The sequence below is a fragment of the Megascapheus bottae genome, chromosome 1, assembly GCF_031878675.1.
Source record: "Megascapheus bottae isolate mThoBot1 chromosome 1, mThoBot2.hap1, whole genome shotgun sequence".
Classification (NCBI taxonomy): domain Eukaryota; kingdom Metazoa; phylum Chordata; class Mammalia; order Rodentia; family Geomyidae; genus Megascapheus; species Megascapheus bottae.
Window position 1 is genome coordinate 46,509,405 of NC_143509.1, and position 72,089 is coordinate 46,581,493.

Sequence of the window (72,089 nt, forward strand, 5' to 3'; positions counted from 1 at the left end):
TCCTCCCTTGTTCCATTCTGTCACAGTAACGACGAAGCTAACCAATACACTTCCCTGTTCCCCAAATCCTCAAAACCCTTTCCTCTTAGAGGAGGAGGCAGGAAAAGCTTCCTTTTTAAAGGAAATACAAATCCCTTGTTTAAGTAATCATATTTGTTGCATTCATGCCATCGTTTTGTAGTAAAATTTTGTACCCTTTGCCCTGATTTATTTATAAATATTTCAGTGGCTTTCAGTCACTTGTTCTCTGATCTCTCCTTTTGTTCAGACAGCAGCCACAGTGCCTGCCTTGTCCCCTCTGTCTATTGAACAGTGATCATACATAAACAGACTTGGAGATTCTCTGAGAGCAAAGGGACCCTGGGGCCAACCTCCCTTAGGCCTGTGAATTGTCATTCCTGAAGTTGTCTGTTTTGTAAGTTCTTCTGCCAAGTTTCTATGGGAGCACAGGGATCATTTTCTCCCTTTTCAAAGAGCAGGGTGAGTTAAGGCCTTGAGCTGGCAAGTCCTTTAAAGTCATTTTCAAAGGAAACCTGAGCTGAAAGGCCATGCAGTTGGCCCAGGGTAGTGTGACTTTCTGAAGCTCTCTGGGGCTTTGGGTGGTCAGCTTCCCAGCACGTGCTCAGAGGCTGCTGGAAAGTCCCTGCCTAGGGACACCATTGTCCAACCAGTGTGCCATGTGCCCTCCCACTGCCACCCAGGAACAAAAAGGGAGTAAGGTATTTCTTCTCCTGGCCAGTTACCACAGCTATACTTGTCCTCCCTGCTCTCACGGCCTGTCAATCAATCTCAGTCCCTGGGGTTTTGTGAGGTAAAATAGAAGTGGGTGCCAAAGCAAGCTAAGGGTGAAGTTATGTCTCCACTGTGGATTATAAATTGTCTACTTAGCCCAGTCCCTTCCTGGATTGGTTAGGAAGGGCTTTCAGAGAGAAAATAGAGGTCCCAAGCCACACAAGAGGGGGGGGGGGTGCTGAATTCCAGCAGATAGATCTTTAGACAGAGAGTACCTCTGCTTGGGTGGGGGTTGGCCAGACCTCTAAGCATCAGAGTTTACAAATGTCAATCAATCTCCAGGAGACACCAAATATTCCAAATACAGAAGAAAAGAAATGTGTGATTGGAGCCAGTTACCTTTGACTTACTGCAGTTAGCTAAGTGATGAGAAAGTCCTTATGGAGCCAGGAGGCAAGATGAGTTTATAGAAAGGCCAAACAAAGGCCCAGCAAAGGGGGAAGCTGGGACAGGTTTGAATCAGAAGAGTGAGAAGTGAAGTTCTTGAAAACTCAGCCTTGGGCTGAGGGAGGGCCCATCCATGTTCTTTATTTGGCCTTCATGAGCAGGACCTGGGGTCTTTAGTCCATCCTAGTGCTGGGGAACAAGAAAGACCCAGGCCAGTCTACCAAGAACAAAGCCCCCCATCCCAGCCTCATCTCAAATAGGGTACTTCTACCAGCAGCCTCTCTTTTCCAAGACCATTTCCCACTAGGGCAGCTGGTTATCACCCCATGTCCAGATCTCATTCCCACTCAAGGAAAGACCTCCAGACCAAGCCAGCTTGACTTTTCAATGTTTTATTCTTCTATTTGTACAGCTATATTTTACAATGCGGTAATGCAGTTTAGACACAGCCAAACCCTGTCTCCGGAGTAGTTATAACACAAGCATGACGCAGAATGGGATGAGACAAACATTCTCAAAGAGAGTTTAGTTAGTGACAACTTCAAGTCCTTGTGTCTGCCTACACTTCAAAAAGGGATGGCGCACACTCGTCCATCATTGAAAACTTCCGTGAAAAAAGGCACCGTGAAGACACATTGTATGTACAAACTGAAAACTAGAACAAAATTACACGTTTTCCTTCTGCAGTTTTTTTTGTTCTTTTTGTGTTTTTTTAATACACGCTTTGTAAATTGTAAACCTTCACTTGCAAAAAAAAATACAAATACAGAGGCATTTTAGACAAAATATTTTCTTACTTATACAGATGCAATACTTAAAATATTCTCTTAAGTGCTCTTTCTCAATAAAGATTCTCAGATCCGTGTCTGCCTGCAGATACAAAATCGAGCCTTTGACGCAATTTATATTTTTAATATATCTTTTTTAGGTTTATATATATTTATATTATATATATTTATATATATATTTATATATTTACAACTCTGCCATATATTCCTTCACCTTTGGTTAAAAAAATTAAAGCCCTCTCTTGGATAACATACCAAAGTCTTGTCTCTGAAAAGAACAGCACATTTACATACAAAAAAAAGAGAAACATTTGTCATTTGTTCCCACAAAACATATACATTCCTCATTTCGCAGACCGAGTCAAGTCAGGGTTTCTGCATACTCCCCCTCTGTGAGCTATGAAATGATTTTGCTTTTAGCTGACGTAGTTCGCTTTTACACATAGGAGAAGAAGCAATATTATTGTCTTAATGTTTCATGGCAGTGGGAGAAGGGGAGTGGCTGCGCTCCCATTCTCCCCGGCCCCGCCCCCCGCCCCCCCACCCCCACCCCAGCTATGATTCGCACTAGTGGATGAGAGAGGCACTACATCATGGGATGAAGGTTGTAAAGTGTTACAGTATCCTTTGGGTCGATTCTGAGCAGGGGCTGGAGAGGAAAGCGTCAACACTCCATGCTTCAGCAGGCTTTCGGGAGCTCCGGAGGCAGGTCAGTGGTGGCCACGCGGTATTGCACCTTGGTGTTGGTGATGGCGCCATGCTTCTGGCGCAAATGAAGTCGCAGCTGGCTTTTGTGACGAAAATGCAGGTTACACTTCTCACACTGGAGGAACACAAGAGGCGAACTGTTAGCTAGGATCAACCCTGGACAAAGACTCCAGAAGCTCGTCCTGCTCGGGCCAGGTGAGGAGCCAGTGGAAATCCCAACTGCCTCTAGAGATAAGCACATATTGTGCAATGGTCCCTGGCCTGCTTTCCCAGTGTCAATCATGCTTTTGCCTGGCTTGAAACATTCTTCCCTCACATGAGTTTAAATTTTTTGCCAAAAGATAAGTTCCCATGCAAACGTAAGTAATTGTGAAGTCATTTATGAAGCAAAGATTTAAAATAATAATAATAAAATCCCTTTCTCTTTGGGAGATCAGATTTTATAACCTTGTCATAAAGCCATCACTCTCACTGATGTCAACAGGTAGATAGGATAGGACTTTGAAGACAAGGAGTACTTCTCACTAAACATCATCTAGCTAGAAAAATTATCCTCACCCAGACAAATAACACAGTGAACCAGAATACATCTCGACAAATGGATTAGACCAATTTGAATCCATGGAAGTGCTCAAATCTAGGGTATGGTTTTAAAATACAGTTATATTCCTTCCTAGGAGAAAATATCTTCCTTAACTAAGCTAGTAAAGCCTTAGCAAGTAGAGCTGTGTCTCCCTTCAAGGAAAGTCATTTAAAAATCAAATAGTTAAATGCAGAGAGGTAATGAAACAGAAAAATGGGCCTGTTGGGGGTATAAAACCCAATTTTATTTGCTTTTTTTTTTAAGTGTCTCCAACATGGTATGAACTTTAGCTTTATAATTATGTATCTGTGTTGGTTCATCAGTTGTGACAGATGTATCTAAAAAGATAATGTATTAACAATAGAGGAAACTGGGTGCATGGTCTTCACAATCTATACATTTAAAACTACTATAAGACAGTATTGTTGGGCTGAGGGCAGTACCTCATACCTATAGCTTCTGCTGCTCAGGAGTTAGTGATCCAGATTATGGTTCAAGGTCAGTTTGGACAACAAGTTAGTAAGCCTCCTATGTCAACAAACAAGCTGGGCATAGTGGTGCCTATCTGTAATCCAAACTGTGCAGGAGGCATTGGTAGAAAGATCATAGTAGTCTCAAGCCAGCTGGGCAAAAAGCAAGAGTCTTATCTTTAAAAAATAATAATAACCTAAAGCACAAAGGGCTTCAGATCCAGCAACAGCAAGACTCTGAATCCAAACTCGAGTATTCTTTTTAAAATAATGATAAAGTGACCTACTGAGATGGAAATTTTAGAGTCTTAGAAAATAATCAGTAGTGCAATACAGTGAGCAAGAAGTCCTGGCTCTTGAGAAGTATCCACTGTATCTCTACCAGCCACTACAATGTGTCCTGAGTATTGTTTTTCCCCCTGGGCCTTAGGTCTTGCTCTGGAAGGATTAGGTCCATAAATACTAAATGGCCCCTCTCAACTTGGGTATCCTCTGCATATAAAATTCTAGCAAATCATAACATAGCGAGTGACAAATATTACACACTTGCCACATTCTTAATCTATCCTGAACAGTCCAATGAATTAGTTAACTTAATAATACTACTCCATGGGATAGAGGCCATTTTCAGGCTCATTGTTACAGATGAGGAAATTAAGGCACTAAAAGGACAACTATTTTCCTCCACGAGTAAAGCGCTAGCATGGGGATATTTACACCAAGTCACAGAATACACAAACACAAACAGCCCCATTTTTCAAGTTAACACGTGGGCTGTGATGAATCATTTATAGACTGATTCTTGTGGCTGTTATCACCTCAAGTAATGCATCCAAATTCTTTAAACCATGCACAATACTTAAAACAAATTAGTGTGGTCATCTAAACTCCTCTGAAATTGAAATCTCATTATACTTTGGAATTTCATAAATTATTAGTAGTAGTATTATAAAGCATTTCTAGTTCATTCGATGTTTACAATTTAGCCTGCAGGCTCTTATTTTTCTGAACTCTGCCCTAGGACACAGTTCCACCAGCCTGTTCCTAGCAAGGCACTAGTAACTGCATAGCTGATTACCTGCTCTTGCTTGGATTGGCCTTTTCTTCTTGTTTGTTTGTTTGCTTGTTTGTTGTAGTTTGTTCAGATTAGCATCACATTTTTAAGTCCTCCTCCTACTTCTAAGACAATTTCTTTTCAAATACCATAGCTGCTCTGAAATGTCCATCTTGCACAACACAGGAATTTGCTATGGGCCCTTAGTAAGTACGAAATGAGTATATGATCCTAATATCTCGAGTTCCATAGTCTGTATTTCTTTCTTATGGCTCAGCTAATGCCTCCCTTTCGAAGACAAACATCCTGAGACCTGGAATTGCCACATAGATTTGTCTTAGACAATCTGGCGCAGACTCCAGATCTCCCAGCCTATTGGGAGGGCCTGAGTGCTTGAGATGGGTGCCCTCCAGTTCCATTGACCCAGATCCACGTCCTCTGCAGACCCTAGAGGCTTACGTACATGGTAAGGTTTCTCTCCTGTGTGGATGCGCAGGTGGCTCTTCAGAGTCTGAAGGTGCCGAAAGCGGGTGCCACAGATTTCACAAGGGTAAGGCTTCTCTCCAGTGTGAATGAGCACGTGGGCACGGAGGTGGGCCACCTGAAGGAAGAGCCCAGTATGAAAAACTCTGCTGGGGTGGCCCCCAGACCCTCTAACGGGTCCTCATCTGCCCCTCCCCCTCCCCATCAGCTCACCACACTGCCTGCTTACCTGTACAAATCTGGCTCCACAGGTTTCGCATTTGTAGGGCTTCTCTCCAGAGTGGATTCGTGTGTGGGTTTTCAGGTTGGCTGGCCGGTTGAACTGGGCCCCACAGATGTTGCAACGATAGGGTTTCTCACCTATTTCCCAGAGAAAAAGGAAAAGACAAAGCCATATTCAGTGGAGGTCATCACTAGCACTGGCCACAGTTTTCAAGGCAAATTGTTCCTCTCAGAGACCATTGCTGCTGCTTTTTTCTCCCTCTTCCCTCTCTTTCTCCTTTTTTCTCTCCCTTGGAACTATTTTTTCCTATTATCTTTTTTCCTGTTTTCTCAGCTCAGGTAATAAAAAGTTACTAAAAATGTTATTAAGTAATTGTACAAAGGGGTTTCAATTCAGCATGTCAGTTTATGAGCATTATGATTCATGTCCCCTTTTCTATTGTTCTCTCGACCCCTCACCCTCCATGTCACCTGGCCTCATTTTCACATATGTATGTTGCATATTATGACTCCATATGTCCACCCCTCCTCCCACAATTCATTTGTTCCTTTCCCTCCAACTCTCTTCAGCCCTGACAACACATGTTCCAACTTCCTGGTATTCATTTTTTTAAACTGTGAGTTAGTGATCCAAAGATTTCCTTCTCTTGAGGGAAAAGAAAGAATCAAAAATCTTCATCTTTGGCCTATGCTCCTTTCTCATTCTCACTCTCACATACCTCCTCCTCTCATCCTCCTCATCCTCTTCCAACTCTTCCTCCTCTTCCTCCTCCTTTGCCTCCCCCCATCTCTCCCTCTCTCTCTCTCTCTCTCTCTCTCTCTCTCTCTCTCTCTCTCTCTCTCTCTCTCTCTCTCTCTCTCTCTCTCTCCATCTCATAAACTCTGGCATGTCTTACAGGGCCAGAAACAAGCCAATGGCTTGGTGGGGTAGAAACAAACAAAGCTAGGTATGGGATAAGAGTGGGAAGTTCCACGAAGCAAGAGCTTTAAAACCAGTGTTTTTATCAGGTTCATCTCCCTGTAAGATTTGGGCATGTCATGGTCTTTCTCTGGACCTCAGTTTCCCTCTCAGAATGGGCGGGACTAATTGAGGTGACCTGGAACGACGACTGTTCTGGCTTTCCCCTGGATCAGGCTGATGCAATATCTGCTCCCTCACCAGGGAGATACAATCAGGCTGCTCTAGTTTCTCTCTTTCAGAACAAACATACTTTTCCATTTGTGGCAACTACAGCTGTATTCCATTTGCTAGAGGGGCGGGGCAAGGATGTGAGTAGAGGCTCAGGCAGAGGAAAGCAATCGAAGGGCTGAGCCTTCCACTATGGAAAGTTTCGGGAATAATGGGGCCACTTAAAAGGTATGAGACAATAAACACCCTACAACCATCAGATTGCAAGAAGCTACCTGGTAAAGGAATATGAGCTTGCTTCTTAGAGGACATCAAAAGACTATCCTTTTTTCCTGGCTTTAGAAAAATTCACTTTGCCTCTGTCAGCCTTAGTTTCCTCCTGGATATCATGGAATTAATACACTTCTAACACCAGCAAAGGCAGAGAAGTAGGACAGAGAGTCTCAGAGGAAAGACAAGCAATGCAATGAGTGGAAAAGTCACCTAGTGAAGATAAGACAGGCTGGGATGGGTCTGCTTCCTGCCTTATCCCACTATGTTCCAAGGCCCTAGGCTGTTTCCCCTAGTTTCCTGCCTGCCCTTCCCTTGAGAATCCTAGAGAACCCTGGAAGGTGAGCCAGGCCCATACCTGTGTGGACGGTCTTGTGGCTGGCAAGGTTGCCCTTGTAGCGGAAGGAGGCCTGGCAGCGGTCACACTTGTAGGGTTTGTCACTGTGGGTCTGCAGTGTGTGCCTCTTGAGTGAAGCCTCCTCAGAGAAGCGGCAGTCACACTCATTGCAGAAGAAGGCCCCATTCTCTGTGGAAAGGTGAAAGGACACATCAGCCCGAGGAGGGGAGACAGAGCTCTAAGAGATCCCTCCTCTGGGTCTCCCATACTCTTTCAGCATCACTCCTGGGAAGCCAGAGCAAAAGAGCCATGGGACTATATATTTTTTTTCTTAAAACATATGATGGAGTCTTGGAGGAGGAGGAGACAAACTAATAGGCATTCACGGCCTGCGTGAGTTTGATGACGTGCTCTTCCTCTTCCCAGGAGCTTGAGAACCTTTTTTACCTATTCACTAATTTACAGTGATAGCTGGCTCATCCTGTGTCTCTCTCTTCAAAGGGAGGATCACAGTCCCTATCGTGCTTACCACACAGAAGCACTGTACATTACACAAAGTAAAAGAAAGCACTCTAGGGACATGAGCTAGCAGTCCAACTCCGTCATATGTGGAAGTCACAGAGGGACTGATGATCACTTGATGGCCATTCTTGAATCTGTGTGGATTTCATGTCTCTGGGATATGTGAACACCAGGAACTGGCAGAAGTGAAAACAGAGGCCCAGAGAGAAGGAGCTAGAAAGTGGAGCAAGGCAAACAACCAGGACACAGGAGAGGACAATCTCTGCTCTTGCTCAGAATCCATGACCCTCTGCCAATGCTCTCACTACAAACATTTTTTTCCTTTTGTTATAATGCTTTGAATCTGGCAGTATGCTAGTGATTTACTCTGTGTTAGACTGGGCTACTGGTAGCTCAACAGTGAGGCTTTTTTTATCTGGTAAAACCTGGGGATGTAAATGATTGACTATGTAGAAATGGTGAACTAATAATGCAGTGTAACTAACTTAATTCAGCTACTATTTTCTGAGTATCTCCTCCTTACTGGGGAATTTCAAGACCTATGGAAGACACAGAAATATGTAAGGCCAGACATTTCTCTGTAGAGAATCTGAGCCTAGCCTAGCCCTCACACATAGGGAAAGGTCAGGACAATAGTGTGGCTCAGGGAGACTAAGAAAATTCTGGGAGTTACAGTCAGTCCCACAAGCTACTTGTGCTAAAATGATTCCAAAGGTTGTTCTATCTCCGGTATCCCAGATTAACTCCAATACCCACCCCTTGTTTTGGTCCCACCCAGTTCCCCAAGACCCGGAGAACTGGGTGATCTGCCGGTGATTCTAAGTACTAACGGATTTCTCATTAGGAGCATTCTCAAATAAATACATAGATAAAATGGAAACATACTACATGTGGAATAATGGACTTCTCCTTTTCTCTACCCAAGGAGGGAGTGGACAGGAAGGGACTTACCACAGCTGGAATCCGAGTACTCAGACTGAGTCTCGCCCATCTCCTCGGGGAACGCAGGGCCAGCGGTGTGCAGGCACATCTCTGCATGCTGCGGGGATTGAGAACCACAGGATGTGCACTTCGGGGGGTGCATGTAGAGTGGTGAGTGGCTCTCACTGCTGCTGCGGGGTGAGCCGGTCAGGGACCTGTGGGCAGGAAGGAGCAAGGAGATTCAGAAGCTAAGTGGGAGGGGATGAGGCTCCATGCCTCCTTGTCTCCGTGCCAACTTCTCCTCCCTGTACTCAGGCAAGCCCAGAGAGCAGAACCACCCCACTCTACTCTGGGGCTCAGCATTGTCCTCAAGCCTACCTTCAGTAAAGCAATGGCAGACCACTGGCTAAGGTCAAAACCAGGGCAAACCCCATCTCTAGCCCAATCACTGCAACCCCAAACTTCTCTCAGTCTAAGGAAAGTAGGAGGGGGGGTCCCCTGATATACCAGCACCGAGGACAGTGCCTTTGGAACCTGGCTATTCTCCCATGGAGAAGAATTCTCTCTCTCTCTCTCTCTCTCTCTCTCTCTCTCTCTCTCTCTCTCTCTCTCTCTCTCTCTCTCTCTCTCTCTCTCTCTCACACACACACACACACACACACACACACACACAGAAAAATAGACTAAATGGGGAGGAGCCATGATGGGTGACACTGATTACGATGCATTATCTTTACAAACTATTTGTGGAATTGAAACCCATCTGTACAACTACTTAAGCGTAATTTTTAAAATAATTTTTTAAAAATGCCAGCGTAAGAACTTCCTAATTTTTAGGTTAATTTTATCAGGTGCTAATTCAGACAAAAAAATGAACAATAACAAAAACCCCAACTCCTGCACCCATCAAAAGAAATGACTCTCAACCCATGTCTAGTTAATCTCTAACCAGATAGCCTCTGAAATTACCTATTAACAAGGTTATTGAGTCGGCTGGCTTGGGGGATGGTGGAGTCCTCCCCACTGGCACTGAGCTTGGTTGGGGATTGGAGATCAAGGTTCTCAGGCTCCATGGGTGGCTGGCAGGCAGGTGGGGCAGGGTAGGCCCTGGGGGAGAGGTGGCTCAGCTCAGCCTGCTCAGGCCCCTCTGGTTTGGCATTCTGGTTGAGGTTGTTGAGCACGATGAACTTGTATTTCTTCCAGTTGCAAGCTTTGGGATCAGTGGGGCTCTTGGCTGGAGGGGAACCAGAAGCCTGAAGGATGCAGGCATTCTTGCTGCTGCAGGACTCTGTGGGTGAGTTGGGCTGGCAGTCAGATTTCTGGGGGCTCTGTGGACTAACCAGGCCTTTCCGATTCAAGGGTGCATTAGGAGGCTCGAAGTGCAAGGCAATCTCATCTTCTGAAGAGGGTCTCTCTTCTTCTTTGCTGGTCTTGTCACAAGGGAAGTATGGGGCATTTCTGGCTGAGGGGGCAGCAGGCTTGGGGCCCTCTGCCACACTGTAGTGCATGTCGCTTCGTGCTTCATCTGGGACTGCATCCTTGGGTGAGTAGATGTTGCTGTGGCACACACTGGGTGGCACCTCCATGGCCGGCCGGCTGTACTCACCATGGACTGGTCTGGCACTATCACAGGGAAGGGCCCGTTCCTTGGGAAAGGGGTTGGCCACAGGCATCCGGGCATCTCGCAGCTCTTCATCAGGGAAGAGGAAGCCATTGACTGGGAGGTGGCTGTACATAGGATAAGAGGCTGGTGGTGTGGACAGACCACTATACAGGCTGGGAGCGAAGGCTCTGCTCTCACACCCAGGGGTATTTCTTAATGGTAGGCTAGTCTCTACCACCTCCCGGCTCCGATAAGCCATGATGTCTTGGGGCATCAGCATCCGGCTATGGAGGAAGTCTTCCCGAGGAGGCTTCATAGTAGGAACCATCTCTGCTTCACTGTTGAAGAAAACAGAGAGAGAGAGAGAGAAAGAGAGAGAGAGAGAGAGAGACAGAGAGAGAGACAGAGAGAGAGACAGAGAGACAGAGAGAGAGAGACAGAGAGAGAGACAGAGAGAGACAGAGAGAGAGACAGAGAGAGAGAGAGACACACAGAGAGAGAGACAGAGAGAGACAGAGAGAGAGACAGAGAGACACAGAGAGAGAGACAGAGAGAGACAGAGAGAGAGACAGAGAGAGAGAGAGAGAGAGAGAGAGAGAGAGAGAGCCACCAGGCCCAAAATTAGAACTGTTAAGCAGATGACCTTGCAGTGGCACTGTTATATAACCACATCTGTGCTTGAGTCAGCTACACACAGGGGAATGTGGTTCTGAAACACAATTACAAGGCATTTATATCACAGGTCCAGTGATCTAGGCTACAGCTGGGGAGACTGAGGCCCAGAGATGGGAAATGAGCTACTCACACAATCAGTCTCTGATTAGATATAATCCTGTAAATGTAAAGCCCCTCTATAGGTTTGTCTGTGAGTCGGTAATATTCTGCTGGTGTACATTTTTATGTCTTATATAAAGCTTTCAAAGCCCCTCTCTCCTGTGAGACATGCAAAAGATTCCTACAAGGCAGGAAAAGCAGGTACTTGACATACATAGAACCAGAGAGGTGTGATTTATACAATGCAGGTACCAGTTTCTTAAACAAAGGAGGTGCCCGTGTGCTGAATGGACTCTTAGGGCAGTGAATGGTGGAGAATGGGTAGCAAATGCCAGTGCTAGAAGCCCTGATTCTAGAGCGCCTGATCTTCATTTGAAAAACCTGTCTGTGCTATTTAGAGGCTAAGTAACCTGCAGCAAGTTACCGTCCAGAGCTCAAGACCTGGCCTACACAGAGTACTCAGAGATGACAGCAATGATGAGCTTGCCACCATGATTTCCTACAGAGCTGACTGAAGAGACTTGAAGGGACATTATGTGGGTGGGAAAATAGGCCAGTTCAACATGACCACAGTGAACAGAGCTAGAGCCCATGTGTGAAAGCTAAAGGAGACAGAGTTTTTAAATGGCCATAAAGAAGAGCTTCCCGACTGTCCAGGTCAAGTGAACAGCTCTGGGAATACTGAGTTCCTGGTCACATGTTGGAATGCCCTTCTGCTGAGTAAGGATGCAGTCATTCCGGAGCAGCTGGCTGAAAGGGTTCCAAAGAAGTTAAGCCCGTGTCTCTGTTCCATTTAGCAAAGCTCTTTACTTCTTTGGTTCTCAGGACCCTTCCCTTTCAGTGGCAATCATCTCTACCATTGTTTGGGGGAGAAGTTTAGATCAAGAAACTCTCAGGTTCAATAAGTGCTCTTCCTAATAGGAGCAGAATGATACAAAAGTTGAGCAAGGCAGTTCCTATCCATTTAACTAGTCCACAGTTTGGCAGGGAAATTGGGCAAGCATGTGGATAGTTGTAATAGAAATCTAAAGAACAAAAACATATATGCAATTTTTTTAAAGGAAGGTCTAAAAGGCAAGTCAGATGCTGTAGAGCACAGAGGAAGACCCTGAGGGAGGAAGAGGGATAATCAGAATAATATCTAATCTGATCTCTGGCTGTTTATGCCTGTAATTCTAGCTTTTCAGGAAGCTGATATGTGAGGATCATGGTTTCAAGCTATTCTGGGCAAGAAAGTCCATGAGACTCTTATTTACAATCAAGCACCAGAAAGCCAGAATGGAGGTGTTGCTCAAGTGGTGCAGCACCAGCTTTGAGCAAATAAAACTGAGCAAGAGCATGAGGTCCAGAATCCTTGCAGGACCCTTGAAGAAACCAGGAGCGGATCATACACCCGATGCAGCTCGGCAGCTGGCAGGGGTCAAGTTTGCATAAAATGCAAAAGTTAAGATGGGCAGAAATGTTCAATAATAGTGCCAAAATATACTGCCGCATATTATGGTAGATTCTTTTTTTTGTATGCATGAAACAGAAGCGCCTCAACTCACCTAGCCTTGATAAACTTCCGGCATGTGTCCACAACATGCTCCATCTGAAGGTACATAGCTGTGGCCATCACAGCCATGATATTTCCTTCTCGCAGATTGAGCCGAGACGTGTACATGAAGTCCAAGAGGATGCAAAACCCTTCAGGGTTGATTTCAGGATCCAGATTGATCACGCTGAGGTTACATTTCAACTGGTCTGTGAAGATGCTGTAGAAGAGGCCACTGTAAAACAAGCAAGTGTCCCATTATAGTAGACAGAATCTGGGGGTGTTTACAGTAGCATGGATGAGCTTCCCAGTCCCTTCTTCCCAGGGCCTGCATTCTGACTTCCATGCAATTAATAAGAATTTGGTCTTGGGAGAGCCAACAAAATACCAAGGAATCCTAAGGTACCTTGCATACAGTTCCCTGCCTTCTTCACAACCATGCAAGGTAAATATTGCCATGTTCCATTTTTACAAAGTGGTGACTGAGATGATCGAGGTTAAGTGATATTCTCAAAGTCACAGTGCCTGCTGTTCTTGTAGTCTTAACTGCATGGATTATCAAAGTTAAATTTAGCATTCATTCGTAGTATCTATTCTTAGTCTACATTTCTGGGATTGTTCCCCTCTTGTTCTAGCACATTATTCACGTCTCCAAAAAAAATATATCTGTTGTATGCTTTTAAGAGAGGAAGTTGGGTATAGATGAGAAACAAACAAAACTATGCCTACAGAAACATCCTACAACTTTTCCCAAAAGCCCAGAAATAATCAAGTCAATTGTTCCTGGAAGAATCAAGTCAAGCTTCAGTCACATTCTATGTCTAGTATTCAATTAAAAACCTAGAATTCTAGGCTGTCATTTCACTTCTGGTTGTCACCTATTAGTAGCGGCTACGCAGCCTTCGCTAAGATCAGGTTGGGAAACAATAGCATTACTTTGCCGGTTTGGGGCAGGAAGTGAGTCTATTATGGGCATAACATTATGCCTACATGATAAGCATGGTAAGCACTTACTGAACATTGGCTATTACTGTTGACCGCTGTAAATCTCTGTCCTCTGCACTATTTGTATTTTGTTTGCTTGTTTTGTGGTACTGTGAGTTTAAACTTGGAGTCTCATACTTGGTAGTGAGGTGCTTTACTGTTGAGTCATCTCCCCAGCCCTTTATGGTTTTTTGTTCTTTTCCAAATAGGATATTGCAATTTTGCCTGGAGTTGGTCTGGGCCTGCAGCATTCTTGTCTACATCTCCTGTGTAGTAGAGTCTACAGACTTGCACCACTATATCAGGCTTCTTTACTGATAAGGTATCTCACTCTTTGTGTGGCTATCCTCAAACTGAGACTGCTATTTTTTTAAGTGTTCAAATTAAGTTGCTTAGAGGCTCTTCCTTTTTCCTTTCTCACTGGTTAACTGAAGTTATTCTCCCTGCTCACACTATACACACCCTTCCCTATAATTCATTTGCGATTTCTTCCCCTAGTGTCCACAGAAAAGAAAGCATTTCTCCCCTAAAAGTGCATGCATTTCATTTGCCTCTGGAACAGCTGCGTGCCAGGCCTGATGCTGCTATGTAAAAGACTAGTGGGGCTCCATTCTACACATAGCATAGCCAGCCCTCTTCTCTACAACGCCCTCACACCTTCCCTTCCACACTACTTACCTGCAGGCCATGAGCACTGTCTTATGGGCTCTAAACTGCTCACGGCTAACCACAATGACAACATCTGTCAAGATATCGCGACTCCGGAGGCGATTAAGGTTGAGAAGGACATCACTGGCATGGCGGGTGAACTGTATACAACTGTCAGCCGGTGAGGCCATTTTGTCTTCACCTGAACAAAAGGAGTCAAAATTTGATTAATCCTCAAGACACTGTTTCTTGCCTACTAAGACTACCAGAACAGGCAAGTGGTTCAAGCTGCTTAGGTATGGAATGCAACCCAGGTCCTTTGTACTTCATCTTTGAGCAACACATCACCCTCCTCTGTGCATTCTATAACCTGAGCAGAATAATCTTTATCGGAAGTTGGCATAGAAAGTTCTGAGGGTGGAAGGGAAGAACTATTGGTTGAATGTCCTCCTCACATACCAAATATCTTGGCAAGCATTGAGAGGTAGGTGAGTATGTTGCAATGGAGAAAGTCCATGAGACTCACTTCTCCTTAGGCTGTATGGCTTGGAGCCTGCTGGTATTTCTGGGATTTGCTTTTACCAAATGGAAATGGTAATACCAACATAATTGTAAAATGTAGGGATTTGTGCCACAGCATAGCTGTTTCTCAAAAAAAAATTGCAGCCATATCCCAGTGCTGTTAGCTTGTGCCTCTAATGCTAGTTACTCAGGACTACGATGTAAGAATTCACATCCACCTCAGCCAGGAAAGTTTGTAAGACTCAACTTAGAGTACCACCCTTAAGTACAAATGCTCAGGTATAGCCACAGGAAAAAAAATTACTCAGTTTAAAAATATGTATTATTTTCATCAATACTTTGTTTCATTATCCTGATGGTAGTCTATCTCTCTCCAAGACTTGGATTCACACTTGGCTTGCTTTTCAGTTTAGCACTGGGCCATTGTTGAGGTACCCCAGGTAGTCAGTAACTTTCTCTAAGATGAAGATATGAGAACAGAAGGAACCACCATGCAACAGTGTGAAGTCTAACTGTGTAGGAGTGAAAGCTAGTTGCAAGATACAAGGAATTCATTTTCCTTTGTCTCTTCCAATGCAAAGTTCACCAAAACACATGCATTTGCAAAATTAAAAAGAAACAATTTGCCCACAAAATTATAAAGCATAGAATTCCATCCACTTACCCAAGGCCTTGCTTCACAGTCCAAAATTTTGCTTAAAACCTACAGAGAAGAAAGCCAAGAGAAATCGATTTAATGAATGTTAAGGTTGTCCACTATAGTCTTATTTTAGGACACTCGTAGTTAGTTTTGCAGCCTGCCAGCTGGTGTGGTTTTACCACAAGCTAGCAAACATACTCCAGTTTGCTCTTTTCAGAAACAATGGGTCCCTGAAGCTATGCAATAATAATGTCTTTAGCCTCAATATTGAAAGTACAATTGCGTACATTAATTACAAATACATGTACACATAGAGTTCCTTTCTCAAAATAAAAAATTTATACATCCAAAGGCCACTTGAGTTTACGGGAAAGAAAAAAAAAAGGAGTTCTTTCAATATTAATGATAATGATCCTTCAGGGACCTAAAAACACTGGACACTATTCAAAACCTGCTAAAAATATTATCTTTCAAGTCTTAAAGTGATTCCATGAAGCTGATAGGCTCAATATCGCTATCCTTCCTTCACTGGTGACAAAAGTGAAACTTGAGGGTTCAACTTGTCCAGGACAAATAGCCAGGCCGTATTTCCTGAATCTCGGGAACACTGAGGACTAAATACGGAGTCTACAGACTATAACCGGAGAAGGCATGTCTATGCATTCCTTCATTATCTTTGCCCTCTTTTTCAAAGTTTCCTCTCCCTTCCCTCCCAAGTCTAAGGCCAGACACAATGCCCCAGCTTCCAAGTTTGTACTTCTTCCTGCTGGGCAAAGATTTAACTGTGTAGTTAGTTGAGAACTAGCCGGGAATGCTAATCTTTAAAGAGAGTTAATGAACTATGTACTCTCTCCAAAATAAAAATCGTTAAGAGTACAGATGTAAGACTCTCATTTAGCAATACATGTAGACTGCAAAACCAAACAAGATTGGACCTCTGTCTTCCTTCATTTTAAAAAGCACTGCCCTTTGGAGCTATTTTTCTGGGTAAAGGGGCCCAAGGAAGGCCAATGAGGTCATGTTAGGCCACGTAGATGGCTAATGGCCTGGCCCTAGGTCTTCTGGCTCAAATTCCTGACCCCTTTCCAAATCAGCCTACGTGCTATGGGACATGGCGCACAGCACCCTGAGGTGGGTGAGTCTCGTTTTTTAAGTTCCTTCCCCCACACAAACTTTGCCCCATTCCAGGCTGCTGAGTCTTACCAAAAGAGCACTCTAAAATGAGAGGCTTTCTTGAGTCTGTAACCAAACACTGACATTTCTCTGTGGTCCCAAGTGCCAGTCACTCAATCTCATCAGCTTCAACGTTAGTGTGCGCATGTGCATGAGGGGGGATTGAAGAAGGAAATGGGGGAAGGGAGAGGACAGAAACAACAACAACAACAACAACAGAACCTATCTCCTCCTCTCCTTATTCCAACTCAAAGGGGGGTAGAGAGAGATTCATGAAGCACTATCCAGGGTTGCAATGACTATTTCCTCCGAAAAACAATGCTGAAGACGGCATGAGATTTATTTACAAGCTTTCTCCTCCCTCTTCCCTCTTGGAAAAAGATTCTCAAATGCTTCTAGAATACCCAGGCTGTCTTCTAACCAGCTTTAACCACCGGCTTACTTGTGGATTTCCAGTCGCAGACTTTTGGAACCACAGGAAGCCCAGATTTGCCATTTCACCATGGCAAGTGGCAATGACTCACTCAAGGTGCCGACAGTAGCAAACAAAGACAAATCCCTGGATCGGCCAGGCTATGCGCTTTGTCACCTTGAACCTCCTCTTGACCTGGGCAAAAGCAAATACATGTACAGGAAGCCTGCTTCCTTAGCAAGTTCTCTCCTGGGTAAGGTAAGCCAATTCTGCTTAGTAGCCCACAACGCAGCCCTCCCTCCCTCTCTTCATGTGACAGATGCTGAAGCATCATCAATATCCAGTTTCTCTACAAAACACAAAGTTTTGTCCCATCTGCTAATACATCATTTTTTAAAATAGACCCGATTTACTGCAGAGGAAACAGAGGCTGCAGACATAAGACTTGTCCAAGATCTCAAATCCAATCTCTGACACAAGCTTTGACACCCGTTCTTTACCAGGTGCAGTCACACCAATGCCTCTCTGAGATTCATCCATGCACAACTACCAAGAGTTCAGGACCATCAAGGAGAAAGTGAACAACTGCTGGAGCCCAGATGTGGAGCTCCCCACCAAACCTCAGCGGCCGGTGCAGCAAGCACCAAAAATTAACACACACACACACACACACACACACACACACACACACTCACGAGTAAAAAGTTCTACTCTGTCCCTCCTTCCATGCTTTCCTTGTGTGTATTTAAGGACGCACAAGGAGATAACGCCAAAAAAGTTTCCCCTGGTTGGGGGAGGAGGAGGAGACCAAAAGACAAATAAACAAAAATACAAACAAACAAAAACAAGAGCAAAGAGGAAAAACAGCGAAAGCAAAAGAGGGGGAAAAAGAGATCTGAGAGGGGAGGTTAAGAACCAGAGAGTACCAATAAGAAAGACCCCTTCCTTTTGCTTCCTCCACTGGGCTGGCACCCACGTGCGCGCGCGCACACACACACACACACACACACACACACACACACACACACACACACACACCCACGAGTGCATCCGGGCCTGAGTCAGCCAGCACACACTTGCCCACCCCACCTCACACCTCACCTCACCATACCTGTCTTCCAGGGACCGCCCACACCCAGGCGATCGGCAGGCTCGGGTAGCCAGGCAGCCCATTCGCCTCCAAGCCCTGGAAGGCGCAGTGGAAGCCCAGTGGTAGGAGCGTAGCGACGCTTAATTTAGTGAAGTCCAAATAAAAGTTTTCAGGCACCTCGGTAGCTAACATTGTCCGTATGCCTTTTTTTTTTTCCTGTTAAGCCTTCAAGGCAGGGGGTAGTGAGGGGAATGGCACAGCCCTCTCATTCCCGGAACCTAGTCGATCTCAGCTCAGAGGATTTCACAGAACACTCTGCCCATTGCCCGGCTCCAACCAGAAGTAACTTTCCAGGAAGCTGCGGGTCCCCGAAGGCCGCCAGGATCGCTGCGCGGCGCCGGGATTCACCCAGGGATGGGGGGGCGGGGGGGCGGAGGCAGGAAGACTCCAAGCAAATAAGATCAATCTCTCCCTTTCCCCTAAATCCCCAGTCCGATCGGGTTCCGGGGCTCCTAGCTCCCCTAATCCCACCCCTCCCCAGCACAATTCACAAGTAGGGAAAGTCAGACACAGCCCTGGCCCGGGACGGAACTCAGGAGTTAGGATCCAATCAGAAGCTCTGTCTAGACTTCAGTTGCCCAATTCTGCTGTTTGTTTGCCCGGTGCATCCTGTTTCTCTCTTTTCACGTGCTTCCCCTTCTTCCCTGCCTTTTTTTTTTTTTTTAAACGGGGGTTATTTAGACGAGGTGTTAAAGTTTAAAAGACTGGGGGTACCTAGAGAGTACATAAAGGGTCTCCGCCTTGGGTGATCCAGATGAGTTGGAGGAAAAAAAAAATAATAAATCAAAAGCACCCGTCCACCTACGTCGGCTAGAAAGTCTACAGTTCTGGATCTTCCAGGCTGAACCTGGTGAGGTCTCGGGATTTCGGAATCCTGTTTTCCTGAAATCCAGATCGCCAAGGCCCGGGGCGGGCGCGGACCCCAGCCTGCGCGCCGGCGGACTGGCATGGTCCAAAGTTGCCTCGCCTGTGCGTTCCATCTCCTAACTGATCTCGACAGCCACTCCGAGAGAGGCTTTCAGGGGGGTGAGGGGAGGGGGGCGAAGGGGGAAGCAGCGGGCTCCCAGGCCTCAGTCCAGTCCTAAAACTAGCGGATGGCGTCACACTGCGCCGCGCATCCCTTCGGCGGAGGCGGAGTCAGGGTTGGTCCTCACTCGGCTGGGACCCCTGTGGCCTCAAGATCCTATTTTGTGGCTGTCTCATCCTTTTGCCCCAAGGCGAAAAGTGAAAAGGGGGCGGGGGAGGAGAAAAGAAAAGGCTAGAATGGGTCAGGAACGAGAATCTAGGGCGTTAAGATTGGCTTTTATTGGAGACTCCCCAGTCTTGTCCTTACCGCTGCCTAACACTAGAGGGAGCCCTCCATCAAGCCTTGACGAGCCAAGCCTTTCCACGCCGGCCTCTCCTGTTCATTGACCTAGTTTGTCCCGAGTCTTGACGTGAAGAATGCTTTCCTCCTCCACACCCCTCCCCCTGCTTTCTATCCAAGACGGCTGTCGGGTTATTGGTAAACGAGTAACTCCAATGACTCGCTGGGGAAAAAAAAAATCCGAAGGGGTCTTTTTGAAAGTGCAAAGCACCGTTTGGGGACAGAGACAAGGAATTTTAAGAAGGTTGGAGCTACTGCAGCGAACAACCCATGAGGGCTCGGACTGGAGGTTTGCAGCGGCGTCTGTCTCAGCCAGCAGGTAGCCACAGTAGTCTCCCAGGTCTGGGCAGTAGAGGGTAGGGTCAAGCTGTTGGGTGTCTTATGTTCTAGGGGTACGGAAGGACAGATTGTGCTCCTGGCTAGGGGGTCCCCGAGAAGGCAGGAGAGCTGACAGTATGTAAAAACGAGTTGGATAGCAGAGTGTTGGGGGGAGGGGGGCTTCATGTCCTGACTCTCATTTCCATCACGTTTCCTGCCTCTGCGCACTTGCAAGCCTACAAAGCTTCTAGGAAATGCAATGTTGAAGAAGAGGAGGAGGAGGAGGAGGAGGAGGAGGAGGAGGAGGAGGAGGAGGAGGAGGAGGAGGAGGAAGAAGAAGAAGAAGAAGAAGAAGAAGAAGAAGAAGAAGAAGAAGAAGAAGAGAAGAAAAAGAGGAGGAGGAAGAGGAAGAGGAGGAAGAAGAGATGTGTTTTATCAGCAAGATCTGAAGATGAACAGCCGAAAGAACACTCCCCACCACTCGCCCAATTGAAAGTAGCTTTCCAGAAGGCCTGCAGTTAATGCCAGCAGACCACGACCCAGGGCAGACAGATCTCTTTGGCTATCCTGACTGGACTGAGCTCCGCCTTTGCAAGGAAAAAAAAAAAAACAGAAAACAAAAACGAAAAGAGAGAGAGAGAGATTGGAGAGGGAGGGGAGGAAGCATGATCTTCACAAGCAAACAATGGCGTTTAAAATTCGAGCTGGATAGAAGTCAGCCAAGGTCTTTATTCACGTTAATGAAGATGGAAGGCACTAACTGTCCTTGGAAAGCGATGAGTCAAACTTGACCGCGCTTCAAACACGTCCCCAGATTCTTTTCCAACCCGAAACAGAGGCGCGTTTCTCCGACTCTGCCTCGGACAGCTCCCGCAGAGGGAGAGGCTGAACTTGATTCTGGCAGGCTTGGGTGGCGGAGGGGGGTCGGAGGGGGGAACGGGCGGGAGGGGGTGGGGAACGGCTGTGTCTGGGGCTGTGGAGCACGCAGGCCGCCACTAGAGGGCGCAGGCAGTCTGATGCGCATTTGGTGTCTTAACTCAAGAATTCGAAAAACTTTACTGAGACACTGGCACAAATTTAGGATGACTCTCTGCCTATCCATAGGATAACCCCCCCTAAAAAAACACACACATGCACACACATGTACACACTTGATTTCTCGCCAAGCTACTGAGCAAAGGACAAAGGAACTGGGAGAAATGATCTATCTCCAAACTTGACCCCTCTGGAGTGTGGCCCACCTCTGCAACTTTACACACTTGGTTGGCATTAAGCACTCACCCCCAACTCCAGCACATGCATACCCTCAGTCTCTGAGACACCTCCCTCCTCAGTGCCATGGACACATCACCGAACATTTTAGGCCATACTTTCTCAACAAATTTCTCCCAGAGTGTAGGGAGCCATTTGCAAGGTGTACTGACTACTTACGATGACATAAGTGGTTAAAATAAGGACTCTGTGCTGGGTAAAGCCTGGAACCCTAGCTACTCTGAAAGTTGAGGTCTAAGGATCACTGTTCAAAGCCAGCCTGGGCAAGAAAATCTCCAATTAATCATCAAAAAGCCAGAGATGGAGCTGGCTGGAGAGCACTAGCCTTGAACAAAAACTAGGGAGACCGTGCCAGTCCACACACACACACACACACACAATTTAAGGGGAGGGGGCTCTTCTTCTTCCACTCTGATACCTTAAGGATACTGTGGTAAACTTTGCTTGTGACTTTGTGCCGCTGCCTAGAATTGGTCAGATCCCTCTGAAGTTTGTTTCCTCAACTACAAAATAGAAGTCGAGCCCTTATTTAAACTCCTGGATTCCTTCCATCACCCCATAGAGGGCTACAGCCACAGGTAGATATCCTCAAAGCCGGTTAGTGTTTCTCTTGGTTAAGATAAATGTGGATCACTGAGTGATTAAGGACAAAGAAAAGCATCTGGGACCTTTCTGATTTTTATCAACTCATTAAAATAATTTCGGTTGTCAGACACTGTTCCCAGTGGAGGGTCCTTTTTCTCTGAGCTCTAGCAACTATTCTGGACACTGAAACCCCAAGGTGAAAGGGTCGACACCATGTTCTCTGCAAAGGCAGTGACCACAATCCACCAGTAGGTGGAGAACGCGGTCCGCTACAGTCTTCCACACTGGGTTCCGCTCTTATTTATTTTATTTTTTTTCCTTTTTCCCCTCTGTCTCTTGGGGGTGGGGATAGAGTTGCAACCAAAACCAAAGCTGGAAAACAATCTAGTGAATGCAATTCCTTTCCTCCTGATGCTCACACCTCTAGCAACCACCTCGCAGTTTCTAAAGCTGCTTTTTTTATGCATCCTACGTTGATCTCCCCACCCCCATAAAAATAGCTATATTGGGAAAGGGGAAAAAAGGGTACGCTTTTCTTCAAATAGAACCTGGGTGATGATGTTAAGCGAGATTTTTTAAAAATATATATCGACCAGAAAAGAAAATCGGGAAGGAACTCATGATCCCTCTCCCTAAAGGAAAGGGATTTGGGTGGGAGAGCCAAGGCAGGCAGGCTCTCCTGGGGACTTACAGTGCACAGCAAAGCAGGAGAGGGGGACCAGAATCGGGTCTTTTGGAGGGTGGACTAGGAGGTGGGAAGGGTTTAGAGAGCAGCTCCTGGCTTCCTTGGGGGTTAAGAGAAGCTGGGCAGCTCGGGCCCTGCGCTTCGCGCTGGCTCCTCTGGCTCCTCCAGGCTGGCTCGGAGGCGGCCACCCCACTTGTTGCGCAGTTCAGTAAAGAAACCTGCTTATGTTTGCGGAGCCACTTGGATTCTCTGGGGGCTGCAGACAATGTGCCACGCCATCCACAGTCCCATCCCCTCTTCCATTGTCACCGCCAGAGCAACTACAACAATTTCAGCCACAACAATACACACACACACACACACACACACACACACACACACACACACACACACACTCCTGCTTATCATTCAGAATTCAGATGTCCTGAAAGGCTAAGTACAACTCCAAAGGACAACCACTTCGTCTACCTAGAAACCTTAAAGTCAACCATCACACACACACACACACGCCTCTACACCATGCCCTTTTCCCTTTTCCCTACACTTTCTTTGAAACAACATCTCTAAGTATGACACTAGCCTATCTGGTAAATAACACTTTTCTTCTCTATTGGGGAGATAAATTTGCAAGATTTGCCTCTTAAAAGTGTTGCCACCCTCATAGTGTTAATCTTGCCCAGATAATATACATACCTATGCCCCCAGTAAGGTAATTTCACAATTATGTTTTTCCAGTATTTGACTTTCGCTAATAGTTGTACCCACCGAGGGGTGGCGCTGCCGTACTGTCTCCCCTGAAAACCTAAGTTTTACACAACCAAGTGAGTTGTGAGTTTTGCTGCCCGGCAGGGGATGGAGAGAGGGAAGGAAGGATTTTGACATCTGGTCCTGGCTACCATTTTACTCAATCCATAACTGGAACTCTTTCAAGGGTTCAGCAAAGGACAACTTGAGAATTTAGAGTTCTAGCCCTATGCACCTAACCCAGAATAAACAGTCTTTTCAAGAAAGCATTAGGGTAAAACCCTTTCAAACTAAGCAGGAGAGCAAAAGGTCAATAGAAAAATTCATTCCCTATTTGTCCCTCTTTCAAGTCACCTAATGTTTATGTGTCATGTCTAGCCTTCTCATCCCTATGAAAGGACCCTTGCAGTCAGCCTGTACTTGAGTGTGCAATATGAGAAAGTCTTCCAAATAGGATATTGGAAACTTCTATTTATAAACTTGGGGGGAGGGGTATTTCCCATGCACACAGGTTCTATTTTGGCCTGAAGACTTAACTGCAGTCATCTTAGCAAGAGAACGTCAAACTCCTGGGGTGCCCTCTCCCCTTCTCTCCTCTCTCTCTTTCTCTCTCTCTCTCTCTTTCTCCCAGGGACAAATACCTTTCCTTTTCTTCTTAAAAAAGAAGCATATATATTTTAAAGCAAGAAATGAGATTTCACCTTGCTTCTTTGAGCTCGTGTTTGCTACCTCCAGGAATAGTGTGTGGACGAGGGCCAGATGAACTTCAACTTGGGCTGCAGATTTACGAGTTTCTGTTCCAGTGCCAAAGGCTCTTGGTAGTAAATAGTGAGCAAAATAGATACCTGTCTCCTGATGAATGTTGCCGGCCCTTTTAATTTTTTTCAAAAGTTATTTATTAAAACCACACACACCTTGCAAAGAAAAAGGGAAACTGGCAGTCTCTGTTGAGGAAGCCAGTGGCATCGCTAAGAGCCACAAACTGAATTTCTAAACAGCTAGCTCTATCCCTGGTTCTCTCTCTCTCTCTCTTCTGCCCCCCCCCCCCATTTCTGGAGAGTAAAAGAAAAAAAAATCTACTAACATTTTTTTTTTAAGTTTTACAAGGCTTTCCTCCTGGAAACTATAAACTGATTGAAAAAGAACCCATAAAAGATTATATCACTTTTCTGTGGAGAATGACTGGCTCTCGGGGGCCGTCAAAGACTCTGTAAACAGCTCTGGACTTCCAATTTGAGGGTCATTCACTCTCCCAAGTGTCAGAACATCCACCATCCCCACACCAAGACTTAACCTTTATGGGAGGGGAGCACGACAACACCGAGGGGCTTTTTTCATCCCCTCTTTTTTTTTTTTTAAATCTACTGGGTCGTGTTTATGTTTTCCAGGGGAGATTTTTAAAACTTATTATTACAACACTAGTTCCATTTCCACCACCAACCCCCTCGCCCCCGCCGCGGTCCCAATAACACAGTATCATAAAAGCAACGCAACCCACAGTTCTCAAGACGTGTTACCAGCGTCCCTGCAAGGAGCAGAGGGGAGGATCGAGGGGGGGACCCCTCCGTCCCGCTGCCCCCCCAACTCCACCAGCAGCCGATTTCCTAGCCTCTGACTCCCTCCCCGCGCCCAGCCCGGGCCGCCGCCGCCACTGCCTTCCCCATTCCTAACTCCCTCCGGGGAAGAGCCACAGGTTGCAAATCCAACCGACCTCACACATCTTATTTTTTTATTATTACCATGATGATGATTTTTTTTTTTTTGCCGTATCACTCACAAAGGGTTCCCCCTCCCCTCTCCCGCGCCGGGTCCCCCCTCCTCCTCACCCCGGCCCTCCCCAGCCAGCCACGGAACCGCCGAGCGTCCTTCTCTCCTCCCGGGTCTGGCACGCGCGTCGGGAAGGCGGGCGGCGGGCCCCTTTCCCGGGTCCAGACCCTCAGGCCCGCCGTGGCCATTCTCACGGAGCTGGCACCACCGAGGGGGACTCCAAAAAAAAATAAATAGACTATAAAAGCAAACGGAGGGAAAGGAGGGAACAACCGTGGAGATCCAACTCCAGAGAGTCACCGAGCGCCCGAAAGACCAGCACCGCGGCCGCCGCCCCCCCGTCCCCCGAGCCCGTCCCGGCCACGTCCCCACCGCCCCCGAGCGTCCCCGCACGCGCCGCAGGTGCACACGCGCCCCCCGGGGGGCCGCCCTCCCCACCCCGTCGAGCCCCGCGTCCCGCCCGCGCGCGGCCTCTCCTCCCCGGCTCGGGCTGGCCCGGCCGGGCATGCGAGGATCCCCGAACCCCTAGACTACCGACCAAAAAAACCAACCCAACAACAACAACAAAAAAGACTCATTCTTCCAAAGTCTGCAACACCTCCGCTGCCTCTGCCCCGCGCCTCCCCGACCCTCCACCGCGCCAACACACGGCCCGGGGGCCATCCACACATCCGCCCCCTCCACCGAGATCCTCCGGAGAAACACACTTCATCCCAGCCGAGGCCCCAGAAGGAGGAGACGCGCGAGAGCCACGGAGTCGGAGCAAAGAAAGGACGAGGGGGGGAAAAACCACCCAAAGAGTTCGCTGGCATATAGATGTATTTCTCCCCCCCCCACACCCCGCTTCCAAATCTCGGCTCGGCTCAGAAGCCAGAGGGAAGAGATCTCCAGGAGCGAGGCCGGTGGAAGGCAGCCAGCCAGCGGGGCGAGCGAGCGGGCCAGCTTCCCTGCGCGCCTCCCCGGAGTAACCCAGAAGGACGGGCGAAGGGGAAGGGAGGAGAGGCGAGGGGAAGGAGGAGGAGAAGGAGGAGGAGGAGGGAGGGAAGGGAGGCAGGAGCGAAAGAGAGCGGAGAAAGGCAGTGTGCGAGCGAGGAAAAGAGCGAGGGGGGTGGGGGAGACCCAGCCGCACGGATCGTCCCAGCGAGTCCACACACAAGCCGTACGCAAGCAGCAGCAGCAGCAGCGGCGGCGGCGGCGGCGGCGGCAGCCAGAGCCTGAGCGCGAGCGCGCGTCCTCTCCGCCGTCCGAGGCCAGACAGCCCCCAGACGGCTCCGAATCACCCCCAACACACGGCCTCGGCCTCCCGGCCCCGGCCGCCCCCTAACTCCCCTCCTTCTCTCCACCACCTCCTCGGAAAAAAACCAAAACAAAACAAAACCAGAACAACATAAGGGAAGGTGGCAAATCCTCCCCAAACCGGCCAAGGCACTCCAAAAGAGAACAACAACCACCACCACAAAAAAAATAAGCATCCTGAAGATTTACCAAAAAAAAAAAAATCTATATCCTAAAGTGGGAGAGACGTGGGACTAAATCTTCGGCATTTATTATTTTTTTTAAAACACCTGACAGCTAGAATAAATAAATATATACATTCATATCAATAGATACACATAGGAAACTTGGAGCCAAAGCATTTGGCAAAAGCGGAGGGGAAAACAAAAATAAAAGAAAAGAATTAAAAGGTAAAATAATGATTATGAGCAGCGGCGGCGGCAGCGGCACCAGCGGCAACAGTGGCGGCGGCGGCGGCAGCGGCAGCGGCGGCAGCGACAGCAATAATCACCTGGTGTCCGGCCTTTCCTAGAAACTTCTTGCATCACCACTTCTAAGAACCCCAGTTCTAAGAATCAACAGAGCTCAATTCTCGGAATTTGAGCTGCGGACTTTACCACTGGGAAGTGGCAGGGGAGGACCCGGCGTCCGCTCTCCGCAGACTTTTCCTCTTGTGCCCCTCCCAAGGCCCTCCGAGCCCACCTCTTTCCTCCCCGGTCGTCACAATTCGTGGTCTTGGCCATCCACGGGGGTGTCAGAGGCAGGTGTGGGTCCCAGGCTGGGGGTGGTAGGAGATGGGCCCCCCCTCCGGGCCCGCGTGCGGATGGTACGGTCTGCTCCACCACCGTCACGTGGGCTCCTCCTCTGTGACGTCGGCGCCTTCGCTGTAGCAAAGCTCGGCCTCTGGAATTCTGAGAACTAATTTGCTATTCGGTGACATAAGAGGGGGACGTGCGCTTCGCTTGCTTTCCGAAGGGGTCTGGGGCTAATTCTTCCTCCCCTTCCCATCCTCTCACTCCGCTCCTCGAGTAAATAACACCCCACGGAGCCACCGATCTGAACCACTGGAACGAGCATGTTTGATTTTTAGACAGGAGGGTTAGAGGGAGAAAGAAGGGAGTTGGGGGGGGTGGAAGAGTGGGGAGGGTGGGAAGCAATAAACACTGAACAGCTCTTTCCAGCTAGAATATTAGGCACCACGAGAAAAATATTTGCCAAGCCGTTTTCGGTGGGTTCGTTTATTTTTTATTTTTGGACAAGAGAGAGTGAGGGTGTGGGGGGGGGAGGTGGAGGAGGAGGAGGGTGTTTTTGTTTTTGAGGGTTTTCTTTTTCTTGTGGTGGCTTGGGATTTCTGGTTGTTGTATTTTGAGGATTTTTGGGATTTTTGCTTCTGATTTTTCGCCTTTTGCAAGTTTGTGGTGTTATGTAAATCATAGGATCTGTCAGCAGTTGGTCTGTGTTTTTTTTTTCTTTTCCAATCTAATCTCTCAAGCATGTCAAAGATGATGAATTATTTTTTTCCCCAATACTGATACTATTGACAGAAACTTAAATCAGGGGACATATGTGACAACCACAACTCTCACTCTTTTCCTACCTCTTTGATGCAATTTCTTTTCTTTCTTTTTTAACCTTTGGACTATTCCTGAAGAGAATCTCTTCTGCACTTGAGAGAACTATTCAAAGGATTTATTTTGGTTTGAATGGTTTCTTTCCAGAACAGCCACTGATGGGTTTACTCTTGCTGTTATTGTTGATTCTTAGGAAATTTCTCCTTGCAAGAAACGTGTGTATTTGGGTATGTGTATATGTGTTTTCTACAAAATTCTGTAAGCCAAATATATGTTTGTGTTTTGCTTTTCTTAAGGTCATGATTTTTCTTTTCTGAGCTTTTTCCCAAGGTCATTTTTTTTTTAAAGTCTCTTCAGTCTGTTTTGAAGGGATCTGCTGGAGAGAATTCTAAAGGCCTGTGTGCCGGTATCTCAGATACTGCGTGTATTTAGAACAGAGTGTGCTACAACTAGACTCACTGCACGCAGCAGTCCTTCTTAACTCTGGAGCTGCGTTGAAGGGAGCAAGAGAGGGGAAAAATCTTCCTTTTCTTCTTTCATCCTTTCTTTTTAAAGGCAATTGCAGTGCAGAATCATAACACTGTGGGCCCTGGTTTGTTCAGAGCTGCCAGTTTCCCTGTTTAAATGTTGGTTGGGGTTTTTTCCCCTCCTACTCATCCTTCAATGAGGGAGACTCTTGTTTCTTTTATGTCTCTCTCTTAAAAGAAGGGTGTGAGGGGAAAATAATATTTCAGATTCCTCAAGAATTAACCCAAAGTGTTTGGACCAGAAGCCGCTTTCAAAGGTCAGGCTGTTCTGAGCTCAGAGAGTCCTTCAAACGACTCATTAAATCACAGATGACTTCTTAAAGGTTCCATAAAATTTCTTTACATATTAATTTCTTATAAAGATGTATAAAGAAACAACTTATCACAACCCCAAATTTGAATTCCTAGTGGAGAAGCAAGCAGGATCATGGAAGGTTGGGAAGGCTGCTCTTGCTAGGATAATTGAGATTTCTTTCGCTGACAGCCCCATAAGAAGTTTCAGCTGCCAGTGCAGTGTCCATGCACTGCAAAAGGCTCTGCCACAGGTTTTAGAGTTAGGTTTCCAAGAAGCTGATTTATTCCTCCCCCCCCCCCACACACAAAAGAGGGACTTAGAAAATGTGCCTAAATATATGTCCTTGTGAAATCTGAATATTTTAATAGTTATTGACAGATGGATTACTGCAGCCTCTACAGAAAAGCCTGCCTTGTGAATGATTTTTGAAAAATATACATCGGCCTAATCCTGTCTCCATTTGTTGAACATTTTATTCCCAAAGACGACTGACTTTGTCGAGTGCGGATTCATGCTGCCAGAAGGCAGAATCTCTTTTATAAATTTGAGTCCCCCTAACATTTTAAAGAGTTTACAATCGATCCTATCGGACTCAAAATGATGTTCCAATTTTGCTGAAGTCATTTGCTTTGTGTATTTGTATAGTTGATTTGTCTTTTATAAGCAGTGACACTTTAGGGATTCTCTGGTATATGAATTGTAAGAATGTGCTATGTTGTTGGTCCAAGAAAAAGATAATGCTTATGATTTTTGGTCACTTTTCTTGTCAGTGGCTTCCATCTGCCTTAGTTCCCACCCCACTCACCCTCCCAGCTTTAAACACACTCAGTCCCTTCTGTGTGTTCCTCTGCTACTCCACTCTTAACCCCATGGGGGCGCTGCAGAGCAAAGGGAAATCTGCTCCTTCAGGCAGTAGAACCAGCAAGAGTGGGGGCTGGGAAGAATTCACCGGTCTATCTCAGTCCTCTTTTGATTCTCTTCAGAGAGCCTAAGGAGAAAGAACTCACCGGGTCTGCTTTATAGTTAACCCCCATCACCACCTACATCAAATCTCCTGAGTCTTTATTTCTGAGACTATGCACCAGACTCCCTCATTTGTATTAGTTTTTTTTTAACCAAATCAATATGTTTACACTGCAAGAAATTGACCCCAAACAGTCCCATTGACAAAGAGAGAAAAAAATGATTATTGAACATATTCTTATAGACACTTTTAGATATGAGTCTCCTTTCTAACAACTGAAAGGGGGGGGTAAACTGTGCCCTCACTTCTCTATTCTATTAATTCCTGCAAACGTTGCCATCACATTATACACCAATTTTATTTCTTCTATAATGCCTTTTCTTAGTGCCACCCCATCCATCCCAGCCAGCAGCATCACTGTATGGACCTCCCTCATCCTCACAGCGGTAGGTTGTAGGACCGACTTGAATACATTTTAATTCTTTTAAAGCAACCTTAAGAAGCCGGTAAGAATGAGTACATATCTGGGGTCTTATGAATGACTCCTGCAGACCTGAGGATACCACCTAGCAACAAGTGCTGTGATTTAATGGTTACTAGTTGCTAATCTTTAGAATAAAGAACCTAGCTCTGCCTCATGGTTTCATGGATGGAGCACAGGAATAGGATCTTGGTCACAGCTGCTGAGTCAATATGTAAGCTTCATCACAAAATAAAATAGCCGGGTTCTAATATTACACCTATTGAAAGAAAGGAACACATTTCTCATGCAGTTCCACTGACAGAGCCTTGCCCGCAATTCAGTCACAGCCAAACAAGACTCTGTCCTCAGGCTCTGCACTGTTCTGTCCTCTCTTTCTGAGGGGGGAGCTCAAAATGGAAAGTGGGACTCCTGTCAGGAACTTGTGATGCCTGGGAAGGTCTGTGAGCCATACCATCACAGGGTTTCCGAAAACACCACTGACAATGGCTATGTGATGGTCCTTTGTCATTGCAAAAGGCGGTCCTGATCATCTGAATTTGGAAGCAGGTATACTGCTGCTCACCGGATCAGGGAAAGCAAGGCTACACGAAGCCCTGTGCTCATTGTAAATGTCTGGGTTTGTGATGAGGAGGGGACTGTCTGTGGATGAGCTTGGGGTTTGGTTATGCCTGTTACATGACGTGAACTTAATGAATATGAAAGATATCTCCCTGACTTCTTAAAGTCTAATTTCAATCCATTTAGAATTATTGTCAGCAGAAGGAGAATTTAAGTATCTTTTCAAAGAAATAGGAGGGAAGGGAGGGGGAATGTGGTTCAGTGGTTAGATCCTCACAAATAAGCTGAGCAGAAAGTTTTAAGACATTAAAAAAAAAAAACAAAACACAAGAAAATCGGGATAGTTTCCAGTCACTATCTTCTGAAAAAGAAGCATGAACATCCCATTTCAGTCCATATGATGCCTGCTCTGAGCCTTTATTATTCAGATGGTTCCCCCCTTTTGCAAAACTTTTCAGCCTGGTCTCCCCACAACGTTGATTGTCCACATAATTCAACATGGGAATAAATATCTGGAGCTTAAAATAGAGACGTGATGGGGGCGGAGCACGTAATCATTTGTTTATGGCCTTCATCACTGTTTTGAATAACAGGGCTTTCACTTCCTATGAAACCTTAGTATGAGGGAAAGCGGCAGCTGGACTATGAGAGAGCTGAGGGGAGGAAGGGACTCGGGGTGGCTCGCCTGTCTGCCTGCTGGGCTTGCAGAACCTCGCTGTCTGTACTACCTAAAGCTAGAAGTGGAAAAACTTGATCTGCGTGTTGTGCCTGCATGTTTTCCCCCTTTCTTCTCCACACCTCCCTGTGTACACCTGACCGTGCACAAGCCTATCTGAAGCTGGCTGGATGGCAAGGAGAGCTTGGGGAGTGGAAGAATGTGTGGAGGGAGGGAGGACTGGTACTTTTCCATTCACATCTCCACAGTGGCTTTTCTTGTTTATTTCAACCTCTACTTACAGAAACCTTTCAGCTGCCTGAGATTTAAGTCATTAAACTGTTCCCTGAGGTCACACTGCACAGGCTGAGTGCAGGGTTCCTGCATGTCACTGTCTATGTAAACCCATGGACTTATAGAGGCACACAAACTTAACTCCTTGTGGCGCAGTGTGAAGGAGAGGGAGCTTTAAAAAAAAAAAAAAAGAAAGAAAAAGAAAAGAAAAAAAGCCTTGGTTTCTTATTACAATTCTGCCTGAACTTTTTCAGGACATTCAGCAAAGCCACATGTATGGACTTAGTTTCCTCATCTGTGTGAAGGAATTACCCAGGTGGTTTGAAGGATGCCTGTCTGTCTGCTCAGAATTTTAGCGCTTTACATGTTGACCTAAATTTACATAACTTTAAGTGGGGGGGGGGGTGGAAAGGAGCTGTGTGTATATGTGTGTCTGGGGTGGGGCAAGGAGTTAAAATATAAACTTCTAGGTAAAGATGACAGTCCTAGAATGCTCACCTCTATCAATTTTTAACCAATTGTAGTCCAAAGTCTGGGATTATGCTGAATGAGTCCAACAGCCAATTGAAGGTTTCATCCACGTTATGGTTTGGAGAAATCTGGGTCTAGGACTTTGTACTTTCGATCTCTAGCATTGAGAATAAGTTATGACAGTTCCCAAGTGTCTCTAAATGTTTTATTTTCCCCCAACAGTTAGGGGTTTTTTTCCTGCTTGTTTTGGGGGGCTGTCCCAGTAAACAATAGGAAGGAGATGACACTTGTAAATTGGACAGTAGTTAAGCCACTGGCTCCATGTAGATGGGGAAAACATAACATTTGAAAAAAGGAGAGGAAGAAGGACCAAGGGAGCAATAGATACCTAGTAAGAAATTGATGAGAGGTTTGCTCAAGATGAAAGAGGAGAAGGAAAAGAGGGAGAAAGAGGAGGAGGAGGAGGGCGAGGAGGACAAGGAGGAGGAAGAAGTTGTGCTCCACTGCCAAGTGCTGGTGATTCCAGCCTAGCTACTCAGGAAGCTGAAATTTAGGATTGAGATTCAAAGCCAGTCCTGGCAGAAATGTGCATGAGACTCCTATGTCCAATTAACTACTAAAAAGCCAAAAGCGGAGCTGTGGCCCAAGTGATAGAATACCAGCTTGAGTGTAAAGCCAACTAAAAGTATTAGGCCCTTAGCTCATGCCCCAGTATTAGCAGAGAGAGAGAGACACACACAGAGAGAGACAGAGAGAGAGACAGAGACAGAGACAGACACAGAGACAGAGAGACAGAGACAGAGATATACAGAGAAGGGGGGAGGGAGACAGAGAGAGACAAAAAGAGACAGAGAAAGAAACTAGTATCTACTAGACCAAACTTGAAAGCAATAACACTTTCTATCCAAATTTTCTATGTGTTTTCAATCTCCATTCTTTAAAAAGATAGGTCTAAGTTTTCTCAGCTCCCAAATTATGAAGGTAATCTAAGACTTTACAGACTCCAGTATCCTCATAAACTAGCAGAAGAGCTTATTCATTATCCGTGATCTCCTTACCACTCCCCCCTCCAGTCACTTAAGATTGTCTGGAATATCAGATCTATGTACAAGAATGGGTAAAACCAATGACATTCCTTCAATATGAAACTACTGAGGTTATGTTACAGCTATGAAGTTTTTAGCATTAATCAATTCAATACTACTATTTATTTTATGACTGGAAATTGAACATCAGACAGGATGTTATTACTGTACACATTATCAACAAACAGAGCTGGATCCTAAATGTCAACACCCATATTTTAAGTCAGCTGTGCTTCCCACAGGGTTCTCTGCAGATAGATGCCATAGATGGGCAGTCCTACAAGATTCCTTTTTTGTGGCTTCATGTTCAGAGAAGACTCAAAATTTCGACTCCTGGCATTATCTTCATTGGTTTTTTTTTAAATAACTACACTGACAGGACTGAAAGACCATACCACACTAATTCTGGATGTAGAGTCCAGTGAAGATCCCATGCTCTTGAGATTAGATATGATTAGCAAATCCACAATTTTAAATGTGTGTAGGCTACTGAGAAAAACGTAAGATTTGCCAGGCACTAGTGACCCGTGCCTGAAGTCCCAGCTACTCAGGAGACTGGGATTTGAGGACTGAGGTTTGAAGCCAGCCTGGCAAGAACAGTTTGTGAGATACTTATTTATTGTTGTTGTGGGTCATAGGGCTTGAACTCGGCCTGGGTTCTGTCCCTGAGCTCTTCAGCTCAAGGCTACCACCTTACCCTTGCGCCAAGCCCCACTTCCCATTTTCTAGAGGTTAATTGGATGTAAGAGTCTCAGGTCCTTTTTTACCCAGGCTGACTTTGAACCTTGATCCTCAGATCTCAGCCTCCAGAGTAGCTAGGATTACAGGTGTGAGCCACCACGCCTGGAAAGTTTGTGAGATTCTTATAAGCAGAAAAAGCCAGAACAAAGGTGTGGCTCAAATAGTAGAGTGCCAGCGTAAGAGAAAAGGCCAAGAGGGAGCAAGAGATCCCAAGTTCAAGCCCCTGTACCAGCAGCAGGAAAACAAACCAAAATGACACAAGGAAACGAACAAAAAAACCCAACAACTTTAAGCTAGTCACCAGTGGCTCATACCTGTAATTGCAAGTTTTGAAGAGACTGAGATCAACAGTTTGAAATTAGCCCCGTTTAAGAGTTCAGGAGACTCCATCTCCAAAATAATCAAAGCAGAACTGAAAGAACCAAAGACATGGCTGAGATAGCTGAGTGCAACTAAATGAACAAACAAACCTAGAGAGTTCATACCCCAGGATTGGTGTGTGTATATATATATATATGGAGAGAGAGAGAGAGAGATCACTTTCTCTTTCCCCAACTCTGTTTGTAGTATATATGTGTATAATATATATAAATCATTCATATGTATCATATATGTGTGCACACATATATATATACATATATATATGTATGATTTTGAAATGTTTGAAGTATATTTGGGCTTGAAGAAATTCCACAATTCTCAGATCCGATACTATACTTTGGTAACAGGAACTAAAGATTCTTAGAGAATTTAGGAGTAGGGTAGGAAGTCCATACCATGAAAAGAGAAGATCCTGAAATGCCATGAAGTATAGAATTTCTGAAAATAAAAGTATATTAACAGAGAACATTTCAAGGATACACAGAAGCCACCTGAAAAGTTCCAGTTGCCAAAGCTGGAAAGATTTGTACAAAAACAATGTTTCAGATTTTAGTGCAAAGTACAAAGTAAATATCCACAAATCCTTATGATAAAACTATTTAAATAAACCAATAAGTGGCAAATATCCTATGTAAAAGAATTCCAAATAATTTATACAGACATCCTGCCCTCAAAGAGGGAAAATATATTATAATTCCCTACTCTTTAAAGAAAAAAACTGCACAGAGTAATTTCTGACTGAACAGTACAGGATAGAAGGAGAAAAAGAGGGGAATAATTTAGCATAGAGAAATCTGACAAGCTCCATCTCAGCCAGACATTCAAGGTCAAAATCAACAAGGATAAACCACAATAATGATTATTCACCCTCGATATGATGTGATGATGAAAATGGTTCTTTATCTCTGTGGTCTTCTCATCATACTCCTTATCTAATCCTAAGAAAAATATCAGATTTTGTAGGATGCAAATACAAAAAATACAAAATACTTAACCAACTATCTTCAAAACCATCAAGGTTACCAGAAACAAGGCAAGTCTGAGGAAATGCCACTGGAAGACTAGCTTGAGAAGAGCACAGCAATGTAATATTGGACATATTAGAATTAAGTAAAACTGAATCAAGTATGGGCTTCAGTGAATAGTATAGCAATATTGTTTTATTGTTATAACTATACTGTTCTCAGTAATGAGCATGGGTGCCAGTGGTACACACCTATAATCCTAGTTAACCAGAACATTGAGGCTCTGAGGATTAAGGTTCAAAGCCAACTCATGCAAACAGATCTTAGAAACCCTTACCTTCAATTAACCAGCAAACAAACAAACAAAAAATACCAAAAACAACCCCCCCAAAACAAACAAAGAAATAAAAGAAACCAGAAACCAGAATTGGAGCAAGAGCTTAAGTTCAAGTCCCAGTAACTGGCACAAAAAGAAACATTAAATGTTTTCAAGGCAGAAAATATAACTGGGTTAGAGTATTCCTTATGACATCTTTTCCATGTTTTTTTATTTTTAAGTAATTTTTAAATAAAATTCTTTTTCTCTTACTTGGAAAAACATATACATGCATTCCCTCTCTTCTTCCTATATCAGAAACCTTCAAAAGGTGAAGTAGGATTCTTGAAATCAGAAAGGTTTCACTTCCTTCGAGTCATGTTTTCAGAATAGAGTCAGGAAAATGGGTGCACCTTAGTTATTTCTTATTTTCACCAAATTGAAAGCATGTAGGTTTGTTTCTATAAGCTGTTCCATGGATAAGAGCCATCAGGGAAACACGAGGAAGACACCAAAAGCCAGATGTGTCTATGGGAATAGATGATTTAAACATCTTAATCCATCCACGTATTCAACATCTGTCTATGGAAACTTTCCATGGAAACAAGGCCCTCAAAGATCTTGCACATCAGTCTTCATGCGAAATTTCAAACTTGGATTTATTGCAGAAGTTGAGAAAGACCCCAAGAGCTTTCCAGAGTCTGCAGTTACCTTGCATAACTCCAAAAATGCTGTGAATCTCTCCAGAGTCATAACTCTGGGTGTATAAAGAGCTATGGAGACAGACTCCATTATTTTAAATTTTTCTCCATTGTCTACATACCAGCTTAGAACCTAAATTCTAAAAGCTCTGTCTCCATCTGCCAGTTTACTATTTCTGCAGCTGAGAAAAGTTTAGAGATCAAAAATGGATCACAGAGACCATTTGGCAAATTAATAGTAGAGTGGATGCCCATCAAGCCCATCTTTGGAGGCAGTGTATAGTAAACTGAGGACTGCTAGTATATTAATATACATCATGAAGTAAAAAATGGGTCATTAATTTCTAGCTAATTGTCCACAACTAGTGGTTTCTAGTTCTAAGCTGCACTTGGTTTTTAAGTGTTCCTTTCCTTTTCCTCGCCTTTCCCTACCTCAACCAGCCTCTATGACAAGTATTTTTAAGATCTTTGAACCAACATGTATTATTTACCATGGAAAGGTAACATTTAAATAACTCAGTGAAATTCATTGAGAAAGAGTCCAGTCCTACAATGTTGTTGAAAGTGACTTTTTCAGATAACTGTAGGGTCATGTGAGTATCAACAATCATAAACATAGTGATGCCCTATGACCTGCAAATTGTACTTCTAGGAATCTAGGAAAAAGAAGAAAAAAAGCAAGTTATGTATTCACATATATGTATTATGTATATATGTACATATATAGTTGAACTATTTTTCATAGAGAATAGACTCATTATAAGAATACATCACCAGGGGCCGGGAGTTTGGCCTAGTGGTTAAAGTGCTTGCCTAGCATGCATGAAGACCGGGTTCGATTCCTCAGTACTACATACATAGAAAAAAGCCGGAAGTGGTGCTGAGGCTCAAGTGGTAGAGCTCTAGCCTTGAGAAAGTCCAAGGACAGTGCTCAGGCCCTGAGCTCAAGCCCAGGACTGGCAAAAAAAAAAAAAAAAAGAATACATCACCAACAAAAATATAATGAGTGCCTTAGGGTAGTTGGATTATGAATGATTTGTTTTCCTTTATTCCTTTCCTTCCAAACTATTTAATATCTAACTATCAAATTAATTTATATCCCAAGTGCTAAAGCCTTACAAACCTAAAGTGATATCATATTGTTGTTGTTGTTTTGTCCTAGTACTGGGACTTCAATTCAGGACCTGGAGCTTTCCCTTAGTATTTTCACTCAAGGCTAGCACTCTACCACTTGAGCTGTGCCTCTACTTCTAGTCTATTGATGATTAACTGGCAATAAGAATCCTTGAACTTCCCTGCACTGGCTGACCTCAGTTCTTAACACCTCAGCCTTTTGAGTAGCTGGCATTGCAGCCATGAGCTACTCACACCCAGCTTGTGATTTGTTTTAAATGCAGACAATTGATTTCTTCACAGTTTTGACTATTTGACAAGCTGCTCACAATTGTAGGGACCACAGCAAAAGTCAGAACTGCCCACACATTTGTGGAAAGGATCCTCTTCTCCACAACCACAAACTGCTTTGACAGTAATGAGGTGAAGTAGAGTCTATAGCTCTGTGATCTGTCTCTTGCTCTCTTGGTGGCGGTGTGAGTATCTCGCTGCTATTTCACAGCATTTGCAAAAGTCAAAGAGTTTTCTCACAAGTATGTTGTTGCATAGGGACTCTCTTGGTCCTTTGACCTTCTTTGGGGTCCTCTTGGGGGAACAGACAAATTTTTTAAATCCTGTAATAAGATTTGAACTCCAGGCCTAGGCACTGGCCTTCAGTTTTTATACTCTAAGCTAGTGCTCTACCATTTGAGCCACAGCTCTACTTTTTACTTTCTGGTGGTTAATTGGAGATGGGAGTCTCACAGTCTTTCCTGCCCAGGCAGACTTTGATCTCAGCTGCTTGAGCCTCCCTTATCCCATGAATTGTACCAACCGAGAAAATACAGATTCAGAAAGGCTCTTGAAACTTGTTTTAGGTTACATAAAAGATGGCATCTGATCCAGGTTCAAATCCCAAATATTCTGATTCTGAGCCTAGTAAAATTCCTGTGGCTTCATCCCAGAGGCTCTTTATTGACCCCATTCCCTAGTCAGTAGAACTTGTTTACAGAGTAGGTTCAGTCTCCTCAAGTGTTTAGTCCAGCAACCCTAGTCAGGAAACTCTTATCTCCAACAAGCCACCAGAAAACTAGAAGTGGCACTGTGGCTCAAAAAGCTCAGGAACATTGTCCAAGCCCTGAGTTCAAGCCCCATGACTGACAAAAAAAATTCTGATTCATATACACAACCTCAACTTTCTCTACCATCGTCATCGTGGTGGCTCAGACTCAAGCCACAGCTTCATAACCGAGAATGTCAATTCTGCCAGTAAGACTAACACCTTGCCTTGAAGTCTGCTGACTCTTTCAGTTTCCTTCATGGAGACTCTGGACCCTGATTTTTATTTGCTTATGTGCATAGTACCTGTGAAGTTCTCCAGGGAACAGACAGACCACCATGTATCATGCCCTTCCAAAACATATAACCTCAAGTGACACCCAGAGTCTAAACACTAGAACACTATGTCATTATGAACAGAAACTTAGTACCTGGTAGTTCATGCTATGTCTTAATCAAAACTGTATTCACTTCAACTCTGTGGATATCTCAGACGTACAGGTCATAAACCCATAGTCTGTAGCTCTAGGTCCCAATCATTTGGACCACCTTCTACACCATCCCAGTCATCAAATCCCAGGCTGCCTTTGGGCTGGGCCCATCAGCCAGGAGGTATAACCATTTCTTCTCTGTGGCCAGGCAAAGGGAAGTGGGCATTGTGTTAACCAACTTTTTATCCCTAAAACAAATTTTTGAGATAATCCATTTATAAAGAGAAAGAAGTTCATTCTGGCATACAAAGTCAGAGGTCTCAGTCCCTGCTTTGCCCCTAAACAAGGCAGCACGCCATAGCACAAATAAGGAGTGAAATAAAAATCCATTAACTCTATGACTGGAAAGCCCAAAAAGACAAGAAGAAAAAGGCTGAGGTTCCTACTGTCATTTCAAGGTCATATCCTCATTGGCCCAAAGACCACCAACTGAAAGCATCATGGTAAGGCCTTTGGGGGAACATTTTAGATCTAAATTGAAGCAGATAAAATGGTGCATTTGTAATGCCACCAGTTATGATTTTTAAACGAATATCACTACTAGTTGGCATTTTCAGTGTCTAACCACCCAATTGTTAACACCAACCTTGTCCTTGGGAGACAGTAGCACAAAAATTCCAGCAATGTGCTCAAAAGAAAATGGTGCAGAAAATAGACTATGAGTGATGCTTTGATAAAGGCCATGTTTTGGAGAGATGTATTAAGAAGGCATGATATGGTATTAAATCAGCAAAGGTTGGCTTAAGGGTTTTTTTTTTGTTGTTTTGTTTTTATTTTTTTGTTTGCTTTCTTTCCATTCCTGGGGCTTGAACTTGGAGCTTGGACATTGCCCTGAGCTTCTTTTGCTCAGGAACATTGCTCTACTACTCAAGCCAGAGCTCTCTTTCTAGCTTTCCTTTGTGTGAGGGGGTAAGAGGAAGGGGAGTAGTTTATTGGAGATAGTTTCAAGGACCTTCCCACCCAAGCTGGCTTTGATCCACAATCCTCAGATCCCACCCTCCTGAATAGCTAAGATTACAGGCCTGAGCCACCAGCAGCTGGCATTAAAATAAGAATAATACTAAATACACTTTCTAACAGCTTTCCAGTTTCATCTATTCAGTTTTCTACACCATACTCCTGATTGACCATTCCCCAGGGATCTATGTACTTTCCTTCTCAACATACCTGTGCCTTCATTTCTGTCTTTGCCAGAATAAGGTGTAAGCTCTGGGACAGGGGTATTTCATTCATATTTCTTAACATTGTGTTCAACCTATGATGCTCACTTTACAAAATGTTGACTAATGTACACAGAAGTGAAAGAGAATTAGATTTGAAATCTGAGGATCTGAGTTCCAGTTATAGCTCCACAGCAAACTAAATTTTGTGGGTCTCAGTTTCTTATTCTCTAAAATGACAATTACTGTTAGAATCTTCATGAGAATCAAATATAATGGAGGAAAAGGCTTAAAGATTCAAAGTGGGTGTTGAATGATGTGATAAACGAATGATTAAATTTTCACAGTTACATCAAACCATCGGGTTATTTGATTCTGAGATTCAGATTGTATTTTGGGAGCAATTCATTTGCAATACCTTGTTGACTCCAGAGCCATCCATAAATAAGATTATTTCACTTCCCCAAATATTTTAAACCATTAAGTACTGGAAGACATAAATTGCTGCTAAAGATTCATATGGATCCAAAGAGAATAAAAAAGATCACCAGAAAGATTTTTTGTTCTTGAAATGCAGAATTGGAAATGAACCATTTTCCAGTAGTGGGAACTGAAATCCAGTACTAGATCCTCCTTTTTGGTACCTTATTCCTCTTTCTTCCTCCTCTTTTTACCTTGGCTCCTCCCCACCCCACTTCTGTACCCAAATAGGGAAAAATATTAGTAGTTTTGAGCTAACTTCAATCTTAGAAAAAGGTACAAGTAAAATTCAAATGTCTTAAGGTTGTTTTCTAGGATCAAGAAGGTGGCTTCTTATGAAGTTTATAATTAGATGAGATGATGGGTGAGTTATCAAAAGGAGTTAGAGTTGGATATCTATAATTCACAACTGTAACCCTAGCTACTCAGGAGGCTGAGTTCTCATGGTTTGAAGCCAGCAGTGAAGTAAAGTTCATAAGACTTTTATCTCAAATTTATTACCAAAAAGCAGGAGTTTTTTGAGCTGTGGCTCAAGTGCTAGAGCACTAGCCTTGAGCAAAGAAGCTAAGGGATGTAGGCCCTGCGTTCAAGCTCCAATACTGGCACAAAAAGTAAAAATAAAAGAGGAAAATAGTTCAATTCTGACTCCCTTTGTTCACTTGGCTATTTTTTGAGAATTCTAGGGATTCCCTTTAAGGACTATCAGTTTTTACTTGCAGGCTTTGCTCATTCTTGGGTCCCTAGAAACCCCAGAGATATTTCCTATGTATTAGCACATGAAGCTGCTCTGAGAATGGAAAATCCCAATTAATACCTTTGCCAGAATGTTCTAGTCATTTCTGTATTTGGCTACCCTTTCCTTTATGGTGAAAGTCAATATTTAAATATAAAACCTGGCTTCAGGGTCCAAAATTCTAATGCATTATTAGAATTAATTGAAAAGGCTTGGAATAAGATTGGCCAGGAGGTGAGTGAAATTGCTAAATGTTGACGCAATCCTGAACTGCACAGGCAGCTGTACTCGGTGTACCTCACTGAGGGCCATCAGGTAAGGGAGACTGACATAAGCCAAATATCTGGAAAAGAGGACTGAGTGTGTGTGTGTGTGGGGGGGGTCCAGTGGCAAATATGTCATATGCTAAAAGAAAGACAAGCAATTAAGATCGTGGTTAAAAATTTATAACTGGCCATGACAGCCTCAGATAGCAAGGGCTGTATTCCCAAGACTTGGCTCTGTTTGGGCTCTTTTCATCTGAGTCAGTTATGGAAGACTTGGTGTTCAGCTCTGTTGTCTTCCAGATTCTATCAGGTCTCTTGGCAGTGTCATGATCTCAGCTCAGAATGGCAACAATTAAGAGACACAACCAAAAAGAAAGATAACTAAAACTTTTACTTGAGCAGGATTGACAGTTAAGGGAGACGGATGGCTGGGAAGATTACACATGATTTTCATGGCCAGGGTTCTTCTCAATGAAGCAACTCATTCTAAAATACTCTTGTCAAACCTTCTAAAAGTGTTACCTGACTATGACCTGGCAAATCAGAGGCATGGAATTATTTCCTTCTCTACTTCTTGTCTCAATTTACTCCTTGGTATATAAGAAAAGCAGTAACTACCTGGAAAGCAATCCAATGTTTTACCAATCCAGTGTTGGTAAAGCACAGTAAATGGCTTGAAGACATAAATATGTACAGAGTAAACTGTTTAATGTGTTATCCAGCTATCTAAGCTATTGGGTGAAAAACAAGACTCCTAAGGTTCATTGAATGGAATCTTCAAGATCATCTGGTCTGACAGCTGAATGTGATAAACAAGGAGATGGAAAGGAGTGCCTCAGGCCTGGTTCAATGATGTTCAGAAAGTTAGAGATAGAAGTAGTTTTGGAGGTGGAGAATTTCTGAGAAAATATTTGATCCAGGGACTCACTCTCTGTAGAGCCTATACAAGGCCATCTCATTTTGTTTTTCCTGACAGACACACAGTCACATGTCTCAGTTTTATATGTCAGGAGCCAAACATTCTAAATGCAAATGTTTTCCTCCATCAAAGGACCAATGAGAAGCAAGAGGGATGAGGAGATGTGGACCAGCTGAATCTAAAGCCTACACTAAACCAACCCTACACCATCTTAGCAACTTTTTTCTTTATTTCTTTTTTCTCTTCTGCCATCCTCCACTGCTATCTGCCTTCCCTCTCTATCTCCTTCCTTCTTTCCTCATTTTCTTTTTTTCTCCATCCTTCCCCTTCCTCTCTTTCTCACTCTTTCTCATTCTTCTCCTTCCTTTTAATTTTGCCCAAGAATGGGACTTAAACTCTGGGTTAGATGTTTTCATTCATTGGCTGACACTCTACCACTAAAGCCATGCCTCCAATGCCATACTTGCCTGCCTGCCTGCCTTCCTCCTGCCCTCCTTTCATGGACTGAGGATTATACATATAATAGACAAGGACTCTACCCCAAAGTCACATCCCTAGCACTTACCAAGTTTTCTGCCTTCATCAGGTTTATTTCTTGTACTTTTCATAGCAGCTACTGAAAATTGTGATGGCAAGAAAAGAAACATGTTTTCCCTTCCCCCCTCCTCTTTTTCTTCTTGTTTTCCTATGAATCACTTCTGTGCGCAATCCTTCTTTTCTCTTTCACCTATAACATTTTTGTGCTAAGTGAATTATACCAAAGAAAAATTGTCCTTCACCTTGAATATGTGATTCTTAACTATGGAAATCACTTATTGAAAGTGTGTGTGTGTGTGTGTGTGTGTGTGTGTGTGTGTGTGTGTGGTGTGTGTTTTCCTTATAGATTTTTGTGATCAGTGAAAGGAGATATGAGCCCCCTCCATTTTCTTCTACCAGCACTCAGTAGGCACTCTTTACATTTTTCTGGTACCCTATGTACAGCTACGGTTGTTGAGGAAGGCATTTCTCTGGTATCTTGGTTCACTCATCCAGCATCTATCCTAATGAACTTGCAAATTACCCAAACCATGCCATGACCATGCATACTTTATGTACATATATAGATACGTATATATTCAGCAAACATTCGAGAGCCTTATTTTCTGAGAAACAGAGCTTGAATAACTACAAAAGTGTCAGGAGTGAGGAAAAATCTAGATTGGGACTGCCAATCATCCACCAAATCTCATTTTCTATCATTGTTTTAAAAGGAAATTCTAGTGCTTGGAAAGACCAATGGACATTGCCATATCATCCTTTCACTCTAATTAAAAATCTAGGTCAAAATTCTTCTTCTAAATTGGTATCATGTTCTGCTGGAAGAAAATATTTATAGCATGACAGGGTTGGATTCTTATACTGGGACACACACTTACTTTTTTCAAAATCACTTTTAGAATCACGTCTAATAGTTCAGTCTGTTATCTGCTTATGACCCCACTTTAGACTTGTTCATTATTATTCATTTGTCCAGAGTCAGGCCACTGAAATAATACTGTTGCTGCATAATTGCTTGCACCAAAGTCTCCAAAAAGGCAAGTTACTGAAAGGGGCACAAGCTCTTGAGATAAATGTAGGGATTAAAAAATATTGCAACCATGTGCAACTTAACTTCCACAAGCTTGAACCTTTCTATTTCTGAAGCAGGGGACACTAGTACTTAGGGATGAAAGAACCAATAATCTCCAGAACCTGGTACACTAATAAAATATAACCCCTTATGTGAACAATCAAGCACATCCTGGGGACATATAGCTTGCAATTCCATGTTGTTGCCATATCCAAAATCTAGGTTAAGAGTGTTTTTGTTGTTGTTTTGTTGATCATGGGGCTTGAACTTTAGGCCTGGGTGCTGTTCCTGAGGTCTTCAGCTCAAGGCTATCTCTCTACCACTTGATCCACAGTACCACTTCCAAAGAGTTTCTTAATTTAGTCACTGATTCGAAACCCATCCGTGCCTTTTTCTTGTTGTAGAGTTCAATAATCTGTATGTGGGTCTGAATTTTTTCATTTTATCTATTATTTATCTATTCATAGGTATTATATTACATATTTATATATCTATATTTATACCTCTTTATATATTTATAGAAATTTACAAACAATGGAGAAAAGGGTGAACTAATTCAGCAGTGATACATACTAGGTACTATGCTGGAAATGAACTATACAGCTTGGAAGGGAGGAGGCTGGGAGAAAAAAGATTATGAGAAAATGAGGAATGGGGTGACAATGTTCAAAAGAAATGCACTCAAGTCAGGCACCAGTGGCTCATGCCTGTAATTCTAGCTACAGTCCAGGAGACTGAGATCATGGTTCAAAGAGAGACCAGGGACAAAAGTCCCTGAGACTCTTTTCTCCAATTAACCACCAGAAAACCAGAAATGGCTCTGTGGCTTCATTTGGTAGAGCACTAGCCTTGAGCTGAAGAGCTCATTCATGCCATAGGTACCAGTGCCTCATGCCTGTAATCCTAGCTACTCAGGAGGCTGCGAATTCCAAGCCAGCCTGGGAAGAAAAGTCCTAGAGACTCTTATCTCCAATTAGCCACCAAAAAGCCAGAAGTGAGGTGTGGTTTAAGTGGTAAATCATCAGCCTTGAGTGAAAAAGCTAAAGGGCAGTATCTGGACCTAGAGGATAATGCCCCCCCCCCACATAAACATTCATAATCTCCACTCCAGACACCCAACCTTTAAGAGAATGAAGTGCCTTTCCATTTTTTACCTCTGATCTTCGTAACAGCCAAATGAGAGTTTTTTAAGCCAGAGTTGTAGTCCTTCCTTGATAGATAAGCGAGCTGAGGGTTACTGATGATGTCCTGGTTCACAATTCTAGAGTAAAATTCATGATTCTGAATTTCATCTGTGAGTTTCATATTGTATCTATAACTGAGACTTTTGTCATATACTAAATGAAGGATCCTGATATTCTAGAAGAAATAAAATCAGGAAGGAAAATGGTGATATAGAAAGAGTCCAGCTCTATCTAGTTCCCTTGGGCCTTTCCTCAGTGTCCTTCTCTCTTGAACATTTGATTCTCAGCCTCTCTGCTCACATCCTCTCTGTGGTATAAAGCATAGCTAAAACTCAGGATTCTCCACAAAGACCTTGGCCAACCCTCTACCAATTTCTTCCACAAATATTTACTAAGTGCCTTTTATTATGTTCCACGGCTTTGGTGGAGTTTTTTTCCTATCAAGGAGAAGCAGTAACAAACTCGAGAGTAAATGTATGACCATCTTGATGGTAATTATTGTTGAACAAAGAAGAAATGACCAAGAAAGAGAGATTTGTACATATGAGAGGGGAAAGATGAACATGAGATGGGCCTCATAGAGCATGTGATTTGATTACAGATTTGAAACCATGACAACATCAAGCAGAGAGAATCCCAAGAAGGCAGGGGTTGCTGGGGTGGAGAGGAGAGCAGGCTGGTGGGAGATGAGGACAATCAGAGCCTCTCTGGGTGCACTGCACAGGGCACTAGAAGAATGCCCTATGTTTGTTCAGGACATGAAAAGATATGGAGAATCTGGGCAGATTCTGGGGGTTTTCCCAGAATCCCTGTGCTGCTTCTCTGAGATATACAAAGTAGACAGAGAGGCAATTGGGGATGCTATTATCATAAGCCTGGAAAGAGATGGTGTTGATTTAGACTAGAAAATGGTAAATTGCACATACATTTTTCAAGAAGGAACTAAAATAATAGGCAAATTAAATCTAAAACAAATAAAATGAAATGAAAATGCTAGTAGGGTAGATGTGGATTGTGGAGAAACAGGAGACAAGAGCAACTCCAAGTTCCTAGGACTGAGCGAAGGAGAAATGGACTTACTATTTACTAAGACAGCAAATTGTTACAAGGGCATCAAATTATAGAAGGGGAGGTGCATTAGTAACTCCCATTTGAAGGCACACATTCAGAGTCTGGAATTCTAGACGGCAGTCTAACGTGTATGCACAAATACAGGAGTTTTAGAGTATAAGGTTTTTAATTAAAACTAACATTGAATAAAATACCTGTGGAATAGGCACAGAACAAGAAAAACCCCAGAGGCTGAGGTCTGAAGTGCTTCTGTGAAGAGACTTCAGAGAGAGGAATGCAACAGTAGAAAAGAACAAGAAAGGGTACCCAAGTAAAGGAGAGAAGCCCTCAGTTATCCTTCCTGGGAATTCTACTGAAACGTTTGTCTTCTCTTCAACTATTGGTTTACCTCCTTGAAGGAAGATGATTAGAGAGAGGTATCATAGAGTAAGAATCATGTCCTTTCTCTACTCTCCATAGTGTTTAGCCCTTCACTTAAGTGCAGTTAACTTGTTATCTTCTGAGTCACAAAATGATAGCATGTAAGGAACCCAAGGAATCATCTGCATTTGTGATTTCCCAACTGAGTAAGACTAAAGTTTTTTTCCCCCTTCATCATTGGGAAATCCATATATCCTCCCTTCCAAGAAAAGCTAATAAGAGCAACAACATCCTGGCAGGCAAAGACACAACCCTTCTTTCTGAGAAATATTAGTGACTTTCCTCAAACCTCAAGCACTGTCATAAAGTTCCAAGGGCTTGGATCTTGTCAGTAAGCTCCACAAGGTAAAAACATACTACCTCAGGGCTGGGAGTTTGACCTAGTGGTAGTGTGCTTGCAGCATGCACAAAGACCCGGGTTCGAGTCCTTGGTACCACATACATAGAAAAAGGTGGAAGTAGTGCTGAGGCACAAGTGGTAGAGAGTTAGCCTTGAGAAAATCCAAGGGCAGTGCTCAGGCCCTGAGCCCACGCCCAGGACTGGCAAACAACAACAACACACTGTCTATGGATAGTGTGTTTCTTTCAGATAGGCATGGGAAGAAAAGACACTGTCACATTCCTTTCTTCTAATCCCAACGGAAGCTGTGAAGTTCTAGAATCCTAGAATCCTCAATGGATTCCTAGGGATTACCCAGTTCAACCACTTCCTAAAACAAAGATGGTCTGGGCCTACAGAGCCCCAAATATCTTGAAAATTGCATACCAAGTGTGTTCTGTTCAAAACTAAAAACTTGATCCCCACAAGGATTTAGAATCAGTCTGGAGGCCCGCCCAGTGCTTTGGCATTTGTCTTTCTCAGTTACCACTATGATCCTTCTCAGATTACCCACTCTATTCTTACAAATGAGAGCTTTGATTGTCAGACAAGAAAGTGACATGCCCAGGTCATAGCATGCTCAGAGCCCAGGCTGTTTTGACCCATTCTAGGACACAGCTTAGGTATTTCTCTTTCCCCATCCCATAAACCCCTTCCACAAGGCCCTGCCCTCACATCAATGATTTAGGCCCCTTCATCTTGATTTTAGTGGGCTAGTAAGCAATTTATTTTTGAATCCCAGGTGTAGACATTAGAACCAAATTAGCTGTGTTTGAATCATGATTTTGCCATTTATTAGCTAGTGACTTTGGCCCAAGTACTTTCCCAGTTTTCTCATCTATAAATGATAACAATATGCCTTTTCCCAAGGAGAAACAATTAACTAATATTGTAACTGTAAACCACTAAGCATAGTATCCCACATGTATTCTATATGTTCAATAACTGTTAAATGTAATAGGAAATGGATGAAGTTTTTAAAACCCTAGAGCCATTTTGGAATATTATCTGGTTTCAAATCTATTCCTGGAATACATCTGTGAGGAATGATGAATGCCCAACTGAAGGCCTGACAGGACTTAAGACTTCCAGTAATTCTCTGTACCAATCAGAGCATCAGAAAAGCAGACCTATAACCAGTAACATGGAATTAAGGATTAGATCTTATACAATCTTATACAATCAACCTAAGGTCAAAATATACAGTGATACATCCTGAATCACCCTTTGGAATACTTGTGTAAGGTATTAAGGAATATAAATACACAATATACATTATAATATATTATATGTTGTATGATATATAATACATGGATGTATAAAACATATAAGCTCACTGAAATGTTCATTCTGGAAGCTATTTGATGAGAGATTTTAGTTTTACTTTCATAATTGGCTTATTTCCTAATTTTGTTCTCTAAAGCCAGAAATTAATTGTTAATATTTATTGTTCATTTCTTTCTAATTTTACCTATTACTTTCCCCCCACCAAAATAATGTATTAGAAATACTATAAAACAGTTAATACTAGGGACGAGACAAGGAAGATAAAATTTCTTAATGGATGAATAGGGGCATTGATGTCCACAAAGTCAAACAACTTATCCAAGATAACACACAGTTTGGAAAGAATGGAGGATTTTATACACCTACATGACTCAGCTCACCAATTTTACATTTATCTAAGGTTGAATTCATGGTTGATTTACGAAGCAGATAATGATCAAGACAGGAGGAGAAATGGCCCTTTAATCTTAGCCTTATTTAGTAGGAAGTGGAAATTTTCCCTTAGGTAGGGATTCTAAATTGCTCTGTTTTCATCAAGATACTGGAGTACTCACAGTGACGTTCTCATCATCAACCACCACTTCTCTTTTCAGAATTCTAGACACAGCTCGGGTGATGAGTCAGTAATACATGGATCAAATGGGCAGTGAGCATGATACATGAATGCTATCTCTTGTCATTCTCATAATAAGAGATGTGCTTGCCTAATGCTGCTTCTGGGATCTCAACACAAAACTGGCCATTCCTTCCAGAAAATGTGTTAATCTGACACATAAGCTGGCCCACTTGGTTAAACAAGTAATAAGCCAAGAAATAACAAAAGCACTGTGGTTTTGGTATACAGGATTTTTATTATGGGAATTAGTCAAATAATTGTGAAACTGAATTTTCAAAGCAATGTTAAAAAATATTTTCTTCTCTTGATACTCAAACCCAACTCTACCAACTGAAAACTTATTCTTAAAAAACTTGTGTGAGACAAATCAGAGAAAGGCTGGATAAGTGGGACTACATTAAACTGCAGAGCTTTTGTATGGCAAAGGACATAGCTAGTAAATTAATTAGGAAGCCTACAGAGTGGGAGAAGATCTTCACCAACCAAACAACGGACAAAGGCCTCATATCTAAAATATATCAACAACTCAAAAAATTGAATCACTGCAAAATAATCTCCAAAGTAACAACCATCCCATTAAAAAATGGGCCAAAGACTTAAAGGGAGTCTTCTCTGAAGAAGAAACAAAAATGGCCTATAGACACATGAAGAAATGCTCAACATCTCTGGTCATAAAAGAAATGCAAATCAAAACAACTCTAAGATTCCACCTCACTCCAGTTAGAATGGCCAGGATCAGGAAAACGAATAATAACAGATGCTAGAGGGGATGTGGCCAGGAGGGATCACTACTATACTGTTAGTGGGAGTGCAAACTCATTCAACCACTATGGAAAGCAGTGTGGCAGTGCCTCAAAAGGCTAAACATAGAACTCCCCTATGACCCAGCAATTCCACTACTTGGCATTTACCCAACCATCCAGAATCTAGGCCATACTAAATCCACTAGCACAACAATGTTCATTGCAGCATTATTCACCATAGCAAAGATATGGAACCAACCTAGATGTCCCTCAGTTGATGAGTGGATCAACAAGTTGTGGTATTTGTACACAATGGAATTCTATGCTGCTGTCAGAAAAAAACGACACCGACCCATTTGTTAGGAAATGGAAAGACTTAGAAAAAATCATATTAAGTGAAGTAAGCCAGACTCAAAGGAACTTAGGCTCAATGGTTTCCCTCATTTGTCATAATCAGTAGAAACCTTGGGCTCTACTAGCAGAGATCTGCAATAGAGCAAAACCTTGATACATAAGGCCATATAGTATGAAGCTAATTGAAAGGACCTCCAGGATATTGAAACAAAAGCCATATAACGAATGATTGTTGTCCTTAATATACTATGTTATCTCTCATCTCCTTTGCTGTCCCTTGGGTATCTCATATTGTTACAGTATCTCACTTTGTTATCTGCTATATTGAATTTATTTGTATTTGGTTGTTTGAAATTTGATAGGGAAGGGGGGGAAAACCAAGACGGGGGGGTGGGTGGTGGGTGGGGGGGAGGGAAATGGGTACCAAGACATGTGAAAGGGTATCAATGTATGTGAATTAATGTACCTTCTATCTGGCAAATATCATGTAACCCTTTTATTAATTACAATAAAAACTTGTGTGAGATCAGGTGGTTCACGCCTGTAATCCTAGCTACTCAGGAAGCTGAGATCTGAGGATCAGCCCAAGAAATCAACTCAAGTAGATAAATCAACAGATGATAGGGTGTCATTCACAATTAGCTAGCAAAGAGTCAGAAGTATGGTGATAACTCAAGTGTACTGAGTTTAAGTCTTAATACCTGAAATTTCCCCAAAACAAGACATTGAGCAGGAAAAGTGGGGTTTGGGGGCTATGTTTTAATGCTTTTTGTTGTTGTTGTTATATGACCCTTAAGACATTTCACTTTCTGATTCTGTTTCCTGCTATGAAAACCTGTGAGAATATTCATACTTGTCTTTTCAAACCCTGCTGTATTATATGGATGTCAAGAGAGTAAATATAAAACCCTTTGCATATTCTTTCAAAGAAATTATAATTCTAGTATTATTTTTCAGTGACATCTTCAGCTATCTAGTGGTTATATTTCTGAATGGCTTGAGAAAGGAAAAAAGGGAAAGAAAAATCATTCTTTTCCTGGAAAGCTCCGCTATTTATTCCTCTTCTTAGAGAAAAAAAAAATCCTAGCTACACTGTAGGGAACAGAACAGAGTGCTCTTTCATGTCACCACTGAACCTATGGTCAGTTTCACTTCCCTGTTTCCACCAACAGATCCAGAGGTCTTGTGTTTGGGTTTCTGTGATGACAGTGTCAAGCAGTTAAGTTCCTTGCTTAAACATGTATCAGAGCCTAAACAGTCAAAAGAAAGAGAAAATGGAGAAAGAAGACATGAAATGTAAAGAAAGAGAGGAAAGAAGGAAAGAACGGGGGGGGGGAGAGAGAGAGAGAGAGAGAGAGAGAGAGAGAGAGAGAGAGAGAGAGAGAGAGAGAGAGAGAGAGAGAGAGAGAGAGAGAGAGAGAATTCTTTGGAGGAATTGGAGGAATGCTGGTTAATGAGATTTACTTTAGAGCCAAATCATTGTGGAGTTTTTGTTGTTGTTGTTCTCTCAAATAGACTAGGTCAAGGCAACCCCAGACAGGAGCAGGCAGGAGCAGAAACATGAACCCTGCACTTTGATTAGTGTGATGTTTCCACCCATTTGTGGTTCCTGAAAGAGAACACTAGAGCCAGCTAGGTCTTTCTACCCTTTCCTGTGTTAACAAGCATGGGCTTGGCCTTTCAAGTACAACCTTCTAGGGATGGGCCTCCCTTCCCCATCTCCAATTCACCTTGAAGCCAAAGTGAGTCCTGTCATATTTCTGAATCTTTGCACACCCACATAGCCCCAAGTGTTGGATTGTGATATTCCTAAATCTGGCCAGTAAATCAACACAAACCCAAAATGCTACAAAATGGGAATCCTGAAAATGAGGAGGAACATAGGGCCTTCCAAGAAGTAAGTGTTAGGACAAGAAACCTCTTCTGTAGCGCCTTTCTTTGTCATTCTTCAACTCCTGAGTCATTGTTCACACCCCACATTTCAACCCCAGATTCAGAAGTCTTACCAGGTATAGAGAAATCGCTTCCAACGCTGGCTGCTTTCTGTGAGACTACAGTGCTTTGTAGAGATGTCGTCTCTGTTTCATTTCAGCTATTCCCATGCACCATAGAAGACAAAGCCAGAGATCGTTACCAAGCCTTGAGCAGCACAGCCATAATTATACTAATCAGTTGATGGATGCTGTTTCTGTTGGGTACTGCTGCATTTTAAGGAAGTGTAACCTTTTAACTTCTGACTTGGAGCAGGCAGCACGCCAAGAGATGGACTGGATTAAGCTACAGAATAATCCAGTGAGCCCAGGGCATCAAACTGAGCACAAACTGGGCAGAACGCAGAGATTCATAGAGGATCAGGAAGAAATGAGCAGGCAGCTAATTATCAGGTCGCATAGAAAATACCAGTATGGTGATCTCTCTCTGCCTTCTGTTTGCCAAATCCAGGTTTGGGCATGTTAGTTGCCTGGACTGACTCTTTTTAGCCACAGTGTTGCCATCTATATTTAGCCGAATTGCATAGCTCTGCATCCTGGAGTATTAGTGTCATTAGTATTAGAAGATTCAATCCATGTGCAGATTTGGCTTCTCTTTCCTCTGCAGCATGACTGGAGAATTTATTTTTAAAGTCTAAATGCAAAATCTGTTACTGATTTTTTTTGCCAGTCCTGAGGCTTGAACTCAGGGACTCAGCACTGTCCTTGGGCTTTCTCAAAGCTAAAGCTATATCACTTGAGCCATAGTTCCACTTCAGGCTTTTTCCTTGTATGTGGTACCAAAGAATCAAACCTGGGCCTTTGTGCATGTGAGAGGATCACTTTATTACTAGACTAAACTCCTGGCCCCAAAACTTATAGCCTCAGAATTGGTCTGGTAATAGTAAGTAGAACTAGAGATCCAAAAAAATTGTTGTGTTAGAAATTACTTCAGACTGAATCTCCAACCATGACACTCTTTAGAAAAGAATCTACTGAGCTCTTTCTTAGATACCTATAAAGGAAAGAACTCTGTCTCTCAAAGTGATTCTTGACATAATTGGCCATATTTCGGAGTTGGGCATGTTATTTATTTATTTTTATTATTTAGAGAATACTTTATTAGTTTCTGTAATCAAACCCACGCAGATAAGACCTTACATATTTAATACAGTGTGTTTACCCTTGTATTTATTTATTTTTAATGATCCAATAATAGGGGTTGGATTTGGAACTCTAGCTTTTTTTTTTCTTCTCAAGGCTAGTACTCTACCATTTAAGCCACAGCTCTACTTCAAGCCTTTTGTTGATTCACTGGAGATATGGATCTCATGAACTTTCTTGCCTGGACTGGCTTCCAACCTTGACTCTCAGATCTCAGTCTCATAAATAGCTAAGGACACAGCCATGTACCATCTGACATTGGGTAGCAGTTAGGCATTTTATACTTGGACCTAATAAACTTGAACTTAATTATTAGAAGGGACATTTTGAATGAGAATGATTTCTGGGGCTATGTGTGCCATCAATGGAGGCAAATAGGGTCCATTACTACAGACGATACTCCATCTCTCAACCATGTAAGATTTTGGCCAGCAGAAGGAACAGACAAAAGTATGTGTTCCACAGAGAACATATATGCTAGTACTCGAGACATGTTTAAAAATAACAGACTTGACTACTCTTGGTGAAGGATGTATGAGAAAGTATCCTTGGTCATAGGGACAAGAGAGTATATCTGACCTGCACTGATTTCAGCTTTCCAGTGGTCATGTGAGATTCTGGCCAGTATCATACCTTTATGGACACAAGATGGACAGTTAACATCTCTCAGAACTTGAGTCATTTTTTTATACGTTTTCTTCTTCTTTCTCTCTTGTCTTGAACTTATATGGAACTCAAAAAAAATTACAATGAGGGGCGGGGAGTTTGGCCTAGTGGTAGAGTGCTTGCCTAGCATGCACGGAGACCCAGGTTCGATTCCTTGGTACCACATACATAGAAAAAAAGCCGGAAGTGGTGCTGAGGCTCAAGTGGTAGAGCTCTAGCCTTCAGAAAGTCCAAGGACAATGCATAGGCCCTGAGCTCAAGCCCAGAACTGGCAAAAAAAAATTACAATGAGGTTCCTAATACAATTTTACTACTGGAAGATTCCTGAAAGAAATTTACCTGACCTTCTCTCATCTTAGAATTGGGAGAAAGAGGTCAGTAAGGGGAGGCCAGTGATTCAAAGTGACACAGACTTGTTGAGATGAATCCAGACCTGAAACACATCTGTCAGTTCTTCTGAGTGTTGTACTCTTCATTATAAACTATGACCGGTTGAGTACATTTGGCATGCCATGGTCTTCTAGTATAGTTTAGAACAGGAGCAATAAAAAGTTGTATATGAAATTCAGGCACTGATGGCTCATGCCTGTAATTCTAGCTACTTAGGAGGTTGAGATCTGAGGATCACAGTTCAAAGCCAACCTGGGCAAGGAAGTCCATGAGCCTCATCTCCCATTAATCACCAGAAAACTGGAAGTGGCACTGTAGCTCAAGTGGTAGAGTGATAGCCTTGAGCTGAAGAGCTCAAGTTCCATGGCCAACAAAATAAATAAATAGAAAAGTTGTATGTGATAAAGAAATGAACTGTGAGCTCTTGCTTTTCCAGGTGGCAACTTTAAAGTATGGATTGCTAATATGTCTTTTATGATAGCAATGCACCAAAAATACACTACAAACACTAAGTATATCTGTGCACAAATTTAGTGAATTATCCTCCATTATCTAAGAACTGTTAGTTACTGAGTATTTACTGAGTTCCAGATTCTTTTTGCATGTGTTCTTAGCTCTCATCTTTCAAATGAATCAGAAAAGCTATATTTATCATATTTTACTACATTTGTATATCTTATATATCATATATCATAATTTATTATATTCATCATCATCATCATCATCATTATTTTGTGCTTGTCCTGGGACTTGAATTCTGGGCCTTGTAATTTCACTTGGCACTTTTCACTCAAGGCTTTTTACCACTTGAGCCATAGTTCTACTTCTGGCTTTTTGCTGGTTAACTGAAAATAATTTTTCTTTTTCTGTCAGTTGTGGAGCTTGAACTCTGAGCCTTGGTGCTGTTCCTGAGCTCTTCAGCTCAAGGCTAGTGCTGTACCACTTGAGCCACAGTACCACTTCTGGTTTTATAGTGGTTCCCTGGGGATAAGAGTCTCATAGACCTTAGTGCCCAGGCTGACTTTGAACAACGATCCACAGATCTCAGCCTCCTGAGTAGCTAGGCTTACAGGTATGAGCCACCTTCATAAAGAAATATCAAGAGAATTTCAAGATTAGAGTAATATATTTACATATCAAGAACAGATTGTGGGTTCTGGTAAGTCCTGTGGTCTGGTAAAGTGACTGCTGCTACAGCATTCTCCTGTAGAGGACTATATATGATAGTTCAGATTATTAACAATGTTGCTGTAAGATGTAAGATGTGTTTCCATGAGACAGTGGTTCATGCCTATGATCCTAGCTACTCAGAAGGTTGAGATCTGAGGATCATAGTTCAAAGCTAGCCAGGGAAGGAAAGTCCATGAGACTCTGTTCTCCTATTAACCAGTGGCTCAAGTGTACTACTTTTGAACCAAAAAAGCTAAGAGTGCCCAGGCTCTGAGTTCAAGTCCCAATACACACACACACACACACACACACACACACACATTCGTGAGCATAGGTTCAGACTTGAATGCTGTAAATATTTTCTCTACCTTCTAAACTTCTCTGAAAAATCATCAATTTAAACATGCAGAATCAGCAGTTCAAAGAGGTACCATAAAAACAGTTAATCTTTAGTGTTTCCTGTAAGCCAGTCACTGTTCTCTGCATCTTAACTCCTTGGTCTTCATCACAACTCAGTGAAATGCCCACACTTTCATCACTGCTTTACGAGGAATGCAGTGAGTGGACTCAATGATCCTCACACCTAATAACATAATGGGTACACCCTCCATCATGTCCTGAGCACTGACAAGTTCCACGTTTTCTACTCCACGGTGGTTCCAAGAAGCAAGAGTGAAGTCACTACATAATGATGATGAGTGTTTGGTCAGGCTCTTTGTGTTTCTGTGCTTTCTGCCACTTCAATGCCATCACTGTATGTATGTATGTATGTATGTATGTATGTATGTATGTATGTATGTATATATGTATGTATGTATATATGTATGTATGTATGTTAGTCATGGGGCTTGAATTCAAGGCCTGAGTGCTATGTCTGAGCTCTTTGCTCGAGGCTGCAGCTCCACTGCTTTGAACCACAGCACCACTTCGGGTTTTCTTGTAGTTAATTGGAAATAAGAATCTCATGGACTTTCCTGCTTCGGATGGCTTTGAATCATGATCCTCTGATCTCAGCTTCCTGAGTAGGTAGGATTACAGGGGTAAATAATCAGTGCCTACCATTGATTTCTTTACAAGATGATTTCCTTCCTACTTCGATGAGTAAGCCATCTAATTCTTCATGATCCTCAGCTCTATTTCCTTTAAGTATAGATTATTCACTCAGAATTATTCTTATCTTATTGGTCACCTCCAAAATGTTCTGTTGATCAGTCTTTTTATTTGAATAATCTGTATTCTGCTAACACCTACTCCAGGCCTGAAAAACATTAGTTAATTCTTATCTTAGCAAAATGTCAGCCCCAAAGAAAAAGACTCATGTCTGATTTCATTTTAATTATTGTATCATCTGTCTAGAACCTAGAAATCTCTTAATAAATTTTGAAAGATTGAATGAATGACTCCCTTTTGAATCTGGACTCAAGTTTCTTAACATTGGCTTTTAAACTATTTTCTTTAGTCTTTAACTCAGGAAATAATGGTTGGGCAGATGCTATGACTCTGTGCATGGGGTAGAACATTTAAAGTCAGGAATTCAGGCTTCATCTTTTGATTCACTTATTCAATTACTAACAATTCATCAAGTGCTTCCTTTGATGAGCACATACAATAAGTGGAAGGATAGAGGTTAGAGTTAAGGATTTATATGAACAAGTATCTGGCTTGACCTTACCACTTAGCAGCTGTGAAATTAGGCAACATTCTTAATCTTTCCAGGCCCTTGCTTCCTCACTTGAGGAATAAAGTATACCAATATCAGCCTTCTCAGGCAGATGCAAGGATGCAAGAATTAAAGTGCTCACTAAATGCTACTGGTACCTGTTAACATTTGCTTGGTAGGTGACACAAATAGTAAGCTTATGTTCTAGGTTCCTGAGTCATTGACAATGTGCCAGGAGTAAATACAGCATCAAAATACATAAGGACATAGAGACAGTTCTAGAGGAAAGGGTTGAGTTTATGTTGAGGGGTATTTGAAAAGTAATTCCAGGAGTGGCCTGTAGATTTGTATGTCTTATTCTCTAGCTTCATTTTAACTATCATCCATGGAAGGTCCTCTCAGCTGTTAGATTTCAAGTGATTCTTTTATGACTGGAAAACTCAGTCACTTTCCAATATGTTTAGCATCCAGCATGTCATTTGAGTGACTGAAGTTGTCATATGAAGAAGGCTGCTTGGAGGAGATGAGGCCCATTTTATCCATAAAGAAAGTCACACAGAGATCTAATAATGTCAATAATGTGTCTGTAGCACAGTGGTTACCTGGATAGGGTGGGATGTGAATTTCACAGTATTTGATTCCAAGTCTTTGTTTTTCTCAGGTTGGAGGTGCGGTGGGAGGGATCTTGAAGCATACTGCCAAAGTGATATTGAAGCCATTGGAGTCTGTGGCAGACAAGAGGATATTTTGACAATAGAAATAGAAGCTTTTAGATTACAGTTGCCTCTGCTGGCCCTGGCCATTCTCTTTGACTGTGATTTGCAACAGTAAGTTATACAACAAATGAAATCAGCTGTAGATATTTTCTTGCTCTCCTGGCTTAGCCTACTGAGAACCGTTCTTTAGGACTCATGCCAGGTTTCTTAAATGTCTTCAAAAGAAATTGTTATTGACTGTACTGTCGAGTTATTTATAATGGAAATCTAGTTTCTCATTCTTGCTGCCTCCACAGAAGAGAATTGGACTCTTAATCTCAACTTTAGGGAATCAAAGGCTTGTTGGGTTTAGGCATTTAGGACATTGGATTTTTTTTGTAAAGAACTCAAATTTGCTACAACAAGAAATGTATCCAGATGGATTCTAATGGCAGCACCTGTAAGCCTAGTTATTCAGGAGGCTGAGACCTTAGGATTGAAGTCCGAAGCCAAACCAGGCAGGAAAGGCTGTGAGACCCTTATTTCCAATTAACAACCAAGAAAAATCAGGAAATGGAAGTGCAATACAGTACTCCATCCTTGAGTGAGAAAGCTGCAGGACAGTGCCCAAGTCTTTAGTTCAAGCCCCAGAACTGGCACACACAAAAAAGTATCCTATGTCCCAAAGTCCTAATCATTTTAATTTTTTGCTCCAAGTCTTTTTTTTATTTTCTTCTTTTTTTTTTCTTTTTGCCAGTCCTAGGGCTTGAACTCAGGGCCTGAGCACTGTTCTTGGGCTTTTCTTAAGGCTAGTGCTCAACCACTTGAACCACAGCACCACTTCTGGCTTTTTCTGTGTAAGTGGTATGGAGGAATCAAACCCAGGGCTTTATGCTTGTGAGTCAAGCACTCAACCACTAGGCCACACCCCAGCCCCAAGTCCTATTCTTATAGTTCCACTTTCTCATGTTGTACTGTTTTCTTTATTCCTTTCCTCATGATGTAACAGAAGATAAAGAACCAATTCTTTGCACATCCCTGAAGCAATTTATGTAAGTGTAAATTATTTACACAAAATAAGCATATTTGTGTAACAGTGTACCCAGAAATTTGTGAGGACCAAAAGGGAGACTCTCTGATTATTTTTCATGTTGTCTAGAGCTTAAACATTTGTCTTTATATATATAACCTGAGTTTTCTTATATCCTTGCCATTTCACTATCCCATCCCTTTAAATACTTATTTAAACTTTAAAAAAAAACATACTTAAAGTTTTACTTTGGTAGATTGTTCATAAGGTGATACCAAACAGATATAATTTTTAAATTATGTGTGTGTGTGTGTGTGTGTGTGTGTGTGCATACACACACTCATACATACACATGCATGCATGAACCAGTTCAGGGGTTTGAACTCAGAGTCTCATATTTTCATGTTCTCATTTGGCTTTTTCTGTAATGGCTACTACTCAAATATTAGAATCACAACCCCTCCTTCCAGCTTTTTGTTAGTTAATTGGAGATACCAATCTCAAGGAATTGTCTGTCTAGATTGGTTTGGAATCTCAATTCTCAGCTCTCTCCCTCCTGAGTAGTCAGGATTAGAAGTCTGAGTCGCCAGCACCTCGCTCTAGATCATTATACTTCTAAAACAATCAATCTCTTTCCATTTATCAGTTATGTGTCCTTAGTTAGGGTACTCAGACACATTGAGTTTTGTTTTTCTTATCTATAAAATGGAAACAGTAATAATACCTAACTCTTAGAAAATCAAATAAGACAATAGGGAAAAGAATACTCAGTCCAATGTCTGGTATATGCTCAATAGATGTTTGTGAAGATAGCAAGCATTTCTTTTTTTCTTTTGGCCTAGATGGAAAGAATACTATGATGATATTATAAGCTGTAAACAACTTTCATTCGATGGGAGATCACACCTTAAAAAACCCAATAAGTATTTTAACTATTAACACATTTATTACATATAGACTAGCAATTTAATCTAAGTGTTTGGAAAGGCTTAAAACAGATATTGTAGACAATATCCTAGTTAACATTGGGATTAAGAAAAGCAGGAGTCATTTCTTGCAACTTATTAGTTACATAGTCCTTTATATACTACCTGGTACATGTTCAACCTTATCTGCCCTAATCCTTCATTTTCACAACTCTGTTTGGAAGGCATTATCACTCCTATCTAGGGGGAGAGTGAGGCATCTTGCCCTAGTTCTCACCATGTAGTGTGTGGTTATGTTTTCAGAAACGTTCAGGGGTTGGCAATCATGAGCCCAGCAGAAGAGCCAGGAGTTGATTACCCCATGGATTAACTTCAACTACCTTTCTCCAGGTCTGAGTTATGCTGAAGGGCCAATAACGCAAGCACACTCTCTGGATTTAGATCTGTTCTATATCCTGGCCCTATTGCTTTCTAGCTGGGTGACCTGGGGCAAGTCACACAGTTCTCTGAGCTTCAGTTCACCAGTCTGTAAGATGAAACGGTGAAGCTCTCTGACTTTCCTGAAGATGAAACAGAAGAATCCTTACCATGGTGGGCAAAAGTTAGAGTGCTGGGTGCTTGGACCAGAGTAGAAGAGGGAGATTCAAGAGAAAGAGAAAGGATGGCTTAGAGAAATAATGTGAGTCTGGTTTGCCCCATTCTTTGAACCTGGAGACTATCAGATGGACATATGGGAAAAGAACAAAATGGAAATCAGGATACATAATTTCTGTACTAACAATTGTCCATTGAATTATTTAATCTGAGATCCATTTCTTTCTGCCTCCATGTACCAGACAAAAAATGGCATCAGACAATCTGATCTCTAAGTTTACTTCAGACTTCACATTCTATTCCAAGTTCCAGGAAAATAAGATTTGGCAGGACAGATCAACTTTGGATTGTAAATGTTATTTAAATATTAAAGACATTATATTTTGTGTCTAAGCAATGCTTTTCCCTCGTTATATGCATACCTTCAGGGAATAAAGATCAGTATTCATCTTGACCCCATTCCATATCCTTTGTATCATGAAAAACTGGAAAGCATGTCTTCTAAATCAATCAAGATCTACAAGTGCTTCAAAGCCATCATAGAATACAATACAGAAACATGGGCAGTAAGATTTCCAAGTATACTATACCATTGGAATGATCAAAGTAGATCAGCTATCTGGGAGAAGGTCTCAGTGACAGACAGCAGGACTCCTACCAAAGCCAAGAGGGACTAGAATAAAAAGCAGGAGAAGGAGCAAAGGGGAATAAGAAGAGACAGAGGGAGATAAGGGGAAGAGAGGAAGAGAGGAAAGAGGGAACTGATGGTTAAATGGCAATGCTATCTTAATTCTCATTATCACTTGACTTGCAGAAGAGGAAACAGAAGTCACAGATCTGACACTGATTTGCAGGCTGTGTGAATTAAGCTCATCATAGTGTACTTCAGAGTTCAGTGTATATGTGAGTGTGGACATTGGGTCTCCCTCATTGCTTTATGAACACTCCAGAGAAAAGACCTTGGTAACTTTCAGGCCTACTCTCTCCGGTTGAATCCGAGATTCAACATCTTCCATGTGTTTGCTGGTACTGGGATTTGAACTCAGGTCTGAGGATCTGTGCCTTAGCTCTTTTGCTCAATGCTAGTACTCTATCACTTGAGCCACAGCTCCACTTCCAGCCTTTTAATGATTAAGATTCTTATAGATTTTCCTGGCCAGGTTGACTTTGAACTGTGATCTTCAAATCTCAGGCTCCTGAGTAGCTAGTATTATAAGATCCTCTGACACCCAGAAGAGATGTTCAGTAGATGTATGTGATTGGGTTAACAAATCCCCAAATCTCATAAAATAAGATGTCATAAAACTAAATTTTATTCTCCCAAGGTTCATTCTTTTTTTTTAAGTGTGGGGTAGTATATAGAGGGGTTACAGTTACATTCGCCAGGTAAGTGGTAGGTGCATTACATCTCACACATTGATACTCCTTCTCATGTTTTTGTCCCCATTTCTCTCCCCCCACCACTCCCAATCATCTCATTTCCCCCTTCCTTTACCTATTTAAATAAACAAATAAACATATGTACCATATACCAGGTAACAAAGTCAGATACAGTAACAATGTGAGATTAACCAAAGGGCAAAAACAGAGAAGAGAAATAACATAGTACATTAAGAACAACAATCACACAAGGTAAAGCTTTTACTCCTAGATTCATTCTTTGGTGACAGGAAGATTTAGGTGAAACTGTCTACTAGATATGATCACCAATTTTTCCAGAAATCAGTCTAGGAACCTGGATAATGGCTTTAATTACTTGCTGAACAATTTGCATGGGGCCTTATATGCTTTGAGAAACTCTCCCACTTCTTATTTTATGCCATATGGTGGTAAAGCAGGAATTGTGATTCATATTTTGCAGAAGAGAAGACTGTGGTCTGAGGAAGTTAAGTGCTTTGCTTAAGCTCATCCAGGGTGGAGTAGTTGAACACAGATTTGAAATCTTCTGCTGAGATGCTGGATCCTGTTCCAGGATTCTTTTTTTCCCTTTGTAATGCCTCCTCATGTCTCAGCTAGCTAATTAGAAATATTGCCATTTGGTAAATAGAATGCCATAAAATTAAGGTGATAACACATGATGGCCTTGCAGTCTAAGGAAAAATCTTCACAGCAGCACAGTCACTAGTTTGGATGACACAATTATTTGACACCTATACCTGTGAAATGGTTTAAACACTGGTCATCTGGCTACTCAAGTGTGGTCCAATGAGTGGGTGGAAGAGTGGGATCACTGACACCACAAGTTTCCTACTGTGGCCGACTTTCATAACTCTGTAAGAGTGCCCTGAAAACTTTCCAGGTTTTCTAATACTCTCAGAAGGACCACTGACTCTGTGTGTGTGTGTGTATGTGTGTGTGTGTGTGTGTGTGTGTGTGTGTGTGTGTGTGTGTGGTGGCGTTGGGGTTTGAATATAGTGTCTGAAAGCTGTCACATAACCTTTTTGCTCAAGGCTGGCATTCTCCAACCTTGAGATACTTGAGCCACATCTCCACTTCTGGCTTTTTGGTGGTTAACTGGTGATAAGAATCTCATAGACTTTTCTTCCTGGTCTGACTTTGAACCACAATTCTCAGATCTCAGCCTGACTAGAATTATAGGCATGAGCCACCAGCACCCCAATAGCGGGTCTTGTTATTGAGGTTTCCATTTTATTGTTGCTTTTTTTATCGGCCGGTAGTGAATAGAGGGGTTACTTTTACATTCATCAGGTAGTGGGTGCATTACTTCTCAGACATTGATATCCTTTCTCATGTTTTTGTCCCCCTTTCCCTCCCCCCCAATCATCTTGTTCTCCCTGTTTGTTTGTTTTTTTAATGATCATTGTTTTTGTATTAGAAAAGAGTTTTGACTTCTTTGAGTTCTGAACTTTTTCATTAGAAAGTTACCCATAGCTGACAGTTACAAGGTATAATAGACCAAATCGACACTAAAAAGTCAACATACAAAAAGTAACTCTAATGAATATATTATTTTTATTAAAAGATTTTATTAACACTGATTTTTTGCATCATATTTCAAATGTCATGTTTAACAAACAAGTATTCAAGAAGGGAATCTCTATATGCAATCACTGGCACTTAAATTTTAGAACATAATATAATTAAAATTAAGCCAAGATTTTGTATGTCATATACATATCTATCTATATCTATATAACATTATGTTAATAGCATATATATCCCATCATAGATTTTTATGTCTATGTAGTTATGTTTATACCTCCAAGACCATGTCCATAACCTTGGGTACCCAAATATTGAATCTTGTACTGTTTGGATCTAATATTCACCTATCAAGGAGACCATATGCCTTTTATTCCTTTGGTCTTGGCTTAACTCACAGACATGTCAGAGTTGTTTTTAATTTATGGGAGTTTCTAGTATTCTGTTTGGAGGGTTACATTAAGAATTCTAGTCTTGTTGAGTATGGTGGGGCACACTTGTAATCTCAGCCAGGGTGGTGGAAGCAGGAGGTTCAGGTAGAATCAGCCAAGGCTATCTAGTGAGACCCTGTTTCAATCAATCAATCAATCAATCAGTCAATCTGTCAGACAAACTCCAGTCTTCTGCCGTGCACTAGCACCTAACACCTCCTTCTTATTCCATTTTCCTATTTGTCTCCCTCTTCCAGCGTCACACAGATGACAGGAATTGTAGTTTACCTGCTCTGTCTGTCATTCTCCTGGAACTTGTCTATCTGCCTTTTATTTCTTCACTCTCCAGAGAGGGAGAAGCTAAGCAGATAGCATCTTGAGATTCTGATGGGGCAGGAGAGTCCCGAAACTTTAATACGATTTTGTTTTTCAGTGTTCAAGTCTTGGAATTTCAAAATGTAACTTTGTTTCTTATATATATTGTCACAGGTTTCATTTCTGAGGAAAGAGCATGGTGCACATTTGAATTTCAAGTCATAGGATTCTTTTAAGATAGTATATCTCTTAAAAAAAAAAAAAAGGAGAAAGTGAAGTAAGCCAGATCCTAAGGACCATAGGCTCCATGGTTTCCCTCATTTGTAATAATTAGTACAAACCTTGGACTCTCCTAGCAGAGGATTACAATAGCTCAAAACATAGTTACAAAAGGCCATATAAGATGAGGCTAAATGAAAGGATCTTCTACATAGGGAAACAAGAGCTATATAATGTACGATTGTTGTTCTTAATGTACTATGCTGCTCCTCATCTCTTTTGTTGTCCCTTGGTTATTCTCATATTGTTACAGTATTTTACCTTGTTATCTGGTATGTTGTATATATGTTTATTTGCTCATTTGAAATAGGAAAGGGAAGGGGGAAAACAAGATGAGGGGAGGGAGTGGAGGGAGGAAAATGGGGACAAAAACATGAGAAGGGATATCAATGCATGTGAAGTAATGCACCTTCTATCTGGTGACTATAACTGTAACCCTTCTATTAATTACAATTACAAAAAGGAGAAAAAAGCTGGATGTTGGTGGCTTATGCCTGTAATCATACCTACTCAGGAGGCTGAGAAGTGAGGATCATGGTTAAAAGCCTGTCCTGGCAGAAAAGTCTGTGAGCATTTTTTTTTTGCCAGTCATAGGGCTTGAACTCAGGGCCTGAGCACTGACCTTGGACTTTTCTCAAGTCTAGTGCTCTACCACTTGAGCCACAGCACCACTTCCAGCCTTTTTCTATGTATGTGGTACTGAGGAATCAACCCCCGGTCTTCATGCATGCTAGGCAAGCACTCTACCACTAGGCCAAACTCCCAGTCCCAGTCTGTGAGCTTTTTATCTCTAATTAACTACCTCAAAGTCAGAAGTGGAATTGTGCTTCAAGTGATAGAGTACTAGCTTTGAGCAAAAAAGCTAAGGGGCAGCTCCCAAGCTCTGAGTTCAAGCCCCAGGATCAACACAAAAACAGGCAGGGTGTCTGGAAGTAAGCTTTAAGTAAGCTTCAAGAGTGCCTTCATGACAAGCATGAGGACCCAAGTCCAATCCCCTGTACTGCCTTTCTCTAAAATAAAATGAAGATAAAAGACAGAAAACAAGCACCATCTTGCAGATAGTATGCAAAGGCACTGGAAATTAAGGGCCCGCTGCAGAATCTACATTTGTCAAGGCTATCTAGGGATTCAGTTGGATTGGAGGTGTGACTTCTACTACTGAGTAGTGCAGTAAACAATAAGTTGTGTAATTCAAATAGCTAGAGGAGATGGATTTGAATGCTTCCAACATAAACGTCAAATATCTGAGGTGGCAGATATATTATTGTTTCTACATACTGTTTAAGTATATTGAAATGTCACATATGTACAAATTATGTGTAAATTAAAAATCCTTTGTAATTTTCTTTTTTGGTGCCAGTACTGGGGCTTGAACTCAGGACTTGGGCACTGTCCCTAAGTTTTTTGTTGTTGTTTTATTTTTAACTCGAGGCTTCCCTTAAGAGAAACTAATTCAAAGAGAAGTCATTTGCATTAGAGAAAAGTTGTCTTTACACGTGCTTATAAAAGAGAGCAATTCAATGGTATTTTGCACTTTTAGTAATTCAAAAAGTAACTGTAAAAGATAGGGCTTAGAAAAGCAGTTAGAAGAATGTTCTCATTAATCCAACAGAATGCTTTGAAATGAACAAATCAAGGGCCTCCTTGTAAATGGGGTGTGTGTGAGAGGGATTTGGGAAAGAGTTGATTAGCTTAAATATTTGAATATTTTTGTCATAGTTCCACAGTATTTATGCTATTATGGAAAGGCATAAAGCCTAGAAAATTTATGAAGAATCACATTTTCAGAACGATTGGAATCTAAAACCTGAAAGAAAAGTAGAATTTCTTCTCCCTAAAATTCATTTCTTGTTTGTTTTATTTTGTTTCTATGCTGGTATTAAGACTTGAACTTTTACCGTTCTCTGTGCAAGGCTGGCGTGCTGCCTCCTGAGCCACACTTCTGCTTCTGTTTTGTTTTTGTTGCTGTTGTTGTTGTTCACTAGTTGGAGATAAGAGTCTCAAAAACTCTTTTGTGCGCTAACTTTGAAGTACAATCTTCACATCTCAGCCTCTTGAGTAGCTAGGATTACAGGTGTGAGCCACAGGCACCCAGCGCCTAAAATGCTTAATTACTCATCTCTATATGTCAAAATGTTAGTCGTCTTGGACAGGTGAGGTTAAATATCATGTCATTTGTTATCAGAACAGTTTCCCCTACACTTTCCAATCTGTACGAAGAACGACGTCACTGAGGGACAGCACAGAAGTCTGTGTCCTCGCCAGTTTTTCCCTAGACCAGCTTTCCTGAGGTCAAGATCATGTCTAACCCGCCTGCTTGATCCAATTTAAAAGATGAATCGTTTGATTGCCATTTTATGATGACGACTCTTGGGCAGGATATGGGTTTCATTGTTCTACTAGAGATACGAAATAATAATTCAAACAAGCAAGAGTGTTCTGTCTTGCTCACATTTCAAACAGCACAAACGGGGCTCTGCTGGTGGTTCAGGTCTGTGGTCCTAGTGTAATCTCAGGAGGCTGAGATCTCAGGATCTCCCTTTAAAGGCATCACAAGCCTAAGAGCCTATGAGTCTTTACCCCAATTAACTACTAAAAATTTTAGTAGGGGCAGAGTGCTAGGCTTTAATAAAGAAGCTCTGGGACAGTGCCCAGGCCCAGAGTTCATACCCCATAACTAAGAAAAAAAAAAAGAAAGAAAGAGTGCTGGGCTCAGGTTTGTTCCCACTTTAGTGATAATCCCATCAACTATACTACCAGAAGCCACTGTGTTGTTTTGTTCACCTGCATGGAGGGGAGATGCTGTGTGATATTAAGTAAGAATGTCCTTAGTAAGAAAATTATTATTTAAAATAAGATGTGTAAAGTTAAAACAGAACAGAAAGCAGGTAAAGGAAGTGATAGTAAATATTACCAGTCATCTAGGGGGAACTGAATTCGATTCCAAGATTCTTGGGAACTAAGCATAAAAAAGAGAACAAGTTGGGTTGGTAATTTTTTCTTTCTTTTTAATTTTCTTTCTTTTGTGCCAGTACTGGGGCTTGAACTCAGGGCTTGGGAACTCTCCCTTAGCTTTTTCACTCAAGGCCAATGCACTGCCAAACACATTCACTTCCAGTTTTTTCTCAGTAGTTAACTGGAGATAAGAATCTCATGGACTTTCTTATTCAGGCTGGCTTTGAAATGTAATCCTCGGATCTCAGCATCCTGAGTAGCTAGGATTATAGGCATAAGTTATTGGTGCTTGTCTAGCAATTTATTGTTGTTGTTGTTGTTGTTGTTGTTGGTGGTGGTGGTGGTGGTGGTGTGTGTGTGTGTGTGTGTGTGTGTGTGTGTGTGTGTGTTGTGTGTCTCCTAGGGCCTAAACTCAGGGCCTGAGCTTTTTCACTCAAGGCTAGCACTCTACTACTTGAGCCACAGCTACACTCTTGACTTTTGTGATACTTCATTGAAGATAAGAGTCTCACAGCCTGGCTTTGAACCATGATCTTCAGTTCTTAGCCTCTTGAGTAGCTAGGATTACAAATGTGAACTACCAGCACTCAGCCAAAGGTTTTTTTTGTTGTTGTTGTTGTTTTTTAAGAGACTAAACTGTAAATGCCTTTGCAAAACCAACTTTTCTTGGCGATCTACTGTAGTGAAAAATATTATTTCCTCCCAATTAATACTTAAGCATGATCAAGTCTTTCCTAACTTGAGAAGAAGAGAGAGGAGATAAATGAAAGAGAAATAAGAGCTCCTCCAGCTGCTTTCAGCAATGGTTCTACCTGCCAAATTCCTTCACAGGCCACTTTCAACTTACTGCCTCCTTTCCCCTTGCTCTTATTCTAAGCAAACACTCTCTACCTCTTACTTCCATTGGTTCTCTCCTTCTAACAAAGCTTCTTGAAGTTTTTCTTGAAATAACATGACAGTAAATAGTGATCTCTGTCTCTGCCTCAGTCTTGATTGCGCTAGAGACTGCTTAATCATTCTTAACACTTGTCTTTGGTTAGATTGGTTCTCTCAAATCAAATTTTCCTGGGTTTGTTCTTGTCTTTCTCAATATTCTTCCTCAGTCTCTTTAAGGGCTATGTGAACTCGCATATGCTCACATTCCTTTGCCTTGGCTTTTCCTTTGATCTTTTCTCTTTGTTACTCTATATATTCTCTCTAGGAAATGTTATCTACTTTTATGTCTTTCATTTATTTTCTGGATTCTAATGACTCCCAGGTTGGGATTTCAAAACTTCTTTACTTTTCTTGAATAACATTACACATTCCTTGAATTCTCCTAATTGAGCCAATATTTTTCCTATTTCTTACCCCTCTGCCTTCATGTGTTTCTCATCTCACTAAAGCACCTACCTTTCACCCAGTTTTCTTCCACTGAAACCATGCCATCCTCTTTAGCTGTTGCTTGCATCTTACTCCTCATCCCCTATACTCAATGAAATCCTACCAACTCCACTTTTGAAACCTCTCTCAAATTGGTCTACTGATCTTCAATCCCATCGTCACTACCCTAATACAAGCATCTGCATTCTGCTGTATCTTACTCAACCCAGCCTAGGTTTGCTCTCCTTTGAATTAAGTTGTCCACAAAGCAACCGAAGTGGTCTTTCTGAAGCAATACCCTGAAGTGTCCTGTGAAAAAGTTATCAATGGCTCTGTGTGTGTTCTCCAGAAGAAAGCATGAACTCTATAACAAAGCATGTCTCCCTGCCTGATCCATCCAACTCCTATTTATCTTACAGCCTTCTCTTCTTTCTCCCAAGCTTCCTCCTAAATTTTACATTCCACCCAGCTGAACTACTTCTGTCACTTGTTATGTTCTAGTCTCAGGCTCATCTGTGTACTGCACCCACAACCTTTCACACTTATTTCAGAAATAATCTGTTGCTCATTCATTCAACAAATATTTACTGAATACCTACTATGTGCCAGGTACCTTGCACCCTGCAATCATTTGAAACACAATAGCAAGCATGAGACTTGGTCTGTGTCCCCACAAGTCCTAGTCAAGAGACCTGCCTTGCTTTGATGTGTGTGTGTGTGTGTGTGTGTGTGTGTGTGTGTGTGTGTGTGTGTGTGTGATGGAGCTAGAACTCCAGACTTGGATTCTGTCCCTGAGCGTTTTCAGCTCTTTTGTTCAATCAAGGCTATTACTCTTCCATTTTTGGCCATAGCTTCACTTCCAGGTTTCTGGTGCTTGATTGGAAATAAGCATCTCATCGCTTTTCCTACCTAGGCTGTTTTGAACTGCAATTCTTAAGTCTCAGCCTTCTGAGTGGCTAGGATTAAAGGCATGAGTCACCAGTGTCTGGCTCTTTCTTGACTTCTGAAGGATTCCATGAAACTCAATCCATACACATATAAAACTGTCTCCAGTGGATCCCAGTGACTTTGTAATTAAGTGTTGAGTTGAAGAAAAGACAGTCATCAGGGCAAGAAAAAGTGAAGATCAGGATCAGGTTTGAGTCTTAAGCAAGGGGGCAGAAATTGGGTATGGCACAAGATGACGAACAGATACAAAATATTCAGAGATAACACATAATGAATGGACAGGGCTGTGTTTCAATAAAAAATTCACCTTATTTACCAAAGATGACAGGGACCCAGTGGCCATAGTTCACTGACCCCTGATCTAGATAGCTGAGCTAGTCTATGCTTACTTTTTATTTTTATCTAAACATAAGCACGGTAGTGTGACATTGAGACATAGCAATAAAGTGTGTTAGATCCCGAAGTGAGTATAAAGGAACAGAATAGGATAGGTCAGTTTAATCTTCCTCTTAGACACACCTCCTTAGTCACAATGTCCTCCACATTGGTTCTGTGTAGTTGGGGACTGCTCCTTCTATCCCTGTAGGATGATGAGTGGGGGTGAGTCAATGTGGCTGTGGGGCAATCACATAAAATAAAACATTAAGTTTATATCACGATCTAATTACTCAGTCAAAGGCTAAAGTCTGAGGATCACAATTTGAGTTGTAAGACTCTTAACCTCCAATTAATTAGCAAAAAGCTGGAAGTAGAGACCTGGTTTAAGTGGCAGAAGAACAGCCTTGAGCCAAAAACCAAGTTAGCCAGCCATTGATGGCTCATGTAATCCTAGCTACTCAGGAGGCTGAGATCTTAGGATCACCGTTCAAAGCCAGCCCAAGCACAAAAGTCCATGAGACTCGTATCTTCAATTAACCAGCAGAAAACCAGAAGTGGTGCTGTGGTTCAAGTGGTGGAGCATTAACCTTGAGCTGAAGAGCTCAGGGAGAGCACCCAGTCCCAGAGTTCAAGCCCCACGACTGACCAATAAATAAAAAAAGCCAAGTGAGAGGGAGAAGGCCCTGAATTCAAAGGTTTGCGTACAGGAAAGTTTACACCATTGAATTTGCATCAATTGACTTTTCCTTTCACAAGAGATTTCTTCATAGCATACAGGGTTGTTTGATAATATTTTATCCAGAGTAAGTACAACTGTCTTCAAAATTAGTTCTCTCAAACTGCCCCGGTGTTTTCACTAAATTTCTATAACATTCTAGACCCTGTGCTTTCTTTTCAACAGTGCTCACAGCACCTTCTCCAGGATGACATGGCATCTCAAGAAGCCTTTTTTTTTTGGTCATTGTTAGAAGCAACTCCTCACTAATAATGCTTCATCATGAGTTTGAAGCATTCAGCCACCACTTCAGACTCCAGCTCCAGCTCTCCTCCCCTTCCAGTTTATACATCACACATTTGCAGTTACTGTAGTCCCATACCTCAAAATCATCTAGACAGATTGGAACCAGTGTCTTCCAAGTGCCCCTGAATGTTGAGATTGGGGCCTCCTCCAGTGAAGCACAAAATCACAGAATCAAGAATAATCAATCCTTTCTAGATTTTCGATATACCCATATCTACTACATGATTACTGCCCGTAGAAGCTATTGTCTTATGAAATGTGTTCCTTAAGAAAACATGAAAGTCAAAATTACTCTTTGGGCTGTACACAATGAATATTGTCTTTGGCAATTAAATAAATAAATAAAACAAAAACAAAACACCCAAACCAAAAACCATTCATATAATATTCTCTCTTTCAGAGCTCCTGGATAATCAAGTGAATTTTCAATTAGCAGTAGTGTTTTGATTGGAATGTCTTCTCGAGGGGTATCTCAATAGCCGATTTGAAATGCTCAGCAAACCACATTATAAACAGATCTGCTGATCTCCAGGCTTTCTTGTTCTCGTAATAGTACACACTAGGGGCTGGGAGTTTGGCCTAGTGCTAGAGTGCTTGCCTAGCATGCACGAAGACCCGGGTTCAATTCCTCAGTACCACATGCATAGAAAAAAGCCAGAAATGGTGCTGAGGCTCAAGTGGTAGAGTTCTAACCTTGAGAAAGTCCAAGGACAGTGCTCAGGCCCTGAGCTCAAGCCCAGGACTGGCAAAAAAAAAAAATAGTACACACTAAAGTGCCCAGGTGTCTTCAATGTTAAGTCATCAGTCACACCGATCCCTGAAAACCATCCATCTGTCCTTTGAAGACTTGAAATCAGAATTGACTTCTTCTTTGTAGCTCTAGAAGGCATCTTCTTTCAGTCTCAGGCTGTTTCATAGACAAGGAAGATCCCTTGCTTAGGAAAGCCACTTCTTCAGTGTTCAGAGCTGATCTGGATTCTTCTCTGCAGCTTTACATCAGCACTTGCTCAAGGAGATGGCTTATTTCCCTCAAACCTCATTGACCTACCTGGTACCTCCCAACATTTCTTCTGCAGCTTCCTCACTTCTCTTAGCTGACATGGATTTGGGGGAGAGTGGAGTCCTTACTCTGGATTAGCCTTTGGCTCAAGACAATGTTGTAGCTGGTTAGATTGTTTATTCAAAGCATTAAAACTTCTTTCA

The 72,089-nt window shown here is 42.5% G+C and overlaps 1 protein-coding gene across 3 annotated transcripts; it reads right to left on the reverse strand.

Moving 5' to 3' along the window:
• Positions 1 to 1,555: 1,555 nt before the first annotated feature.
• Bcl6 (BCL6 transcription repressor) lies at positions 1,556 to 26,778 on the reverse strand. Of its 3 annotated transcripts, none has more exons than XM_090343743.1 (10): positions 26,630 to 26,778; positions 15,396 to 15,434; positions 14,240 to 14,411; positions 12,591 to 12,812; positions 9,636 to 10,607; positions 8,697 to 8,881; positions 7,245 to 7,412; positions 5,495 to 5,625; positions 5,246 to 5,383; positions 1,556 to 2,790 (listed from the first exon to the last, which is right to left on the reverse strand). In XM_090343743.1, the coding sequence occupies exons 3-10, from the start codon at positions 14,398 to 14,400 to the stop codon at positions 2,647 to 2,649; spliced, it is 2,121 nt and encodes a 706-aa protein (XP_090199869.1). In that variant the 5' UTR covers positions 14,401 to 14,411; positions 15,396 to 15,434; positions 26,630 to 26,778; the 3' UTR covers positions 1,556 to 2,646. The 3 variants fall into 3 exon arrangements, with proteins under 3 accessions (XP_090199869.1, XP_090199883.1, XP_090199878.1); XM_090343757.1 differs by lacking the exon at positions 26,630 to 26,778 and adding an exon at positions 18,068 to 18,991; XM_090343752.1 differs by lacking the exon at positions 26,630 to 26,778 and adding an exon at positions 16,575 to 18,019.
• Between the last annotated feature and the right edge of the window lie 45,311 nt (positions 26,779 to 72,089).

Excerpts from the sequence above, each read along its gene's own strand:
- Bcl6 (XM_090343743.1), bottom strand. The coding sequence starts at position 14,400 with ATGGCCTCACCGGCTGACAGTTGTATACAGTTCACCCGCCATGCCAGT. Across the intron at positions 7,413-8,696 it reads GTACTCGGATTCCAGCTGTG|AGAATGGGGCCTTCTTCTGC; the intron begins GTAAGTCCCTTC and ends ACCTTTCCACAG. Across the intron at positions 5,384-5,494 it reads GTGGAGCCAGATTTGTACAG|GTGGCCCACCTCCGTGCCCA; the intron begins GTAAGCAGGCAG and ends CTCTTCCTTCAG.